Source organism: Amblyomma americanum, chromosome 9 (genome assembly GCF_052857255.1).
Source record: "Amblyomma americanum isolate KBUSLIRL-KWMA chromosome 9, ASM5285725v1, whole genome shotgun sequence".
NCBI lineage: Eukaryota > Metazoa > Arthropoda > Arachnida > Ixodida > Ixodidae > Amblyomma > Amblyomma americanum.
In genome coordinates this window covers 99818915-99879862 of record NC_135505.1, presented here as the reverse complement: position 1 = coordinate 99879862, position 60948 = coordinate 99818915, and the positions used below count along the sequence as shown (strand labels likewise).

Sequence of the window (60948 nt, the reverse complement as noted above, 5' to 3'; positions counted from 1 at the left end):
AAGATTTTCTGCATGACACAATGCAATGACTCATGGCACGGTACAAGAGCGCACAAAATAAACGCCAGTACCTCAGTTTCATTGCAACAGTCACGGGCCAGGAGATTTGAGTTCCACTAAAAGGCATGGCGCTAGCGCAAGCGGACAGTGAAGAATGCAAATGACACCACAGAACCCTGACTTTCAACTTAATTTGTAACTCAGCTAACCGCTGTAAACATGCCGGGAAGTGGCCCCTGGAAAACAAATTAAAGGCAAAGACCTTTCCGGGCCGTGTGATATGGGGATTTTGATATAATCAGCCTAGTACTGCACTTAAGTATAATATAAAAAAATGGACCGCCAAATGCCACCACAGGCTCCAAATTACAGCATGTATACGCCAGCGGTTTAACCGAGAGCAGCCTTTCACAAGGTACAATTAGGGATACAAAAGTCACGCCAGTTAAAGATTTCACCAGATGTACATACTTGCACGTGTAGTTAAGAACGTTGCATATTTCTAATGACCGCGGTAGCTTGTGCAGTGCATTTAAAAATGGCAACGTATGTTTCCATCAGTTTCGCTCTGTATATGGAAAGTTGCCACAGACTGGACTTGCAGCAAGAAGTGCCTGAATTGCTTTCTCCGATGCGAACATGTCTGAATTCATCGACGAACTTCGCTTACCTGACAGTGCAATATGTTCTGCGTAGCTGGAGTTGCACACGGTATCGAGAACCTGATAGACAACTGCTGGTCTATTTTACCGCCTGCAGTAGCAAAATGTTCTGCATGACACAATGTAATGACTCATGGCACGGTACAAGAGCGCACAAATGAAACGCCAGTACCTCAGTTTCATTTTAACAATCACGGGCCAGGAGATTTAAGTTCCACTAAAAGGCACGGTGCTAGCGCAAGCGGACAGTGAAGAATGCAAACGACACCACGGAACCCTGACTTTCAACTTTATTTGTAACTCAGGTAACTATCGTCAACATGGCAGGCAGTGGCCCCTGGAAAACAAATAAAAACAAAGACTCTTTCGGGGCTGTGTGACATGGGGATTGGCATCTCGTGCGAGATGACTCACGGTGACACATTATAAAATGCGATCAAAGCGAAACCGAGAGAGAGACAAAGTGAAATGATGTAATAGTCCAGTGAGGACAATACCAAAAATCTCCTCTCTTGCGGGCTCATGAAAGTTTCATACTGACGTTCTTTATTTCATCGAAGTGAATTGTCGAAAACTGATAGAAGAGGGCTTGCTGTGAAGAATTCTTGCTTACTCAGTGATGCTCGGGGTTCTAAAAAATTATCTATTGTATCTAAGACACGGTGGATAGGTATCTAACGCATGGCAGAACATTGTCATATCTGGCACAGTGTAGACATTTTGGAAAAACCTGATTAGACTCTGGAGCCAGAGCAAAATGTAGAACCGCGGATCCGAGTAGTCAATGTCCATGGCGGCTATGATGTACTTCAGGGACGTGTAGTTCGTCTTGACTTCACAGAGCTGTTAATATAGAAGAAAACGATATTAAAGATCGTCGTACTCGGCATGAAACGCTAACACATAGGTCACTCTTGCAAACATCGCCATGAGGCAGAGTCTTTGCAGTAACCAGCTTGAGCTTCGCGATCGTAAAAAGAGCGTAAAAAAAAAAGAGAGACGTGGTCCTGAGGCAGGAGTGTCGGAGAGCCCAAAGGCGGGGGGGTCTATGGGGTGCAAATATGCCTGGAAGAATATTTACGAAAAGAAATGTGTTGCAACTAAAGCAACTGTTTGCTCTCAGTGACGTATGGCTATAAGTATAGGGCATTTTGGATGGAAGCCTTACTTCTGGCATGAAATTACGGAACCTGGCCTTGCGCTTCCAAACTCAGACCCGTGGAAGTCAAGCAGCATTCGGGCGTCACATTGACACAACAGAGATTGACGCAATCCTCTGCTCCGGAGATATTACCACGTAGGTTTTAAGACAATAATCGAACCTGGTCCAATTGAGCCTGTTAAGACGATAGAAACATGCGAACAAGTGCATTGACAATTGAACCTGTTCCAGGCCCGCTTGGTTATGACTAGAGAGTCCCCCATCTTGTGTTGAATTATGCGGGTTCTTAAGAGCAATATAAAGAGGAAATATTCAGGACTTATGGAGAACTTAGCCTACCGTTCCTTGTTTGGCATCCTCCAGGCGTCGAATAATCAGAGAGGAGTCAAACCCAGGATAAGTTTCGGAAGTATCAATTACTTTCACATTTGGGCAAGGAAGGTACTTCGTGTTTTTCTGAAGGCATGTGCACTTTCGGAAGTGCCTTAGACACAGAGGAGCTGGTATTTTACAACTAGACGGATATGTATACGCACGTAGCAAGAATCCTAAGAGGACTAGGCGCAGCCAGTGTTTCGGTCGGGGAGATTTGAGTTGGCTTTTTCGTCTTTTCTCTGCATAAATTAGAACACTGTTGCCCACTTACTCGCGCCGCCATGCGGTTGCACTAGGCTCACTGGAGCCCGCCTGTATTACTCGTCTTCTCTCCCCCCCCCCTCCCCCACCCCGGCCCCGCTCGTGCGGCGGTTGAATCTGCTGTGCCTGCCCTCGTAATCCTTATGCGCTTACTACAGCTCTTGATTAAATGGTCTCTCGGTTGTCGATGATATTTTGTGGAGGTGCACGATGTTTCCCCAATTCCGACGAGCTCGCAAGAGCCCCGGATGTCCGACCATAGCCCGTGGACACAGCACCTCCTCATGGCCCGAGTTGCTTTGGGACATTAAACCCCCATAACGCATAAACCACCTAGAACAATGACGTCCACGTCGCCAAGCCAGACCATCCAGCACCTCATGGGCTCCCTACGGCTGCTTTTCAATGCAGGAAGGTGCGGGATGTTTATTTTATCCTGCAAAACAGCGCCAAGACGTGTTTTGAAACCAAAGAGCCCGCACTGAACATCTGGCAGGATTTGTAGCGGGAGTTGTTCGGAACCTTCGCCAGCAGCAAACTAAAGGAGACAGCTGAACTTGCCTTGAAGTTCCTTGCAGAGCGGAAAAATGTCAGCGTAGTCTTTTTTTGCGGAGAACAGAATGCGGCGCTTCAAACGCGCTGATCGTTCAATCCCTTAAGCGAAGAAGGTGCGTCATCAGATGCGAGGAGTCAAAGAGTAGCTTTTCGACCATCATTGATGTCTTTCGTGAAGAACTACGTCAAGTGGTGCCACCCGTGCCATCACTCTATCCGCGGCGTGCCCCGCATGTCATGTCATACAGTGACGCACTACGTCCTACGAAGCCCTGCACCAGAATCACAGCTAGAAGTAGCAGCGTTTTGTTGTCCTGCTCTTCCAGTACCGTCTCAGATCTTTCTGAATTGCACTGCTGTGCCGGACGTGCGACCACCTATCAGGAAAGACAACGTGTGGTGCATGCACATCGATCAACCGGCCCCTGTGCATCCACTGCAGCAAGGCCGGTCACACACTCCGCCACTGTGCATAGCGTCGGATGGGCCTGCGTGGGTTTCTACCAGATGCAACCCAGCCACGCTATGGCGAGCAACCCCGAGATATAGACCAGTACCTCAAGAAATACGTCTCAGATGCGCACTTGCCACGATGTCAGTTGAGGTCTCCCTCGCGATGACGGGCTTCTTCCCCACGTCGTCTTTAGTCCTTCGAACACGCCTATAGCTCGCACCGGGAAAAAAAAGAACGGCGCCCTCCGTGGGTAGGACCGTTGTCGCTCAGCACTTCGAACACCCTCCACTCGCCAACTTCTTGTTCCCACTGCCCGACGTCCGGCCTCCCACTCGGACAATTATCCGACGACCAGAGCAGCCTCGGATCGACGCCTCACATCCATGAAACCCCCGACCCCCCAGTACAACCATTTCCTCGACGTGCTTTTCTCAAAGTGAGCTGGTTTCTGTTGAAATCCAAGTCGTCGCTGACAACCACGGCGTGATTGCCCTCGTCCATACCAGCGCGAACGTGTCGTGGTCTTGCAATTACCCTGCAAAAAGTTTGCCAACTTTGTGCGAAACTCTAACACGTACAGCTGGAGGCAATAAGGTGACGCCACTCGGACAGCGATTCGGTGTGTAACCTTCACTGGTTGTCTCGCTGCATTGCCTCAGGGCTCGTAGGACGCGATTCCCGGTCTCGATTATTGGTCGTTCCACGTCAAACGCCCCAGACGTTGCGCTCGACCATCTCCAATTTGTTCAAAACAATTCATGAAAACTTATCCTAATGTGCGTAATCAAAGCCTGACATTTTTTGACCGAAGATTATTCCTGAGGTGACGACAGTTTCAATATTTAGAAAAGGCGAGAAGCCAGGCACTGCTCAATGGCTGATAAAAATTCAAATTTTTAGAAATCACTTCACAATTTTTTGCATTGTATGTGGCATAAGTGAAATGATATACCGCGGAGGCAAATGTCAAAGTTATGCTATAGGCCAGACGGCCCCGTCGGCTTTAGGAGAGCGGACGGTAATGGATCTCCGCCATCCTCACCGAGTGACAGCTAAAGGCACGTTTTGCTATCATCCTGATAGGTATTTCATCGCTTCCTCGTAAACGACTATGTGCGCCGTGCGATCGCTGCTCATATTTTTCATCGCCTTTACACATGCATCTTCTACATGCATGTTGCGCATGTCGAGCATGACTCATGAGGTTTCAACTGCGTCAAACGATATCACGTAACTCATGAAGACTATCTATTGTCGTCTCCTATGTTCTGCGCATTTTTCTGTTACATGATTGATGGTGCAAATGCGGACTATTGCTGAGTAGCCTTTAGGAAGGATAGCCTTATCTATGGATGTAATGAAGCTAAGATTGCTCAAATTCTGCCTCGTTTACCTTATTTAAAACTCCCTAAACAAAAAGACAGGCACGTGATCGAACTTGGCGTCCCCTTTCGTATGGATTAGGATGCTATCAGCGTTCTTCCGAGAACCGGTTACTCTTCGGGTTGTGAGGCATTGCGTTGAAGGTTGGCAAGTTATTCTAACCCTTTACCTAAGTGTGCGACAATTTGTAGTTACCTGATACTAACGTCGCACTTCACGCTTTTGCATTTCATGCAAAATTTCATTTAACTGCGTTGTACATATTGGCAGTGCCATATGATTTGCTAAAGCCAGCGCCCTCAACTGTCAGCATGAAAGCATGCAGCATGCTTTTCGCGCTGATTTAGATTGAGGACGTTGGCGGCCTCGGAGACTCACTGGAGTTGCAATTAGAAGACACTACTACTGCTGGTACCACGGGGCAGAATTCTAGCGTTTTATTCACCAAGCTCGATGAGCCACTGGTATCACTGACGGCAGTAGATTAAGAACTGTACGAGTTAGGACCGTGGTGGTTCCTTGACCATCTTGAGAATATCTCGCAGTCCGCAAACGGGGAGGTTAGATATGGGTAAAAAAACATTGTGCAAAAAACCCTGTAGTCCTCGGACTCGTTTAAAGCCTCTGGACTTTCTTCTGCCTTAATCCTTGATTACCGGAGCTGATTCTTTCTCTCTTGAGTCGCAGGTGCACTCCCAGTGGCATGTTATCTTTCTCCATGACCCGCAAAAAGGCATTCAAGAACTGTATAATTATAACAGTGACAAGCTCAGCCTGCGCACTTCAGACCATTCACAGCGTTTCTGACGCTCCGGCGTTAGTTGTCCTATCATATTATAAAATTTTTATGCGGCGTCAGTGAGTATGGCAGTACTATGCGACCGGAATGTGCTTCACAGTGCATTGATGTGCACATGCGGATTATAAGACCGTGCACGTGAAAGAAAAACGCGCTTAAGCTTTAATTTATTTCGGTGAAAACTGGATCTAGCGCGAGAAAGGAAGGCTAAAAAGTAATGTCGAAAACTTGCAAACAGAAAGAACCGCGTGGTAGGTTAACCAAGCCCGCAGCAGTAGTAGGGAAGACCGAGCTAATGGCGGCACTCATTGCAAGTGCAGAAAAGCACGTTAGGATTAAGCGAACCTCACCTTATATCTGAGCGAATACGTTCCGTCGTTTGTGTAGAGCCAGCACCCGCTCTTGTCTAGATAGTATTCGCTCCAGGTGGCAACGTCCCACGACAAATGCGGTTCCCAAGGCGTGCGCGACTGGCAAACCTGCGCAGAGATCAGCCGCATTTCATTGGCGCAGGAATCAAGTAGTGATAAGAAGAACCACGTAGAAAGCACTCCCAACGGCCGTTATGTGCCCTAGGATGCGTGGCCACCGGTTCAGCAAGCATAGCTTTACATCCAGCTGACGTCAACTTCGAGAGTGAATGACACAGAGAATAAGAGAGTGAATAACAACTGCTTTAACACAGTCCGAGGCCTACCTGCGCGCATATTGACCTCTAAAATCAAATCTAGACAGCTGGCCCGCCACGGTGACTCGGCGGTTACGGCGCTCGACTACTGATCCGGAGTTCCCGGGTTCGAACCCGACCGCGGAGGCCACTTTTCGATGAAGGTGAAATGCAAAAGCGCCCGTGTGCTATGCGATATCAGTGAACGTTACAGAACCCCAGTTGGTCGGATTTATTCCGGAGCCCTCCACTACGGTATCTCTTTCTTCCTTTTTTCTCTCAGTATTCCTTCATCCCTTCCCTTACGGCGCGGTTCAGGTGTCCGCCGAGATATGAGACAGATACTGCGCCATTTCCTTTCCACGAAAACAAATTTTCAACCTAGACAGCTCACTCCGCAGCGATGTGGAGAAAAACATCAAATAATCGCCGCACAGCGGCCAATTGAGCCGATTCGGAGCTCGAACCTCTCTAAAAAAAGTTATTGGCCCGATTGCGAGCAAAAGCAGAGCAGGCGCGCCTGCGGGCTTTGCAGCCTGCTAGCTTATTTCACTATTAGTACGCCGTGATTAGCCTGCGAGCTGGGTATGGTTAATTTTTTGTTACTGTTCTAATCACATCGAGGTGAGTACCACCAGAAATGTAGCCGCAGTGTGCGTAAGAGAACATGCAGCCGAAACATCGATATCAGATTTGGGAAGTGAAAATGTTTATAACACCAAAGCACGAAAACATGCGCGCGAACCGAACACCAATATTCCTGTGACTGCAACATTCTCAGCCTAGAGCGAGAGAGCCAGGTTTTTTTTTCTGATTAAGTTCATTTCTTAGACCACTCTATGCGCCGAAAAGAGACAAATCAGTGGCGTACTGGTACGGGGAAAGCCACCTTCGGAAAAAAAATGGCGTAAATGTTTTTTTTTATCTTTTATGACGTAGCTCCTCGCATGTAAGGAAAGGCAAAACAGGTACTCGTACTCGAAAATTTGTTTTTCATCTAATTTTTCTTTATCTTTCGTGCTCGTCTGAGCACTTTGTAGACTATTATTTCTGGTTAGGTGCGAGTATCTTTAGAGGAAGATAAACTCCGCCTCTTTTTAACAACGCATATTTAGGCTTCCTGTGGTTACAGACGAGATTCAATGCAAATACAGAAAACCTCAGCTCAGTTTTCTTTTTTGTATTAGTTGGCATACAGAAAAGCCATCAAGTCTTGTCGAAATGCGAATCTTGTCCGAACGTACGAGATTAAGATTGCTGGTAAAAAAAAAATTGTGTCAGCATTGAATTCGATGATATTTACGATAGCGATTCTGAATGCCTGAAAATATTGTGCTGATCAGATGAGAGGGCGCACATACGTTCTGTTGCTTCGAAGTTTTTGTTCGTGTCGCAGAGTTATGTCTCGTTATCAGATATACGTTTCTGTAGAAAAACGAGGGTTTTTCATGCAATGAAACAAGGTGTGAGTACGCGCTTCGCATGTCTAATTCTTCTTTTGTGTGTACTTTCGTCTCCTGGTAACCAGTACGGCCCAGCTACGGGCGCGACAATAAACCAACCAGCGCCTCTTCTTGTTCTTCCCTCTTTACTTGGGTCAGCACGGTTGCGTAGGATACCGAGTCTGAAATTTTTTCAGAGGGGATTATAAAACCATGAGTCCGCGAAATATTTGGTTTCCCATAGGTGCCTGCAGCTAAGTTTTAAAGGAACTTAAAGTGCTCGTTGTCGTGCACTTAATCCCAAACCTAAAGTGGGATAAGTCAACATTATGATTTTTTCGAATGACTTTGTTTGTCAATTTATTTTTAAGGGTATAATAAGATTCTTTTGACCTCCCTTGGGCTGCTGCCTATACGGTATTAAACACTGACGGAAATGACGATTGTCGGCCGCTGGAGGCGGCGATCGTCGGCGGTAAGGCTCCAAGACACTGCTCAGCTTCTTGAGAACTTCTAGGCTGCACGATAGGCTATAACTTTATTGAACGCTGTGATTCTTCATAGTGACTTGAATTTCCTGCTACTCTTTTTTCTCCTTCATCTTTTTATATCCCTCACCCCTTTACCCCCGCGTGCATAGTAGCAAACCGGTTATTCTTCCGGTTAGCCTCCCTGCCTTTCCTCTTCCTCGACCTCCTCTTGTATTAAACAGGTTTTCTGGGCACGTCATATGAATTTGCAAGAATGCTTCAACGCATAGAAAAATGTTATAAAATTACTCTTCACTAATGACAGAACGCAGTGGTTTTTTCTACATGTTACCTGAAAGGAGAACACGATACTGTTTCTCAAAATTTATTTGGTACTGAGCGAATGGAATTCAGTGTTTATATGAAAGGCCGCTGATAGACATACAATACTGCCCAGCGGAAGCCATCGAAAGGTGTTAAAAACAGTCGATGTCCAAGATTTCTGGACGTGGAGACAGTTATAAGCATCAGATGTAATTTGCTATTGTTGGAGTGGCTAGAATTACGACTTAAAAATGGTTGCAATGAGAAGCAAAGTGAGACTATCTTGTGCGGATATTTCAAGGTAATATCTGAGCGCAGTTGACAGAAAAATCATTAAAATCCGCGATAATATAGTAACATGTCCTATATCCTCAAAGAAAAATTTTGGAAACTTGAAAATTGCACGATACTTTTATGGCAACATTGAAGGTAATGGTCCATTCTTCTGGTATGTATCAAGACATTTCTTCTAGAGTGTTTCCATTGATCGCGTCGAAAAGTTAAGACTGCCCTAGAAAACAAATTAGGAATGCTTTTCACGACAGCAAAAGCGCTATTAGAAAAAAAGACTGCAAGACTGCCGACGGGTGATCTGTAGATATATTGATTGTTGTAGTGAAACCTTGCATTATATATAAAAAAACCGCGTTCATAAACAGTTCCCGCCAAACATTCCTTTTTGTCCAGAACTGTCGGGTAAGCAAAGGGGTCATAACTAAAAGGTCTCTGATACTGATACTTATTATCAGCAAGGATGGAAACGCGAACAAGACAGCTGTTACGCGAACACCAAAATGAGAAAATCTTACCAGCGGGAAGCGAATTTCTAGCACAGGAAATTCCTGTTCGAAGACTCGGACATTGTTGAATACTAGTGCTAAACAATGTCGCTCTGTCTCCAGAAACCAACATGTTCTTGTATTTGCGCTGGCCTTTGAATTTTCTTGTTCTCGTTTCACTTCTTCCTCATAGCACCTCACTAATGACTATTAACTGTAGTCGTAATGGCGGTAACAGGCGCTCATAAATATTTTAACAGAAGTTATAACGCTGGCAGCCAAAACATTTTTAAGCTTTAACTCAGCTTAAATTGTGTGCAATGTAGCAGTTTTCCTTTTCCTAGAAGACCACAGCTAAGACTTTTATCGTTGCCATTGCACCTCTATACTCTGTAAATGGTCGAAAGGCCTTCAGCCTATTTTTGTCAAGTGTCCCATATCCCAAAGGAACTAGGGATATAAGGGACACTGTGATGGAGAACTCCGTATAATATCCACCCTCTGAGGTTCTTTGACGTGCACTGGCATCGCGTAGCACACGGGCCTCTAGCATTTTCGCCTACATCGAAACGCGACCGCCGCGGCCGGCATCGTACCCGCGGCTTTCCGGTCAGCAGCCGAGCCCCATAACAACTGAGGCACCGCGGCGGCGCTTTTGTTAAGTGTTATTCTGTCACTGACTGCGTTAACATCTATGACCTCATGTTACTGCGCAGGTTCTACCTGCAGCACACAGAAATATGGAGTTGCATGACATCCACGCCAAGGAGTGTCTTTACGCTCCCTATCTTACGCTCATTTCCACGCGTGTGTGCATACGTATGTTTATGCCAACGTACTTGCGGAAATTTACATGTTTCCGGGTCTTACCTCCAGTGCATCAGCCAATTGAGGTCCCTGGAACGTCTTGCACGGGGCCATGATCAAGTTTTTACTCGGATCGCTGTCCCCCTGAGCACATTGATCCGGGTTGCGGGGTTTGTAGCGGCGCATTGGGATACCCACAGACATAGCCAGGGTCGTGGGCAGCTGAGCATCACCAATAGTCTGGAACACCTCGTGCCAGAGGCGCTGTGCCGTTATTCGCAACGTGCGAAAGAGAGAAAACAAGGGATAAGTACCGACGGTTGCTTGGGAAGGAGGTGTTGGCTCTGTTCCTTTAATTCCTTACTAACATACCACTCAAACCTGCGCACGATGCATAGGCCCTGTTAACGTTCAGCGCGCTAATCATACCACAGGCCTTGAGTAAAGCCTCATTCCTGACGAACATTGCTAGTAAGACTAAGGCAGACATTCGTACGCTGTCAGGGGTGAACATCAAAGAGCGCTTGCTTTCGCCGTACCTTACTGCTTAGATCCTGAGGTGGCCGCCATTGGCAGTTATCATAAGGCGTGATATTGGGGAAGGCGGACGTTTTAGTTCCTGCCAGTTATTTTATGTGCGAAGCATAGAATCTTCGACATTAAACCATGTTAATTCAACCTTCTTTTGCTTGCAAGACCATACTATAAAACAACTGGTCTTGATCTGCGGACTGGAAATTGTATTTTTTGGCGTGAATTTTGTTTTAATTACAACAAAATTTCACCGCGCTTCATTTATATAGGACGGGCAGTGGAGCTCGCGTGTGCACAAGCAGCCTTTGATGTGTGCAGTGGTGATGGTGACAGCGCAGCTGGTGCTGGCGTCATGTCGCAATGAAGTGGTTCTGTACTCATCCCCATCAATCTGAGTTGAGAAATTACGAAGAGAGGCCATTTTTTTGTGCCGCGCTCTGCTATTTCACTGTCATGTATTAAATACTGAACATCATTCACAAGAAAGAACACGAGGGCGATGAAATGGATGAACAAGAAAAAAATCTCCATCACTTTGTGCTGCATAATATTAATTCTGCCGACTGAGTGTCCACCCTTATCGCACAAAGAAAGAAAGAAAACTCGAATATAGAAGGGCAAACAAAGTAGGGGCTTAGTGAACCTTGATGACGTTGCTTAGTGCGTTGGATTGTGAAAGGCGATAACTATAGCTTTAAATTATTGGTGGGCAATAAAAAATTTCGCGCTGAAGATTTTTTATCTTGCCTGAAAGGGTTGGACGCCGTTTAAATTTATTAGCTCTGATGGGGAATGTTGTGGTGTAAACTAAGAACGAAAAAGCTTAGTTTATTTTGGATTGTTCATGCTAAGTGTTAAAAATTCTTTGCAGAGGCCCCACACAATGCATGCATACTCTAACTTAGGCCTGATTAGTGAATGACATTTGGGTAGTTTAATCTTAGAGAGGACTTTCCAAAGTGTACTTTTAAAAAGCAGACGTTTTGAATGGCGCATGCGCTGAGACACTGCCGCTAGGTGTAAAAGATAGATTTATTGCTAGTGTTCTCTTTGAATTGAAACATAGTCTTTCCGGTTAGTAATTAGTGGGATATCTTGAAAGCCAATACCTGACAAAAGCTTCCATATTAAAATTTTCCAAATAGTTCATCCTCGTCAGCTTTAAGAAAACTATGCATGAAATTCAAAAAATATAATTCAACCTTACCTTTGCTGTCGAGGTACAAAGCAAGTGGAATTATAGTTTTCACTAATAGCGTTAATAAGGTATAGCCGTAATGAAAGCAGCACTCAAATATGTGAATAATGGAAATGTTGTTGAAGGACTCATTAACGTGATTAGCACACGTGGGACGGCTTGAAATACGATGATGTTACAGAGATCGAGCAATAGCTTTCTAGCAGTAAGCTAGTGCCTTTCTTAGGTATTGGCACAACTCGGTTGCTCTTCCGGTCGTCTGTCAATTTTCCAGCTCGTAAATATGCTTTAAACATAACCCAGAACATTGGACGCCATTAGGTAGAATGCCGCAGAAAAAAAAAATGTTTGGAATATAATCCGGCTCACACTTCTTTCACAATTTCAAATTCAGTAGCACAGAGAGCGCTTCTGAAAAAAAAGTGACTTGTGAACCTTGAAATTCTGTGCCGTCAGGATTCTCATGTCATGGAATTGCATAATTGTTGAGAGATATCTGGGACATAGGTTTCGCTTTTCGGCTTATTTAACCCAGAATCTTTCCGGTGCGCACTTCATTAAGTTGCAACAACTCCGTGTGCAAGGCTGTAAAATGCCTTAAACGCGGTTGTCGGTTGTTCTACGGTGTCGGGAAAGGTCGCTCTAGAAGTTGAGATCCTAAGCAGTGAACTAAAAAGCATGAATAAGGGCGGTACTCAGGCAAACATGTTGGCTAAAATTATGCTGATCTTCTGTTGGAACCTTCAGAGCACAAGCAACATTGAATGCAACCGAAATTCAGGGGCCATACGACATACTGGCTTCTACTCCGTCAAAGCACTATCAGGATCACGCCTTTGAAAGTATGTTTTGTTGCAGGTGTGCAGTTGATTTTGTAAGCCTTCACACATGCACGTCTTTATAGAAGCCCAGGCAGTGTCTCGACGAGGAATCGAAGAGTACTGTGTGGGGTGCTGGGAACTTCATATGTGAGCTCTTCCCTGCCGGCCAAAACCCGCAGCGACTTCGTAACCTTGCAGTGGAGCTTGAGAGCCAAATTTGGAGCGTAAACAAGTTGCAACTTTTGTTCGTACAGCATTGGGAAGATGCGACTAGGTAGGTACTCTAGCTTGAATACATGCCTAATTGTTTTTGATCGAAATGTACAAACTTGCTGAAGTCGCACTGAGGGACCTTGTAATTTGTACCTTTGATAATCTGCATTGACTTTTTCTCAAGAGAGCATTCGTATTCTTGTGGCGTTAGAAAAAAAAAAAACTAATGCGCCTGACATTTCTTGCTACGCTAGCCTTCACTGGGCCATAATATGCCGCTGAAAGTCTTTCAAACCAGCTCTGCTTCGAGATGAAACTAGTGAAATGTAATTAAAACAGAAATTTCTAGGCCCAAGAATTGAGCGGTGGATTTAAACTGTAGCTTTTAGTGGATTGTTTTCGCGCCATAAAGCTGGAAACAAACTTTCAATCCCACATTTCGGAAAGAAGCATAAATTTTCGCCTCTTTTTGAAGGCGCTCTTTCACTATGAGCTGATCACTCAAATGATACAGTCGGGGAGAGGATCAGTTGGGAATACCGTCTGTCCACGTAGCCGCTCCCGCAACAGGCCGCATTCACGCGGCTTCTGCGGTCGGCAGAGACCTAACATCTGGCAGCGATAATTTCATCTTTGGTGTACGCCGAAAGATGGACAATATTATCTTCAGTCTACAGGTGGTAATGTCAACGCGAGACTCTTTTATATCCACGTGTTATTGTATGCAAGCCTTTTCTTTGTGTTAACTTCCGAAATATACAATATGAGAACGTACAGCTTCACATTTTGAAGGGTAAAAGGGTACAGTAGCTGAACAGTGCGAGCGTTAAATTTTGTTCCTTTGACGCCTTATTTCCTTTCTATCCACAGCCACTACTACTTTGATATCAGGCTTGCACGGATCTTCCGTGCCTAATCATACGGAACTCAACCTACGCATTTAAACGCCTGGACTGTCTTCATATAGCTGACAGCTCGATCACACAGCAAATGGGAGGCACTGCCTTTAATAAAAAAAAACTCAGAATGAAAGAGTAATTTACATCGTAATAAGCGCGGGAGTGAAACCATGTGACGAAATTGGGTACGTTGTGCAGAAAGAGAGTTTGTTTCGTGCCGCTAATTTATTTTTGTTAGAGAAAACGTCCGAGGAAATGCTCTAGCGCTTGTCTTAACACGGACATGCAATACCTACGACACTGGTCTCAGTTCCTAAGGAAGTGATGCAGTTATCTACAATTATTTAGCAATAGTGAATATACGCAGTACGTATTATTCTATTGAAATTTGATTTAAATTTCATCAAATTGCAGTCGAATCTAGCTAATTGCACTCAACAACTTCAGCCATTAGAAAATGAAACCTTAAGCTCTAAAAAAATTTACTAAGTTAAAATCTTTTACAAAGGGCGCGATATAAAGCTGCGTTCAATTTCCTAATACGCCTGAGCAGATAGCGCGCTGCCTTATAAATCTCAATGAAAAAAGAATTGACAGGACGGTTACCAGTGCGGTACTCAAAAATCAGCGACAGTCGTTGAGGTATTTCATTGTTTCGATTTGTTGAAGTATGTAATACGAGAGCGACTTTATATTGGTATGGTCGTAATTGCAGCGCTGTTCGCAGCAGCAGTCCCAAATGGAACCTACTACTGGCCTCCACTGTCACTATGCTATCCGTCCTCCTTCCACTATAACCAACTTACGAGTGGTTCCCGCGGTAACAACCTTACGTGTATACGCATTCCTATGCTATCGTCCTTCCGCGGTAATCGTCCTCCTTCCAGAGTTACAACGCTTCGGATGGTTTCCGTGGGAACCACACTCCGCTTGCGCCTTAAGTTCTGCCGATACATTCCTTCCACGATAACTTCCCTCTCCTAAGTACCCTCTTCCGTCGAAGTCAGTTCTGTTTTTCGTTCCAAGCTAACTATCCTCAGGGTGGTTCTCTAGGCAACCACCCCCTGTTTAAGTCTTCCTACGCTCTCACCATACCCTCCTGTTTCCACGGTTACTCTCCTCCGGTTGGGGATTCCTCGGCTCTCGCGAAACCCACCATCTTACAATGTAACCACACTCTGGATGGCGCTGACGGTAACCGCCCACCAGTTGTGCACTCGTAAACTCTCGCCATGCCCATTTTTTTTCCACGGTAACAACCCTTCGAGTGGTTTCCATGGCAACGCACCCACCGTTTACGCCGAAGAATACGACATACTAATAATGCTACTATTATTACTACTGCTGATACTAATACTGCTGCTGCTGCTACTACTACTACTACTACTACTACTACTACTACTACTACTACTACTACTACTGCTACTACTACTACTACTACTACTACTACTACTACTACTACTACTACTGCTACTGCTGCTGCTGCTGCTACTACTACTACTGCTACTACTACTACTACTACTACTACTACTACTACTACTATTACAACTACTACTACTACTACTACTACTACTGCTACTACTACTACTACTACTACTAGTAATAATATTAATACGAACTACTACTACTGCTGCTGCTGCTGCTACTACTACTGCTACTACTGCTACTGCTGCTGCTGCTGCTGCTACTACTACTACTACTACTACTGCTACTGCTGCTGCTGCTACTACTGCTACTACTACTACTACTACTACTGCTGCTGTGGCTGCTGCTACTACTACGACTACTACTACATTTAGTACCACTACTAAAACTACTAATAATACTACTACAGAAAACGCAGTTACGGGCGCTTCACAGGTGTCGCGATAAATGAAATTATAAATATTACGTGTAAATAAAGAATAACGCTGCTGAAGCGCTGAACGTTATCCAGCAAATACATTATTATGTGTTAATTTAGAATATACAATACAGACAGCCAAGTTCGTACGCACGAGACATGCTTCAAGCGGGAACACCAAAACGTATTACAAGTTACCGCGCAACGCTGAATCCTTTTTCTGGGTCAGGCGGAACTGACGCGATCCCAAGAGCTCCGCACGCCATTAAAATTGGTAACGAAGCTTTTATCAGCGCTGAGGGGAATGCATATCCCTGAAATTCAAGCGCATACCAAAGAGAATGGATAATCCGGGCTGGGGCTGTCCATATATGATGGAGTCATCATCAGGCAGTTGGGTTTATTCTTGTCCTCGCCCACATGGTGTGCCAAGCCAATCACGATATCCACCAGCGCAGTCCTGTACAGACGTAACATTTCAGAATTTACTTTATTATCATATCACCACTGTATGTTCGATCTCTACTATAATTCTTCCTCTTCTTTCTGTCCCCCTTTCCCAGTGCTGAATAGCAGGCCAGGTAGATGTTGCCGACTTCAACTTTCCTGTCATTAGTCTTTCTTTCTCACACACATGGCACAGATCACGGTAAAACTGCTTAACAATAGCTGATTTTAAAACTTCACATATTGGCTTAAACTTTAACAGTGACCGCGTACACTATAAAGTAGTGAGTGAGAAAATCTAGAATGCCTGAATTTACTTCGCCCATTTTGACGGAAAATGCATGCTGCACAGCCAGTTGATTCTGTACGCAGCACAAATCTAAACAGAGCTAGCGCACTGTCGCTTAAATGAAGAAGAGTGTTCGAAACTGCCAGCGACGCTCGAAAGATTTATTTTCCTTCCGAAGCGACAAGTTTTCGTAATTTGTGCTCGAGATCATCCCTATTTGCGCTCACCTCAACTGCTCGACGATGAACTCTGCAACCTTTACATTGATGACTGGCACTGCGACTGCTGTGTAGACGGGTCTCTCGTTGATGTCCTTGTCCAGCATCAAGTTGGCAATAGTCTGCGGAATAAATATGCGGAAACATGCGACCTCCTTGCTCTAATCGCTTCATTTATTCTGCTGTCTGAACAGTGCCTTGGAATAGGCAGCATTGTAGAAGATTAAACGTCATACATTTTCGTAGAGGTGCGACTAGCCTGTTAGCCTGTCGACGATGGATGGAGGCCAGTATTGTTGATTATTATGTGCGCAATTATGTACAAAAGCAGCGATGCGGCCGACGAGGTCTAAGGTACTACAGTTCTCCGAACATATATGCCCCAACGAGTTTATTAAAGCGGCCCGGAACCTCAGAAAATTGTCTTTATTGCAGTGTCTCTTAGATGCGGAGTCTACCGCGGCCCGGATCGAACGCACCGACCAGGGCTCAGTAGCCGACAGCCTTATCCACTGATTAAAAAAACACTAATGAGAAATATGAGCTGGCCAATGTCGATCTGGAACCCGTTATAATTCTCAAAGACCACTATCACACAGATCGGAGGTTGCATAAGGAGAAAAAAAAAAATAAAAACTGAACACAGATGTGCTCACCGGCGGATTTCGCAAGTGTAATGAGCGCGTCGGCGCAGAGTTTTTGGGCGCCGATCTCAGAACGCAACAGCGCCATTCATTTGGAAACAATGAGGATGTCACGAGTCTTGACTTGATTGGCGAGAAGCGCTTTTGAAAATCAATTTTCTCGGTGATAAATGTTTTCTCTCTCGGACACACGTCGACGCAGTTAGAAGAGCCAAGAAATAAATCTTCGCTGAGAATTATTGATTCAAGAGTTCCTTGGAGTCTCTTTAACATGTATACTTGAAGGAGGCCAAAGATTGCTTAACGAGATAGAAAGGAAGAAAGATCATGCGAGACGCGAAACGTACCCATGCGCTCTTTATCACGTCGGCAATATCTCTTACGCCGACATTAAAGGCTGGTGTATTGACGTGACCGATGTGGTAAATCCGCCGCTGCCAAAGGCTTTCCAACTGTGTCTTCGTTGCGGGATCAGACGCGAGAACCATCGTATTTCTCCGCAGCCTAGGCGAAGAAATATTTAAGAAACAACGATGTAATAACAAGTTAGACAAACTGTAAAGAGAACGAAGACGACGCATGAAAGGTCAGTGGGAACAAGACTAGGGAACACATGAAATTTATGCGTCGCATTTTTGCGCTGTCAGCTGCAATCACCAACATGTTTCCCAGCTTTTTGCTTTTATAAGCAGGACATAGATGTCGCTGGACAAGCACATTTAGTACCGATCACAAGTCGACCCCGCGTCTCTCTGAAGTGTACTCACGACGAAAACAGTATTCGCTTAGTCTTCGAAATCTTGACAATTGACTACTACGTCGAATGCTGTGTTTTGTTGATATACACTACATTCTTGTTTCGTTTCAAGCAGCTGTCGATCCACTAGTAGAAAAGTGAACCTTACCTGCTAAATCTTTTCTTGTGTCAGAGTAACTCCACTTTGAGACGGCCTGTTTTCGGCTTTGCTTGTCACAAGCTCTGAGGCGTGCTTCTGTCTCTTTTAGTATCTGACATGTATTTAGGACAGCCGTGTACACTGGGCCGACACATCTAATAAATTTTATCTTCCGCATTACACCTTGTATGGCGTTTGTATATATGGTATATATGGTGTGTGCTTGTGACATGTATACAGTGCGTGTATACAGTGCGCATGTATACAGTGCGCATGGGAGCTCGGTGAGACCGACGTTATGTCGTTTTCCATTGTGTGGCTCTCCTTGGAGTGTATTTAAATTCCGGCTAATTAATTAGCTAAAATTTCAATCCAAAATTTTCAATATTCGCTTTGCGGTCCCTTAAGTCTCGTTAGGTTTTTGATGGGTTGCGAAACAACCGATCCAGTTTTTTGTATCGACGCACCTCTTATGAGGTCCTTTTTTTAAGCATTTGAAGCAAGCCAGTGAAATATGAAAATAAAAAAAGTTGGGCTGAGGCTTAGCTAAAGTGTTAAGCCTGGATATCTCGAAGCGAAAAGCTTCGTGGCGATGCTCGTGGTTTAGCTTAAGGTTTCATACATAGGGTTACAGTTTGGGTATAACTTTCTAGCTTTCTAGCTTTCTAGCTTTCTAGCTAACGTGTTGTCTTAGGTATGGAAAGCTTGTACAATCGTTATAAAAGGCTATTAAAATCTCCAACTCCCACGCTACCACTTCTGGGTCTTCTCCTCTTTCCATGGCGAAAGTTAAGACGACGGAGGCAGCGCGCGAAGGCGACGACGGTTGCGGCACCAGCGACCACCTGCGCTGCGCGTGACGTCACTCGGTTTCGCGCATGCGCAGCTGTGGCAAATCTGTGGTGTGGCTTACGCGAAGCCCGGTGTTGACGAGCCTAGTGAAGCTTTTCACTTCAAAACTACGTGACTGCGCCCTTGCACTGCAGTATTTTAGCGATGCGTGCGCCATCGCCTTCTCGAAGTGAACGGTCGACGCCGCTCTGAGCACAGTCTCGAAAGTGCTCATCATGACCTTAACATGACTCGTCATCACAACCTGCCCACACGATTGCGAGAAAATGACCACCGCGACAGGTGGCAGGGAAATTGATGCTTTGTTGCAAGATGTTCCGGAGGAGAGGCCTGGGTCGGAAGAGACCACCGGTGGCAGCATCTTCCGTCGCAGGGCAGTGGCACACGGATTAACCAATGCACCACTATGCCAGGAGGAGTATGAGAACTCCCAGAGCTCTATGAACGTAAAGTCGAGAATGACCAATTCCGCATATTATGGGCGCACACCTATTAACGCTATTGTGTCATATTCTTAAGGCGGAGCTTGAGTATCCACTTCAATGTTATATTAAGAATTGTAGCAAGGGCTGCAGCCTCGTCACCTACTGCGCGAAAGCCTTTCAAACGCTATCTCATGAGAGAAACAGTGTAGCGAATTTCCTTAAGCTTCTTGATGGTTTGTGGCATGCTGGACTTTTCGGTAAATCGTGGTAAGTAATCCGCTAGACAGCTAAAAAACTCAAATGGAGCTAAGAGTCTATCCATGCGATGTTAGTACCATGCGCGACAGTCACAATTCGGGTGGACACAAATTGAGTGCTTTCCTAAAAATCATCGTCAAAGGTCTATAATATCTTTCACCTAATTTCTACGCAGTAATATATTTGCGGAATGTCATGCAGGCATGTAATTTCTAAGAATTTCTTTCCCGATCTGTGCATAGCCCTATTGAATTGCTGGAAATCGAATATACCAGCAGGCTCGGAAATATCGGTTAAAGAGCAGTTTAAAAAATAAAAAAAAGTGAAATGATTTTCATGATGGCGGCACGCACCACCAAATAATTCTCTTTCATATGCTATAAGGGTCCATTCATCGTTGGGTGTGCTTATTTTTCGCGGCGGTCTTTCATAATTTTGAGCAGACAATGGCCTACGCAGAACTCTCCCGAAGAATTTTGTACAATGGACATTGACTCTGAGAGCCCTGCTAGCTCATGTCTTATTAACATACTACCCAGAACCACGGAACAATTTTTTTCTATTGTCGTTGGAGATCGTTTATGACAAAGCAGTTTTGTTGGCCCACTTGAACCTTCCGAATTTGTACTTTCTGCGTTGTTAGAAAAGTTTTCTTAATTTATAACTTATTGATTTTAGACACATTATTATAGCGTCTTCATCTCCAATGGCTTATAGTTCTGCTTGAATTTTCTTTTCAAAGAAAGAGCAACATGTACAGCCTGCAGGGAACGCAAAGGCCGTGACGTGGCCTTAAATAGTGTTTTTTTTTGGGTTGGCGACTCATTTCAAAACATCTGCAGTTATTTCAAGTGGAAAGTGGGGGGGGGGGGGGGGGGTCTAGAGAGTTCATCTCGGTATTCTGCACAACACACAAAATCCCCAACTCTGCGACCACTAAACCAATCAAGACAAACAGTACGAACTGTTAAACAATGAAAAGGCTAATTGGCTCACATTCTCAATCTCGAAAAAATGGTCTAATCGTGACAAGCAAGCTCTGGTCTGGTCCTGAATAATGCAGCAGTTTGTGCTAATGTCATATTTGCACGCCATTTGATCGCCTTCATTACTGACGGTAACTGTCAGGTACGATGTTGTTGTTGTACGAGCTGTTCGCATTTCATATTTCAGAGAAACTGTTTAGTATTTTTCAATATGTCGTTCGAACCATTTATCCTTCATCTGCTTTATCGACCAAAACTTACATTCCTCTCCAAAATGTTTCAGCATGCTGCATTCTTTACACATTTTGCTGTCGCCGGGCAGTTTGCATTTCCCTGTGCCTCGTAGACATATCTTCAGCAGTCGTTTTATGCGGTCACTACGAGAAAAACGTTTGTCCCACTGCACGTTTCTGTTGTAGCATGTAGTTTCACGAAACGGCTCGCTGTCGTGCTAATTGTGCGGGGATGATTTGGACTGTGTCTTATAGAAACAATAAATTACTTGTAAATGTTCTTTGTAATTTCCTGGGTAAATTTCGTTGTAAACGGTTTTCTGATTTCTTTTCTATTATCTTTTAAATCGCCACGTTTCTTTATGCAAGTTTGAAACGGGGAACTAGTAAGAACGTTTTGAACAAAGTTTGAAAATTCCGAACATAGAGATCATTTACGCCATATGGCGTGACGTCTCTAGAACACCGTGTTAATTTAAAAGGCATCAAATTTCTCACTGAAGCCTCTTAAATAATAAAATACCTTACACCCGCGAGTTCTTTTCTGAAATCCTCTTCAACAGATTACCTTTGAAAACGAGATCTGTACGATATCTTCGTACAGCACTTATCCTAGCCATTGTGAGCGCAGTGGCCAAGGTGGAAAGAGGTGTGTACCCGCCGCGGTGGCTCAGTGCTTAGGGCGCTCGACTACTGATCCGGAGTTCCCGGGTTCGAACCAGACTGTGGCGGCTGCGTTTTTATGGAGGAAAAACGCTAAGGGGCCCGTGTGCTGTGCGATGTCAGTGCAGGTTAAAGATCCCCAATTATTCCGGAGCCCTCCACTACGGCACCTCTTTCTTCCTTTCCTCTTTCACTCCCTCCTTTATCCCTTCCCTTACGGCGCGGTTCAGATGTCGAACGATATATGAGACAGATACAGCGCCATTTCCTCCCCCCCCGAAAAAAAACAATGATTAATTATTAATTAAATTGGTGTGCACACAGCAGGGGCCTAGCGGCTGGCCTCATTTGCAGTTTACTTAGGCACATCGGCCTCGGCAATTACTTATTTTTCTGCGCAGAGCCCAGTCACCTTCACATATCACTGCACTTTACTTCTTTACTAATACTTAAGGTTTAAGTAGCGCGGTCATCTGCTGTCCCCGTCTTAACTGTGTTCTTTTCAAGTGGCGCTTTATACACGTTATCAAGAATGGAATGCACTATATGTTTCAACGCTGGGGAGTACTTCATTGAGCGTTGGTAAAATGGCAGCCGTACGCGCCAGTCACAGAACTCACCCGTAGTCGAAGCCGATCCCGAACTGAGTGATATTGTGGGCATCAGTGGCGTTAAGAAAGCGTTGGAAGTTTTTTTCGAAGGGCGCACTAAGTGTGCTTCCGCCTCGCTTGTATAGTGAGTCGTAGAAAATAATGGTGCAGACTCCGTCTGGCGGAAGCTCAATCGATTTTGTGCTCAGGTGATCGCCCATTGTGCAGATGAGGGAAGTTTTCGGGAGACGAGTCTCTGCACAATAAAAAACGTTTGCAAATAGAGCCCTTTGCCGCCGATATGACAACATTTCTTGAGCTGCACAGCCTGATAAAAGCAGAGGCTTTGAATGAACACATCAGGCGTCATTGAAGACGGAGAAATGCGTAGACACAATGCAACGGTCACAGCAGTAATCATCAAGAGTGTGCGCGAAATCCTGACTACGGTTATTATGGACAGTAGAAACTCTTACAATTTGTGCGAAAAGTTTGCATAAATCTTCAACACAAGTCATTTTGGCCGAGCTTATCGGTATTACTTTGTTCAAGCTCTCACCAGACCAATTTATTGGCCAATTTTAGTACACCCATAAAGTTGTCTGGTAAGCAATATTTTAAAGACCTCCTTTGGAAGACCCCGTATTTAGCGCTACATACTCAGAGATAAAGACTGGAAATGAAGAGAAATGGTTCAAAAGTCGTAAGCCATCCTGTTGGCGTGATTGTCTTTCCTTCGCACTGAGAAAAACGCTAGAATGAAAATAAAACTAAACCCAACAAAAAATATGTGAGGAGCATGAAACCAAAAGAAAAAAATCAAAATTTGTTAGGAAATCACACCATGAAAATAATGATTAAAACGAAGAATTACGTACGTGATGTCCTCAGCACCACCTTATTTTTACACGCAGCCGCAATTAACACTCCTGTTGATGAGAGGTTTCGAAACTTCTATATCAGCGACGGTAGTACAAGGCGTATTGAAAACACACAAAGATATATCTGCGAAAGATATATCTTTTTCTTGCTTAAGTAAGCTACTATCGTAACCGACCTGAATTATTTTTGCCCTAAATTTACGGATTGACCAGAAACATTTCATTTCTTACAAAATAAATCTTCACTATGCTTTGATCACATGTTCTTCATTCCGCGGAGAACAAGAAGCTTAGCAGAGGCTGCAGCCCCACAAGGACAGCGGCAGCATAGACTTTCAGCAGAGGGAGTCCGAGAGGTGACAAAACCGTCCACTGGTGAGGTATCACGACTTAGGGTTAAGCTGCAGAGGTTCAGGAATTACGTCAGTTATCGCGAGTATTTGGAGTGGCTATGCAAACCTCGTATAGGGAAAGCGGAGCACTTTGACGTCCCGAAAATACTCCCAAGCTATAGGTCGCAAGAGCTCTTTAAGAGGACGATATGCCTCTTCTTTGTCAACATTTCCGAACTATAGGACTTTCGCTAGTAATTTAATGTTCAGTACTTGGAGCATTTGAATAATGTACAACCAACTGAAACTTCTCGTTTAATTTTGCGTTGTGTAATCGTAAGGTAGTAAAAATTGCAATAGTGACGTAGTTCTCTCGAGACATGACAGTGCCATGTTCTTTTAGTGGAGTTGTAATATTTTGCAAGACTTGCTCGTAGATTAAGATAAGTGCAACTGCAATTGCCTTTTTAGGCGCCGCACAACATTCAAACGCAAGCTGAATAATGCTGCCGAGATATGGACAGAATGCCGAGGTGCTGCTTCCACTCCGTGCTTCGGAAGAAACATAATGAGTAGGACATCTGGCGCAAAGGTTCCTACTCAATTGAGCACTCTGTTTGGGCGCACCTAATCATAATTTTTACGAATTTGCTACGCAAGCAGTACTGAGGCAAACGTTAATATTACGACTGTCAACGAGTACTCATGAAACTGAATGAGCATAGTTCGGGCGTTTCACGGAAACTGGTCATGGTTCCGTATAACACCTAAGCTATGATGCCGTGCGGCCTCTTTGGCTTGGTAAAAAAACTGTGCTTAGCTAAGCTCTGCTCACAATTCGAGAGTTCTTAAACGTAAGAAAAATTTTTTTATGTTGGCTGATGCAGATCTTTATTTCCCGGATCGGGCAATAAGCAGAAGTATATTAGGTATATTTTTACGAACTCAATTGGGAGCATAATTTTGCATAAAAACAACACACCTTTCTTAGAAGCGCTCGTCTGCTCGTAACATTAGTTATATGTTGCCGCCGATCGCATTACTGCATGTGTGTTCAAGTCTACCTAAATGAAAATTCTAATTCTAGACGATGGGTACTGATAAGGAAATAAAATAATGATTCGCGGCCTGCAGCAGCAATATCACTGTAGAATGCTGAACTCCAGGACGAATAGGGATCCTGTTTATGAGGCCCTAAGACCCTTATTCCTCCCTGACCTCAACCCCCCCCCCCCCCCCCCCCCGCCGAAAGAAAACAGGAGAAAAATATCCGGTTCCAAAGGGGAGCCGTTCGTCGCCATAGGGGAATAACCAGGTGTCAGAAATTGTCCCTTAGATCAGCGAGCAGCCGTCCTGCAACACTCGGCTGCGCACATGAGGATCTATTAGCTGTGTACTGCGGCAGTCCGAGGCGCGTAGCTCTCAAGGAGGAAAATCGAGTCTTTTTTGTTCACAGTTCCACGCCCGCGTTTTAATATTCCAGGTCTGCCCGCTCTTCTCTTAATGCGACTACTAATCCTTTCGGAATAAAAGTGCAAATAAAAGCCTCCTTTCACTCGCAAAGGATGGCGCAATCCGCTTTTCGAAAGTCTGCTTTTCCTCTCAAGAGCTTGAGAGAAAAACTAATGTTTACGTTCCGCTCTGTGGAATATCCACAGCACACTGTCCACTTTGCCGCCGCGTTGGACATTGAGGCTAATGATAGAACTGCCGCGATACACTCGGCGAGATCGTTTTTAATGCGTTAGCATTACCACCTTTGCACGAGAAAAATTGGCCGTTCACCCGTCTGAAGCTTCGGTTCGCAGGAGGCAAAGAAGGGAGAGGCAAAGCGCCGATCTTTCATTTGAGGAAAGAGGATCGAGAGGGAAAGTGTGAGAGGTAGCATTGAGAGAAGGTTTGGAGGCTACGGTGACGGGTGGGCGGAGAGGGTACGAAGCCTCCCACTCATTGCTGAATAAGATCGGGGGATGGAGTGCGGGCGTGCCACAAGGTACTTGAATGACTAAATTACGCCGCCTGCTGGCACTGTTTGAACCCGTCAGCGGCAGCGGCTGCTATGTCAAGCGGGAACACTGTTGGTAATGCATTCGCAGCGGCATGAATCACTCTGATTTTCTGTCCTGTTTTTTATAACTTCCTCTTGCTATACATCCTTCAGTGGCTAGACGATATTTGGTCACTCATAAAAAGAGGCGTGACTTTACGTGAAAACATCTGCGTGACTAGGAACAGCTAGCAGCGTACGATGATCGCCATGTGAAAAGTTCACAGTCATTGCCAAAAGAGGTCAAGCAATAGAGATGGCTGCTCTGACAAAAATTAACATTTTCACCCTCCGCTTTCATCTCCGGCCCGTTTCAGTGATTAGGCGCAGTTTTGTATTCGCCCAAAAAGTTTTATTGCTTAAAACAAATGTCGTATGCCAGTTTCCCTGTGTGCTACGCACTTCCGTACCGCAGGGTACCGAAATCTTACTATAGGCAGCAGCCGGCTATGGAAAAGGCAAGTTTGCTACCAAGGGGAAATATGCTGGAGATATTCCACCTCTAACGAAATCGGATTAGATGCGTGGCGCCAAAGTGTCAAGATGCTGTGATTAATCGACGTCTTTTACTGCTGCTTATGAAGTGTCACGTGCCTATGTGAGCCTTAATAAAGAAACCTTCGCACCAGGGAGCAGTGCTGGGTCATTCCATGGAAACGTACCAGAGTCAGCACTCGACTCCCCTTCGATCTTCTGGACAAAACTTGTGTCTCTTTATTGAACCGGATAAAGTAATTACTCTTCACATCGGCAAAAACAAAATTGTGGTCATGTGAAAGCCGTTCAAATTTCTCAGAGCAGTGAAAAAGTTGGTGTCAGAAAAATGGACAAAAAATCAGATATTTTACCTTTCCACTTGAAATGGTATAGAAATAACGATTATGCATTGTGGTTTTTATTCGCACAGCACATTGTTGCGTAAAGTTTTTGTTCCTTTATTTCATTATTTTCAAACAAAATACACCGTTTTTACAATTATTTTTATACTTTTTTGAGACATTGTCGAGCAACAAAACACTCTTCGCCGCTTCTATATAATATGTGCTACCTCATTAAGTGGTTTAAAGTGCGGTAGGACACAGCACATTTCCGAAAAAAATGGCTAACTTAAAACAAAGTATGTGCCACCGCGGTGGCTCAGTGGTTATGGCACTCGGCTGCTGACCCGGAAGACGCGGGTTCGGTCCATGCCGCGGCGGTCGAATTTCGATGGAGGCGAAATTCTAGAGGCCTGGGTCCTGTGCGATGTCAGCGCGCGTTAGGGAACCCCAATTGGTCGAAATTTCCGGAGGCCTTGACGGCATCACTCATAGCCCGAGTCCTAATGGTACGTTAAGCCCGAATGAACCAAAACAAAAAAAGTGCTCTGCAGCGTTTTCAGTCATAATTTTGTACAGAGGCTCTTCCAGTAAAAATATAATTTGTAGCTCAAATGATAGCTAGGTGCATTGAAATTTTGCTCATATATTTTATCGAAGCGTTCTTTGTTTTAAACGAGAAAAAAAAAATTGGAGTTCAGCGCTTCTTCCCCAAGCCATGATTACTCCTTATCGCCACTGCACTGCTCAGCATGTTTTTGCCGGTTCCCAGGAGACATACGGTGCCCGTGAAGCGCGCTGCAGCAAACATGAAAAAAAAATAAGAATGCTCCAGGGGGCTCTGTCTCGTCAATGAAGCCTGTGTTGGCCTTCTGGAAGATCAAAATTGGTCCACGGCGCCATGATTACTCTCGCGATGGCTTAATGGCAGTGGATGAGTACGCATGATGGAGATAAACGAAATTCTGCCATCGCCACTGCTACATGGGCCGATCGCTAGGCAGCGCAAAAGCGGTGGTGTGGTAATGGAAGCAAGGTGGCTTTAGTAGGCTGTTCGCTCTACGTAAGCTATCAGCTTTTTAGTGACTTCGACAGTGGTTATGGAGACAAAGCAAGAACCTATGCGAGCAAGTAAATCTGCGGCATTTGAAAATCGTAATAGAGGGGAGCCACCATATTTCAGTTATCCTCAGGCTATAAGCGTAATTTAGACCATAGAATAAACGAGAATTGCATGAGGCTAGTCTCCTCGTGAAGCGATGAAAACCGAAGACTTCAGTGTTTCATTTTAGCAAGGACGACCGTTGCTGCCCGGGGGCTTCTGGATGTTTCGATGCCATCGTCACGTAGAGTTTCGTCGAGTTGGTTTTGAAAGGCTTGGCGTTCATGCATAGAAACACGATACGGGCTGTGGCAGAGATGGCAGGTGTCTTACCAGTGGTAATTCGATGCTTGGCAACTGAAGTTCGTTAGACCTTTGCAGAGGCAGAAAAAAAGTCGACGCAAGTTCGAAGGTGGCTCTTGAGGCATTAACATCTCTTCCGTGGCAGGGCAGCGTTGATGTCGAACGTACGCTCCGGGGAGTGGGTCATTGGGTCGCTGACGTCAACTCGGACAGGGCGAATGTATTGCTCACCTCGGCAATTCCTTCCTAGAAGATGATGGTCGAGCTGTGGAGCTTTCGGTACTTGCGGCAAAAGTTTGCAACCGTTACGGAGTCCTGTCCGTTACAACCTTAGTGATGCCTTCCCTAATTGCGATGCTTCTGTGCAGCAGTAGCTGCATGTTTCCTTCCACGACGCCATCGACGTTTTTGGCACCAGCCAAAGCTACGGTGTGCAGAATGCTTGAAATTGAGGCAATGCTCACTTTTTTATCGGACACACTGAGCGGTGTTTGATTCTTCAGTGCGGAGTCCGGAGGTGTGGGCCCCTCCACCTATGGTGTGATGGACTTGAGAATAAGATCGATGATTTCTCGGTGTTTTGCTAAGTAGTCCATGCGTAGTCACATTTAAGGAGCACTGATGAAGCACTAAGAAAGGCGCAGGGTACGTGTGACCGTTGACTGTATCTGATGCAGTGCATTATTTCGATGGGGTGATAAGGTGGCCTCCAGGTGCGCGTATCTGCTGGCGGTCCCAAACTTTGTTCCCCTTCTTGAGCTCAGCGGCGATCACCTCACTGATGACTGAGTAGTCTGCTCCCGTGTCCAGCAAGGCAGTGACGTTGCGGTCCTGGATAGTCACTGGTTCGTACTCTTGGTGCTCGTCGATCTTTTGTAGCGATAGCTACATTACGGTAGAATTACGAGCCGTCAGCGTGGCGGCGCCGCCACCCTGTGGCTGCGCCGCCACGCTGTCACGTGGTTGGTCACGTGGTGCGGAGCAGCTGCCGGCGGCGCGGGGCCGTGGATGATCACGTGGCTGACCACCGCCAATTTTTGTTCGGTCAATGCGTGGTCTGCGGTTCGAGTCGTAGATGGGGCTCGTCGTCTCGGCAGTATTCAGCGGCGTTGGTGCGGCTTTGTGGGCTCTTTCGTCGGTATTCTCCACCTCAGTGTGTGGCGTCGTGGTCGTTGGAGGTTTTCCGTAGTTTCGCCGCGATGCAAACTCACATACAATGGCTGCTCTCTTCTCTTCATTTTCCTCAACAAGGGTGGGGGACCTACCTCTGGCAGCAGCGCCGCAGCTGCGGGGCGTGCGGAGGGGGGGGGGGGAGGTTGAGGTATGGGTGACCGCAAAATCGATTAGTGGCTCGGTGTGTGATCAACGTGACGCTATTACTCTTACAAAGCGCACGATATCTGGCCGGGTTGTGGTCGTAGAGCATCGTAGGAGGAGCCCCTGAGACCAATTATTTGATACGAGAGTGCAGGAGGACGTGGCCTGGTTCTCGGCAATGAATGGAGAGCGGACGGCGCTTATCGGTAGTTCTCCAGACGTGTGCTTTCCTTGGCTTGGCTCTTTGGTCCAAGGTTCGTTGGGCGGGCGGTTGCCCGTGTTCAGATGTTGCAAAGCATTGCTGAGGCGGGCTGACGGGACCAGTTGGCTGCGTACCGCAGGGCGTACATCATGGAGTGTCATCGTTTGCACGACGCATAGCGATTGTTGCATCTCCTCGTGGACGACGTCCGTTAATTTAGGAGCGTAAGGCTGGGTTCGCAACGAAAACATTAGGCGGAGTTCTCGTGAATGATTTCGCGAATTATGTCACTTATGTTCATGATGTTTCAGGTTGTCATACTCGCCGGGAAACCTGAAAACACAAGTGCCTGCCGATTCTGCATGAGCTCTCGGGCGTGCATTGAGTTCTCGATTATCGGCGGTTTGGTGGCGAACTCAGAAACTTTCTGAGAGAGTTTTGTACCAGCCCGGCAAAAACATGCTCTCTAATGCTCTGTAATGTAATGTAATGTAATGTAATGTAATGTAATGTAATGTAAAAACATGCTCTGTAATGAACACGTTGGCTTTCTCTGTCAGGCGCACCGTCGCTTCAAAGTACCTTTCAGCAGTCTCGTGTCAACGCGTAGAACTGATCTACAGCACGAGCTCTGCACGGCGCTTCATATCGTTACAAGTAGTTGGCTCTCAAAGCTATCCCATGTAGTCTGAAATTTTGTGCTGTTTTCGCACCACGGTCTTGCTTGGCCATGAAATGCGAAGAAGACATTCCGAAACATGGTGTTGTAGTCTTAGGCGTCCAGCGCGGCCACACGGCCGAAGATTTCAAGCCATTCTTCTACGCCCTCATGGGGTTGGCCATGAATTATCGGCTGCTCACGAGGATGGCGAAAACCAAGGGTCGTTGCTTGTGCACAGGGCGCCATTCTGGGCGTTGAGGGACATTGTAGAACTGCAGGCCAAGACCTCCATCATATGTCGCGTAGTAGAAACGGAAGTGCGGGAGCCAGGAAGGCACCGAAAGGTTTCAAAAAGACACTCTTTACTGGGCCCTCATGGGCCTTCGAAGAACAGAACAAATCATCAGCGGTGATAGCAACAGGTCTGCTCGTGTGTACTGGATGAACAGAACTGCTGCCACTCTCGGCCACGCCCAATTTAAACCAGGCAGATATTCTTCTGGATACGGTACAAACAGCATTCACGTTAATCTTGCAAATCTTAGAAGCAGTTCAGCGGGTTTGCGATCGTTCGAGGTATATCTGGTTACATCTCGCATCAAAAAGGTATGTCGGGGGTTTGAGCACAAGCAAATCATTAATACAAAAATTCACTCAAGCAATGTCAACGCTACGGAGGGACACTAATATATAGGGTGTTTCACCTAAGGCTATACATGATTTTTAAAAACAGTCTTTTTGTGTTAAAAGACCGTTTTTTTTCGGCATAGCATAATCAGAGGTACAGTGAATCAAAATACAGCTAAGGCGCACTAACCTGCCGGCTTGTTAACTAATATGATTAGATAACTTAAAACTTAGTGTTATGACGCTTGATTCTTCAGAGGCGTGTAGCCCATAGTAAGTAGAATTTATACCTGTTTTATTATTTTGAAAACTCGGTTACTCACAGCGCTGTGGCCAAAACATTTTGGCTAAATCGCGCCAAAATACATGCGCTTTCGAGAGACTTGGAGGCAAAGCAACCTCTCCAGTGCATGTAACTCGTCGAAATGGCCAAAATTTGTTAGGCCACGGCAGCGTGATCACAGCGTTTTCAAAATTCTAAAAACTGATGTAGATATTATTTACGATTGGCTACACGCCTCTCGATAATAAAGGAGACAAACAATAACAATTATAAAGTTGACTATTCAGTATTAGTTTATCGGCGTGCTAGTTAGAATGCCTTAGCTGTGTTCTGATGCGCTACACTGCTGATAATGCTGCGCCGAAAAAATAACACTTGAATAACAAAGCCCGTTTTCAAAATTGTAGAAAATCTTAGATGAAGCACCCTGTTGATATTCAGCCATCACTAATTTCCTGAAAAAAAATGGAGCCGTTAGCAGCTCTTGCCCTCGTAAATGTTCGCTCACAAAATAATGAAAAAAAACCTTACGGGTAATAGGCGGTCTAGTCAGAGCAGGTGTAGTCGTGCTGGTCTGTTTCGGGGATGCTGGAAAGAAAAAGAAAAACAAAGACCATTAGTATAAAATCTATTCTCGGTTTCTAAAATTACGTTAATTTTATCACACGCAGTCTGTTTCACGGCCGCAATAATAGCTCCTCATTAGTAGGCAGGGTAAAGTTTTCCAAGGAATGAAAGCTACAGGCTTATCGACACGCTGGTGGGTGATGACGGTTATCGAGACTGAAACTCAAGCTGACATGTACCACCATATCAGTTTTCTAAGGGAGAAATGAAGGCAGATGTATACCAGGGAATACAAAAGGTATTTCGGAATTGCTGCCACAGCAATGAATATTGCAGAATAAAGGGCTACAAGGTTAGATTATGCACTAACATCAAAAAACCGCAAAAAAGATAAATGCAAAGCAATGCAATGGTATGCGCGAGATTGTTGGAACCACTGAGCCTCTGCGAATATAAAGCGTGAATAACTTAATGAATAAAAACTTCGCCCTCCTTATGGCATCACCGGTTTATTGACTTAAACCAACTTCTAAAGACCTGATAATGAAGAACGAAACCTTGGAGCTTTAGACGTATGTTAACCACCCTGAAATCATCTTTGAATGGAGGTTCCAGAGCGACCAAGTATGATAAATGTAATCTTTAAGTAAGACCCACTCGAGTAAGACCAATCGAGTAAGATACACCAACTGCAGAGCAAAAGTCTTTATCGTATGTCTCAAATTACCCTGTCCTGTGCCAGCTGCGGCTGCCTTATATCCGCATATTACTTATAACCTTGCTTTCTGCTGCCCCCGGCTGCGCTTGCCTTCGCTTTGAACCCAGCCAGTTAGCCTTAACGACCGTCAGTTAACTTGCCTTCCCATTACATGCCCTGCACTAGCCCATTTATTCTTCTTGATTTGGACTAGGATGTCATTAACAAGCGCTTTATCCTTGGCCCACCCTGCCATTTTATAGTCTCTTTACACTGCACCTATGTTTTTCTTTCCCGTAGCCCTCTGCATTGCCACCAGTTTAAGTTGAACAGTTTTTGTGAGTCACGTTTGTGCCCAATAAATCGGTACTGGCTAGATAAAGCTATTACCTAGTTTGCTCTAGAGGGATATTGTGTACTGCCATTTATGATCTGGCTGAACCCATCATATGCGCCCCGCTCTACTTTTATTTTCCTTGTTATTTCACTTTCGTTATGCGTATCGGCGGTCACTGCCTGCTCCAAGTAGACGTATTCTCTTACCACTTCGAGCACATGGAAACCAATCATAAACGTCTGTTTCTTTCCGAGAATACAGCATTAGTTTAGTTTTATGCTTATTACTTTTAGTACCCACTGTTGTTCTTTGCTAAGTATGTCAATGATCCTACATAGTAATGCATCCCATCAATGACTTAGGAAGACAGAGTCATCAGTGAATCGCGCATTACTTGGATTTTCTCCATTAACCCTATACCCAGTTGTCCCGAACGCATGCCTCTGAATTCATACTATAAGCAGGCGGTGAATACCACTAGACATATCGTGTCTCCATGCCTGACACCCTTCTCTATTGGAATTTCATTTCATTGTTCACTTTTTGTAGGGCATTTCTGGAGGGCTATGGTAGCTGTGGAGCGGTTACGGTTATTATCTAGTATTTTTAAATCAGGTCAATCCCCACACGGATCCCGCAATGCCTGCATGGCTTGTGATATTTAGACTGAGCCAAATGCTTTCCGGTAATATAATAAGGTTATACAAAGGGGATGGTTGTATTCTTCGCAATTGTTGATCACCTAATTGATACTGACGTTGTATTAGTGAATAGCCTTCACGCAGACCTACCTTGTTATTTGATGAAAGCCCAAGGTTATACTGATTCTATTAGCGAATACAGATTACGAAGTACAAAGTAAACTACTCAGTATAATTTTTTTAATTCTTTCACCTCGTCTTTCTTATGAATTATGATAATCTTAGTGTCCTTTCAAGCTTCCGTTATGCTCAAGGTCGTAAGGCATTGCACATAATACGCGGTGGCTAGTTTGGCTAGCTAGATGCCTCCAACCGTTCTTAAACAGATATAATTTTCCCGTAACATAACCAGCTGCTTGCCCTCTTTGCATTGCTCGTAAGGCTTTTCCCTTTTTTGTTACTTGCGGGATGTTCGACTGATAATACTACCACCTCTCTGGTTAATGTTCTGATTACATTGGCTAATGCATAGATTTGTATACAACTCTTCGGATGCTTAACTTCTCCAATTGATAATGACACAACCCTTTTCTCTTAGCCCATACATCTAATTTTTGCATATGCGTAGTTTCCTCGTGACCACTTTAGGCTACCCCTGTTACTTCTATAGAGCACAATCGATTCTCTCCACATTCATCTTTGAAAGCTTTTTATGTCAATTACCTTGCGCTTCAGGATTAGAATGTTCGGTGGTTGTTTTTCAGAGTTTATTTCTTCTCGGAAAACTGGCCTTTTGGACCAGTTTTACGTTAGAACCGCTATAAGCAATGGCCATCAGTGTAATTACTTCTCAAAGTTTGCGCACGATGCGCTGGAAGCCAAGGGTGGCTTTTTTTCCCTCATTGTTGCATACGCTGTGCACAGTTGGTTCTACTAGCGACTTCTTAATATTGCTTTTTCGTGCGGTGACAGCATCGAACTTCAGAAATGTGCGCGATAAGTAGTACTAGAGGTTTTAAAACATGCTCAGGAGAAAAAAGGGTTTTTCCAAATTTCCAGAAGGATTGACTGACGACACCAGCACTGACTCTGTATGGTGCAAGTTGGAAGCTCTGGCTGAAGCTTCTACGGGCTCAATTGGTGTCAAACTTCGAGCGTGTACGTCTCTTCGCAGTGCACTGAGTACATCGCGCCTCTAGGTTTTACTAAGGTCTACAGCTTGGATGTTGATCTGTAACCGTTGTTGACCGATGTTGACCGCTGTAAACTGCGAGTCACAGTGAGTGTCCCGGTCATGCACGAATGCAAGTTGTCTCGCTAAATTTTAGAATCCTGTAAAGATCCTCGCGTACCATATTTATTGGCTGTCCACGCTTAAGGGGCCTTCAATTGGTGGATGATTAAACTTTTAAAGAAAAGCACCAAGTTACGCGCACACAAAGAATATAGTGCATTTACCATACGTTTTCTTCTCCCAGTGCAGATTCTTCAAAATCTTTGGCAACCCACAATTGTCTTTTCAAGAAAATCCATTTGCAGATGTTCTTGAGAATATTTCACTTTAGGCATGTGCTCTGAATCTGTCTCCTCTCTCAAGGACATCAGTGATTTTGAAAAAAGAGTATATCGGCCACAAAGTGCTTGACAACGCCGGTGGTAGCGTTTAAGAAAAAAGGTTTGAGGGGATCTCTGCGGTGAGGTTGTTACATTCAAGCCCTAGTTAACGATCGAGCTGGTTGAATTTTATCGCCAGCCTTCTTGGCAACCTTACCAGAAAGGCCTGGTAAAGTATCTTGCACGTAATAAAGTATCATTGTTTCAATATGCCGGGCCAAATTCGAGGTTTCTTCGCAATTGGTAAAAACAAAGATGCTCCATGCATGCATACATTAGCACAATTCATATTAGGAACAAAAAATGTTTTGCAACGAAGTCACCTGTGCACTACTTAGGCGCTCAGTGATATATCGTTCTGCAAGGCGGAAATTTGTGCGAGTTGGTAAGTGTTCATCTTCGCTCTCAGCGCAACACGAACGGAACACAAGACGAAGGACTAGCACAAACAGGCGCTGTTTGTTCTAGTCCTTCGTCTTGTGTCCCGTTCGTGTTGCGCTGAGAGCGAAGATGATCTGTGATATATTTTGCGCTCTTTGAAGCGGGAAACAATTCAATGCATTGATAATTTTGACGGCAAGAGTTACGAATGTTGATGCTACTGTTGTGAGTGCCTGCTTGGAATTTTGCAGCCTTACAAACGAAAAAAAGCAGTCAAGTTTTGGCGAAAAAGATTTTCGGCTTGCTAAAACACGCCTAGAAATGAATGATTTCCGTTTTTATCCCACTCCATGTTTTTCTTTCTAGCGGATCCTTACCGCTGTTTTTCGCTGAACCCATGAAAGTGCACGGCCCTTGCCATTGCGTGCCTTTAGAAAAAAACATCACTCTGGTTTATTTACAGTAGACGTATACGTAAAAGTAACGTTTTAAATTCTATGCATGTATTCTGCGTCTAAGTGCATATTGAGGATATCTCTAATACTTTGAAAAATTTCGCTGAGTTAATGGGGCCTCGGCGAGGAAACAGAAAAATCACCGTCATGTAGAACATTAAACATAGGTTGATAAAAATCACACGCATATTGGGCCCAAGAAAACAAAGCATACCTACTTTGCCCTCGAGTGTTCTGGATAGGTTTACGTCGATTGCAACGCCCACCTTGGTCATAAAGCGTTCCGGAAATGATCACAAATCCTCACCGGGTGTATTCGTTGGATTCGTCCACAGGATTACTGAAAAGACAGGAAAAAGAAATGTCTTCAGTACGTCATCCGGTCCTGAGTTTTAATAGGATGGTTTTCTAAATAATCCGGCATGACAGGAGTTATGAAAAAAAAGGTTTCTGCTGAGCCTCTTAAGAGGCGACTTACTTTTCTTATTGATATTAACGACTTTTACAGCGGGGAGGAGTCTGTGGGACTTAAACCCACATTCCTAATCACACAGCTGGCCAAGTTTCTGCACTGAAATCAATTCAGAAAGCACTCTGTGTTCCTCTTCGTGTAATACTATGAAATATGATAAGCTAAGGTGATGTCATTTCTTTGCGGTGGCCCCTTTATCCAATGAACAACTTCCTAAATAACAGTAGCAATGCATTGATAAGTATGTGTAAGTACATCGATATGTTGTTCAAGCAGAACGGGGATGACACCATCACCGACCGCCCTCAGTCATTCGCTCGCGCAGTTTAATAAACGGAATCGAAAAGAAGTTATAAATAACGCAAAACTACCAGTGTACAGTCAAGAGTAAAAAATGGTCAGCGCAATGACGTCACCGGAGCGGTGAAAATCGCACCGTGCAGCTGGCGCGGCGTGGCGTCGTGCTTTGCGAACACACCAAGCAGTTTTGTTATCGGCGTGTTCGTAACAGCAGCGCTGAGAGTATCTATCTGCGCGGCGGTTGCGTTTTTATGGAGGAAAAATGCTAAGGCGCCCGTGTGCTGTGCGATGTCAGTGCACGTTAAAGATCCCCAGGTGGTCGAAATTATTCCGGAGCCCTCCACTACGGCACCTCTTCTTCCTTTCTTCTTTCACTCCTTCCTTTATCCCTTCCCTTACGGCGCGGTTCAGGTGTCCAACGATATATGAGACAGATACTGCGCCATTTCCTTTCGCCGAAGACCAATTATTATTATTATTATCCTGTGGAATGTCATTAGTCCTAATATTTTTTACTCGCGACAATTGGTTATACCGATTCGCTCAAAAGTAGAATTCGCGTGAGTCAATTGGCATTCTGAAGAAGCCAACTAACTGAGCAATATCGACGCCTGTCATTGCCTTGTCTTCCTGTTAGTTTCTTTTTTTAGTGTATTTATGTTTCATGTTTCATTCATGTTTTAGTGTGTTCAAGCTCGCTCAGCTTTTTTCGTAAAGGCTATCCCACTAACATTTCTTCATCGACATTTCTCGCACTGCCTTCCTGTCTTTCCCAGTAGCGAACATACGTAATAGTTAAGAACTTCATCTGGGGCCATCGCAATTTTGTAACATTGTTCGCACCGCCCATAATCACAAAGTAGAACGTCTTATCACACATTTAAACACTAATTCTAGGTCCTCCGGTACTCAGACAATACTATTTAATTACGCTTGTTATTACTTTCTGAATTACAGCAATTTAGACGCCGTGGTGGCTATGTGCTAATGGCACTCGGATTTTGACCCGAAAGACGCGGGTTCGATCCCGGCTGGAGCGGTTGAATTTAGGTGGAGGCGAAATTCCAGAGGCCAGTGTACTGTGCAATGGCAGTGAACGTTAAAGAACCCCAGGTAGTCGAAATTTCCGGAGCCCGTCACTACGGCGTTCCTAATAGCCTGAGTCGCTTTGGAACGTTAAAGCCCCGTAGACCAACCGCATTACAGTAAGTTCTAGGGTGCAGTTCACACCTCGTACGAAATCTGTAGGGCTGAATTTTGGGAAAAAGTTTTTTTCTTTTTTATGTAATCCACAACCCTGTATGCGTATAGCCCGTCGGAAGATCTTCCATGAGGAAATAAAAAAATGTATGTGCATGAGCAGCGGAAACATGGCTTCACCTCGTATTGAGATTAGCGTTGGATTTTGGTGCCATATCGGACAAAACTAGAAAACTATAGTACATAGTTCGAATCGATAGATAGTGCGGATAGCAATAATTTAATCAATTTCAGTTTTTTGTACACTCTGGTGCCTGTAATTGAGAAACTTTGCTATAGTATCCTTTTAAACTGGTTGAATGTTTACCGCTTGCTTCTTTCATTTTATTTACCTTGTCTTTTTGAGGCATTCCCTATATCTACCCCTTCCCGTCTATTTTCATTCTATCCTGACTTGTACCTAACTTGTTTACACCTGATCACTCTGTTGGGTAACGCTGATTTCTGTTTCATTTTTCCGCATGCTTTGCACAGTGCTCCTTTATTCAACCATCAACATTTCTATAGCTTTTCCTTTGAATGCTATCGTTTAAACACTTCTAAAAGGATACCCAACAATTCTGGACAAAATTTTTGAACAGGAACCAGTTTATGAACATGGATTTTTTATATATTGTAAGATTTCATTATAACAATCAATATATCAGCCGATTTCTCGTCGGCAGGCTTCAATTTTTTTTCCTAATAAAGCTTTTGCTGTCGTCAAAAGTGTTCCGCATTGGTTTTCTATGGCCGTCTTAACTGCTCAGTGGTAGTGATGGAAACACTATGAAAGAAAGATTTTGCAATATATCGGCAGGACGGACCGTTGTCATCAATATTTTTTAAACAATACGTTTCAGTATATATATATATATATATATATATATATATATATATATATATATATATATATATATATATATATATATATATATATATATATATATATATATATATATATATATATCATAATCATCATCATTATCAGCCTGACTACGCCCACTGCAAAGCAAAGCAACGCATGTGGATCAGCCTTTCGTTTACATTGCTGACGCTGTTCATGTCTTTGAATATAATATTTATATTCTACAATAACTTCGGTCATGCACAGTTCTTTGCGAAGAAACATGAACATCTTGGTACATCTCTGCGTAACAATATAGAAGATTATTAAAAGAGTAGGCAATGCGGAAGTTTCAATTAAAAAAAACTGGATTGTGTCGTGCTGCCTTAGTACCGTCGGATGAAATTTTGCGAACTAAAAAAGAATTGTTTTCTTCTGCATGAAAGAGTCATCTCCAAGAAGGAATAAAATACACCGGACGTAAATGTTCTCAGAGCACAGAAACCTCCTAAGCGCAATGGAATGTATTGCGACATTTTGCAGCAATCACAGTGCTCACCTATAGCTTTAGGTAAATATGTAATAAATATTACCGGATGTGGTCGTGGTCTTCCGCCTTAGAGGTTCTGCAAAGAGGGATAGAAAAAGGCTTTCATTACAAGATGCAGTTGCGGTTTCTGAAAACACGTTACTTATTCCGTGTGTAAAGAGGGTTCCTACTTTACCCGACTGCCTGCTGGAGATCTCTCAGAGAACATAGGGCAGGCATTTTGTTGCAGTGCAACTTACGGACTTCTGGAGGTGAAAATTGCAAAAGCAAACAATACAGGCTAAAAACCATGATCACACGTAGGCGCATAACATTTTTCTAATGGAACAGCGAAGGCTTTAGCCGTTAAGATAATAGAAAAATAGCTTTCTCTAGTACCAAGCTGAAGGCCCTGCGGCTCCAGGGCTCAAGAACTACAAAATTAACGGCCTCAATTTCCGATCCTAAAGAAAGCAGTAAACTACGAACGGGTCATGCTGCAAATAATATCTTTCTGGTATTTACAATCACTAAAATAATTATTTAAAAAAGGTACTTCCTTCACTGCCGGGTTAAATTCTTGCTGGCCGGATAAAAAATACATTTTAATCCAGAGGATGAAGTGCTGATAAAAAAGTGGACTGAGGTGAGGGTTAGTGGCAAGAGTACCGGTATATGCACATTAGCGGCGTGATGTGAAAAGCTTAAACTCTCGGGCAGCTGTTTTTTCGTCCCAAAAAGACCGAACCGACCGCACCTTATGCAGATGCCGCGCCGTTCTGAGTGCTTTGTAGGAGAGGCTTGAGGGGAGAGTCTTAATTTATAAAAAAGAAATTTTGAATAATGTCACGCTTCAACATTTTATTTCTAGACGACTTTATTGTAATGCTAGACCTGGCGAAAGAAGTTGTATGATGCAATAAACTCTTGCAGTTTGCGATATAAATGTCGAAGAACTATCATACTAATGTCAGATGCCATGCATAAAAAATTTACACGTATGGCGTTCATATTTACAAAATCATACATTTGTCATTCAGACGTCATACAGTATCATACAAATTGTATGACATTTTTATGACGAAGCCTGTATGAGGTTATTTCGTCATACTTTTTTTCTGCAGGGAGATCGTAAAAAAAGACAAAAGAAGAGAAATTCGCTGAAATAATCATGGATGATATGGCAGTGTCTTTTCAGGCGATGTCGTTGAATGCACATTCCTATTTCTTTAGCAGTAACACTACGAGCAGCACTTAAGGGTTAGTAACATCGAGGCCGCTCTGTCCACTATGGGTTAAAAGCGCAGTGGTATGAATTAATTGCCGGAAAAATTTTTAGAAACGGTCTGAAATATAGATAGTTGTTTAAAATTGAATTGTAGCGAATATTTAAATGTAGTCAATGGCTTAGCATTGAGTAAAATTTAGGGGTGAAAAAGAATGCGTTGTGTGCAAATTTTGATATATGCTCGCGTCGTTCTAAGTTATGATTCGAGTAAGAACACAGTACGTGTAAAACTATACCCAGAAAAGTACGTCTTGGTCTTGGACATGTGCAGGACCAGTTTTTATCCGGGCAAGAATAAAATCTTTTTGGCTGAAAATTTTACGTTTTTTCGTGAGATTTTTCAAGTTACAAAATAATTGCTGTTAATATGAACCATGCTGATTGCCAAAATTTCTAACGACGTTTCTAATAGCTGATTGCCATGATTTCTGACTGTTAACTTTTAAATGCGTTCTGATTCAGACTATGCTTTATAATTTTGCAAAGTTTTATCAGCGAGGATCCAGTCAGGCGTATTTACTCTCATTCATTTCTGAAGGCAGCAATGGACGTTTTGTACACTGGAAAAAGCTCATATTGTAATTTATGTACGGTGCGCAGTTACAGGACATGAAGGGCCAGGTATTGTATATTCACATTTCTTACGACGCATGACGCGTTAACACGTGTAGGAAACCTCGTATTTCTGCATATTTGAGCGCCATTCCTGTAGGTTCCCCCGCTATCGCAGTGAAACGTTTTATGGTTTATGGGAGTTTAACGTCCCAAAGCGACTCAGGCTATAAGGGACGCCGTAGTGAAGGGCTCCGGAAATATCGACCACCTGGGGTTCTTCAACGTGCACTGACATCGCACAGTACACGGGCCTCTAGAATTTCGCCTTCATCGAAATTTGACCGCCGCGGCCGGGATCGAACCCGCGTCTTTTGGGTCAGCAGCCGAGCGCCATAAGCACTCAGCCATCGCGGCGGCTGGCAGTGAAACGCATGTTATATATATACTGCTGCTGTTTAGTTTACAGTTTTCCACCCTTCGCTGTAAAATGCTACACTCTTGTATCCACTTTTAGGTAAATCACCTGTACAAACGCATCACGCGTGAAGTGTTCTGCCCCTGGAAATTCGGGTCCTGGAAGTCACCTACAGCGTATAGTTTCCGAATGTCACGGAGCGCCTGACTCTTGAAACCTGTACCTTAGCGAGCGGCTCAAAGTTTAGCATAAAACACTCATAACATAACCCCGCTGAAGCCATGAAAAAAGAATCAGGTTGAAGGTTGGTTTATTAAGCCGACGGAAGTGCTGGAGGAAATACCTGGGCACAAATCGAGTGCTTTGAGGAAGTTACAACCGAGACAAAATCATGATCTTTTATGTATTTTTCCCTGGTTGTGCAAATATTTACAGATCTTGAGATCCGCGATCTAGCCTTCGAAGTGCTACCCGAAGCTAACCAAATGTGGTCTTGGAGGGCTGCCGTAGAAAATAGCAAGGACAATTTTTTTCTGGTAAGACGCATTATAACCTTTTTGAATATATGGAATATTACCAAGCTATGCGTAGGAATGCTGTTAGCCGTTGGCGCACTGTGTACTAATAATAGTTGAACAGGATTGCAGCGGTATGCTGAGTAAAGTATTATGTTCAATGCTATTTCATGATGTTTGATCTTAATCTTATAGAAACGCTACGTAGGCTAGAGCTGCTGTTTTTATCCGAACTGCAGATGTTGAAACCTCTGACGTTGTGGCACTTCTCTAGAAGATGTGAGCTTAGAAAAATTTCTTGATGTAGAAATCTTTTCAAGGATAGCGCAAAAACTCCTTAGGCAACGTTGATTACCAGATCAATGGCCATCTCACATATGTAAGGTACAATCGGTTATTTTTGTTCCTGCCGATGATGTCTATCTTCATCGGTGTTGATGGGAATTTCAGTTCACTTACTTTGCTTTATTATGCAGCTACGGGAGTTTCTCGACTAATACATTAAACATGAAGCATCTTGAATTTCCTTACTGTGTCATAAAGTTTCATGTATCTACCACCTAACGCTTGCTTTAAACCAATGTGTTTTTCTTCATTGCACAGTGTTTCGCCGGAGTGTACATACTAAGTCTGTTTCTGGGGGCTGAAAAGTTAAAAATAAATGAAATCCTGGATTTATTGCCTAAGGCGTTTATCTAAAAACTCGTAATAGGGCTCCTAAATTGATGTTTACCGTTACAAAGCGCGCAACGGGTTCGTTTTTATGGAGGAAAAACGCTAAGGCGCCCGTGTGCTGTGCGATGTCAGTGCACGTTAAAGATCCCCAGGTGGTCGAAATTATTCCGGAGCCCTCCACTACGGCACCTCTTTCTTCCTTTCTTCTTTCACTTCCTCCTTTATCCCTTCCCTTACGCCGCGGTTCAGGTGTCCAACGATATATGAGACAGATACTGCGCCATTTCTTTTCCCCCCAAAACCAATTAATATTATTAATTACAAAGCGCAGACAATGCTAGAGTTGAGCTTCTTTGCATGAATCCACTAATCAAGACGAAAAATAAAGTTCACTGCGAAATCAATATTTAAAGATTTCATTAAGATAAAAAGCTCATTAAATATATCTGAGGCCCACCCATAGAGTGGAGTTAGCTCTCGAAAATCCATGGAATCACTTTGAACCAATGGGGAAGGTCAACCACATATTACCGACCACTGAAAAAAGGTTAATAACGCTCACCAGGAGTATTCAAAGTATTCAGCCGCAGGAACGCTTGAAAAGAGAGAGATAAACACATTTTTTAAGTAACACACAGCCTTGAAGAAAAAAAGCAGGATAGATTTTGAAGCTCGTAACCAGTTTCTAGTGGGAGCGAAGGTCTGAAAGACTTTACCCTTTATAATTTTGAACGGAGTCTCTTTCTAGACGCTTAAGGTTTGGGATACTACAGGCGAGAATTGTAGATGAATGTAGTTGGCAGAAAGCTCTCGCGTGCATTCGTAGTCGCTTGACATTTCTCAGAGACAGCAGTCAAGTCTAGCGTACTCAAGAAAAGAAATGAGGAACATCTTCGTTGCGGCCAGGTCGAACAGCTAAAAAAACCAAGGGTTACAGCTTCCGATGCGCACAAATATTTCGCAGCTTCTAAAAGGCGACGATACAGATACCATATCTGAGGCTTTTGCAAACAGCGCGCTCTGTTTTTGCGAACCGCGAAACCGCACTTTTTCGGCACCTACATGACAATTCCTGTAATGAAACTTTGCGTAGTAGAAAAAAATTGGCCGAGGTTTATGCTTCTCGGTTGTGCGAATTTTTAGTGCAGCTGCTGCGGTACTTTAACCATAGGCGCAGGCAGACGAAACCATGAGTGCCGAACAGAGGCGGTTGTGGGTTTAGGCTTGGGCAGCGCACAGAGCAGTCCGTTGCCACTGAGTTAATAGCTGAGCTTCTCCTCGGCCAAAATGCTCAGTGGAAACATTTGCAAATGAAATTTCAGCCTTAGTAAAGTGAGAACGACGTTAGACAGGTTTTAAACTTAGAGTAATAATTTTTTTGGGAAATAACCATAAATTTACTGCATGAGAGGGAGCTATGCCCGTTCCTTGTAACGCAGTGAGTTCTGCAGCGCCATTCAATGCCTTATTAACCGTATTAAACGCAGTCCAGCGAACACTGTCAGCCATTTAATACGAAACAGATGGTTCATAAGCGCAGCAATCCGCCGAAAAAGGAAAATTTCAGCAACGACCTTAAGTCAGTTGCACAGATCTCAGCCATCTTCTACCAACCTACGGGGCGCTTATCTCTCGCAGGCGGGCAGGGAATGATTTTTTTCTTGCGGTTACAATGTCGCCCATTAATTTTGGAGCTTGAGTAAGGGCTGTGATAGAAAAATAGTAGATTAGAAGCCTGCAAATATCCACACTATCGCGAGCGACGAAACTCAAGATATTAGTTTAATGGTAGAAATTGCAATAAATATCTATTCGGACCTAAATAACTGTTTTCCGAACATGGAAAAGCGCCCTGTAGCATATAATGTGTTGACCCTTCATGAGAAGAAGGGGAGACTTCTTTTACCTTGAAGTGCGAGCGTAAGTTAGCTAGTTTAGTGCAACAAAATAATACGTTGGGGCCCTGTCAGCTGCATCCCAGCAAGTTATCAGCGACACATAACAAGGCGACACGTAAAACTGACAATGAGCGAACTCTTTTCACCTACACTGCATCCACGTTACCTCTCGACAGCCTCAGACAAAACGGGCGTGTGGAAACGGCTCCCTCATATCAGCTTAGGGAGGCTTCCTCTACGCGCTATCAACAGTGTAGCACACTTAGCCTATCGAATCACCCCCCCCCCCCCCCCCCCTCCGCCGTTCCTTCCGTGGCCTAGCAGCATCTAATACTATGGCATATGTTTTCTTCGGCGACCGTAGAACACTTTGTCTGTCGTTACCAGCTGCCACGCTACGAACGCGCATGGTGGCATTGATACGTTTGGGCCTAGACAATGATCCTTACGTTACTATCTCTGCCGAATCACCCCGTGCCTTCCTATGGGCACGGCAACGCTGTTAACTGCGGTTACTGATCACGGCTATGCAAGAGCAAGCGTTCAAGCATGGCCCAGAAGTCTCCATTTAACGTGATTAAATGTAGGTTTCGCTGTTCTCTTGCAATATTTCTACAATTTTTTGGCGTTTATTGGAGAGATGGCTGGCTTTTCTAGTTCGTAGTGATGGGGACCATGCGAAGATCAATGGCAGCGGAGTGTTCAAGGTTTGCTCAGTGAGGTTGGAAATAATGGATTGATTAAAGTTATTTCATTTTTATAACGTAGCGGATGTTTTTGCAATAAATACTAGGTGTAAACTTTGTGTGTGCAAGAAGTTCTATGAAATTCCCTCTCTTCTAAATGTTTCCCGCCTCAAAAGTGAAACGCCAAGCCAACGAGGTACTTGTACCTATTGAAAATTAGTGACTCTCAGAAGTGAGTCACTAACTCAAAAGCTCCCTCATGCCCACGGGAAGCTGATGTCAATTGGACATGGCGACATGGCTGTGGTACAATGATCTTTGTTTATAAATATTTTCTACTTATCGCTTTTTAACCTTTTGAAATGCCGATTTCAAAAAGGTAAAAAGCGCAGATTTAAAAATGCAGATTTCACTATTTTAAATGCAGATTTGTGCAAAAAATACCTAAAATTTCACGTTCAATTAAGGCTACCACAGAGTTCTCATTTTAGAACTGCGTTGGCTCGCAGGGAAGCATACGTTCGCAAATGAAAGCAGGCATGTCTATGGGCGCGAATGTTTATTTCGCTGCTCTTTCTACTGAACACTTTCTCTCCGCTACCACGCTATCTTCACACATTTTTTGCAAAGCAAAGGAAGCTACTGCTTTCAAGCTTAATAGACGCAAGCAGACCTTTTTAGAACTTTAATACGCACAATATGTGTAGAGCTCGCTGTCATGCTTAAACGCAGTAGTGCTGACAGCAATGTACCTTGATATGCACCAATACAATTTTGACGCGAACAGTTTGGCCCCGCACTTAGTCCCTATATCACGGGTCCACACATTCCCAGGAAATCTGGAGAAGAGCATTTCTTCGCGGGGAGTTGCTTGTAAACGCAATTTCTAGTACATGAAGAGGTTGAAGCATCACAATCATATCTGCAGATTCCTCCTCGCGACACCTCTACTTTTGTAAAATTTATTGTCAAAAAAGCACCCTGTTGGTTTTTATGACAGTCTTGACTACTCACTGGGAACGCAGGAGAAAATTTAAAAGCCATATTTTACTACGCTTTGGAAGGTTCGACCATTCCCGTCATATATGCTCATTACTCTGTCTTTCACTACTTCACCAGCGTGTCGCAATGAAAAGCGGTTCACAAAACAGCTGGTATTGTTCGCACGACAAACAAAAGATCTCAGTTCGAGCTACTCGACAGTCGCTCATCGCGTGCCTTCGTCGCCCTGGCGGTCATCTTTTCCTGACCACGGCCTTATATCTCGGTAAGTCCTCGAAAGAGAAGCTTTTTAGCATCTAAAACAATGCTCGTGTATAATCTCCAGAGGATGGTTACCTGAAGCAGCACTACTGAAATCTTTTGGGCACTAGGTGCTGCAGTAAATGGTTTAGTCATCTGGCAAGCTTCAGTGACAAAGGGTACTATTGCTTTGCAGCGCGTCCAATGGAGAATGCTGAGCGAACGCTGGGTCGAAAGACGACACAGATTTCACGGTAGTCGCAAAGCAGCATCCATATGTGCATGCGCTATCGTCAGTAAATAATGCTATTGTATTTTCCCTCGTCAGGTAGCGCAAATGAAGCAATTTGTGTAAGCAGCAGAGAGAAAGGAAAAAGAAGGTTATTAGGAAAACTATTCATTGTTTGTGAATATTGGCGGTATGGAGAACTTTCACACTGATGCGCTGTAAGTAAAAATTTAGAGAAAACATGTTTGTCTAGTATCAAATGAATAAAATGATCGCGTGCCTTGGTTTTCTCGGTTCTATAGTTTTCCTTACACAGCTTATTACTGTCACACGAAGGTCAGAGAATAAAAGGGCTTACTCACCTCGAACAGTGGCGAACATCGTGACAATAAAGAAGACAATGACAAGGGTGCTCATGCATCCTACGAAAGCCCACGCTTGCCGCGGAGCACCGACACTATTGAAAAAACAGGTGAACGTGTTCATCACTAAGCAGCGCATACGTTATGTTTGTCATTGCGAATACAAAACTCGCTTCTACGAAATTATGCGTAATTTTGCAGAAACAAGTCAAAAAATGAGTCTTTGAGTTCGAATCTTGGAGCTGCATACAGTAAGAACAGTTTTGATGTCTCATAATTTCGCTGCTACGTGGAAAGAACATTATCGTTGCTGCTTTTAAGCTTTGCTTGATAGCTATTCTGACGGCGTCACAAGATGTATGTTTGAGCAGATTCATGCCAAGATTGAATGATAGAAAGATGGTGTCAAAGTATCACGTGAAGTCTTCAAGTAGGATTTGGTTGGCGTAAGCTGAACAGCAGGAACGAAGAATGGTTGCTGAAAGAGTCTCTAAATTTGTAAAATATTTTATATTTTGCAAACTACGATATTCATCAACCCAATGGAGTGTGTTTGAGAATGGTCAAAATGCCTATACTGAAACAGTTTTGAGGGCTCTATTTCCAGCGGCCCTTAGCAGCACAGGCCTTCTGAGCGTAGCCTACTAAATAAGCAGGCACGTATAGGGACGTGTTTGATAGAAGGACAGTCGCGAACCCAAAAAATAAACACATTAGAAAGTGTATATTTGTAGAGCTTCTCAGTGTTAAATTGCAACCATTATCAGTTTTTGACTTGATAAGAAAAAAAAAACACCGGGATGTTTAATTCCATGATGCATTGGCGATGCGGCAATATTCGAAACTCTTGATAGTTTTTCCAGAAGTGACTAGAAAAGCTGGTGTGATCAAGGTTGGGCTTTGCGACTTCGTGCAGTACACTACCCTGGCGCGTTTGAAAAAGGGAGGCTTCGCTCCGACGAACCTTGTCTGGTGAGGCTCCCGATCTGGACATGTAACTTGCAGCCAACAAGTGCGCATTGTCAGGTCTTGCCACATGGATGATGACACCATTGCCTCCTACCCAATGAGGATTTTGCTGGATAACACCGTATGGCGTCGTGTTTAAGCTCCGGCGAGGGTTTATGCTATCGCATAAGAAGCACATGCCGCTAGGGGAATTACAATCGAAGTCTCCGTAAGCCGCACCCGGTACTTCACCAGTTGAACCTTGACAGCGGATGTCGAACCTTCTAATGAGTTCAAAAATTCTCAAGGTTAGGTTACATGCAGCACAAATTCACTCAAAAGCGAAAGACTGGGCAGGCGCTGCCTTGGCTCAGTTGATGAAGCACAGTACGCTAAGTACAGAGGTCGTCTGTTCGGTTCCCACTGGAAGCATGTGGTTTTTGTTTGTTTTCTAGCGAATTATATATCAAGTAAAAATGGTAAAGTACAAATGTCTTATTCTTCTATACCACACATAAAAAAACATTGCTCTATCCTTTTCTTCGTTTTGGTGTCTGGTGGCTTCCGTCACAAGTAGTTGACTCAAATTAAAGTCTACAAGCGCCCCTGCATTTTGGGAAACTTTCTTCGCCATTTTCGCCCCAGAAATGAAGCCAGCTTTTGTGCCTGTACACTAGTTCGCAGTAAGCGCTTAAGGTGTATGAAAAAAAAAATTGTGAGGCAGTCACCGTCGCAAATCATCCGTATGCGCGGATTTACCAGATGATATGTAAGCTGCGTTTACAGGCAGCATTTGCAGGCGTCTGGGGCATAACGAAGCGCTGCAGCAAATTTGTACCCTAGGTATATCGGCCTAGAAAAAATCTGCTCAGACTAGACCGCTGTTGTAAAGAACATGATTGTTTAACATAGAGACCGCAGAGCATTTAAAAACAATCGACGTGACTTTAGGGAGAAAAGTTTCTTGCCAGACTAACGGAAGAATGCCGCTCCAGCAATATTGCTTTCTAAAGAAGAAATATTCTGTCGCACTTCTTATTTTAAGCCATAGGCGGCAATGCTCTGCGGGCGTTTTGCTTTATAGCTGCACCAAGAATAGAAATACAAAATATTAGGTCTTTTGAGGATAAATAGAAAGGGCAATACTTACTTGCGTACTTCCTCGTCTGCAAAAAAAAAAAAATAATTTTGGCAGATAGTTCTTGTTGATGATATCTCCATAATTACAATTCCCATTTTCTAAGATACGGTCACGAAAAAATGTGTAATTTTGTACAAATATGCTGCTGTTCTAATAAACATTTTGTAATGTGATTTCTTCGTACCGCATGATCATGGTATTGAACCAACGATCAAAGACAACACAAGAGAAGAGTACCTGGGAAAACATTTCGTAGCTGACTGTGTTGATGACGTTAATATAAGAGCTCCGTTTACCCAGACTTTGTCTTCGGTAATTAAATACGAAATTTCAGATCATTACTTTGTAGGTACGCATATCCTTTTTCCTTCTTTAAATAAATAATACCATAATGAGGAGCGACTTTCATATGCAAACACTGCCACATTAGATAACCTTATAGCAGACTTTAACTAGGTCTCTTTCCTCGAGGAAGTTAATTCTTTTAACGTGTATGACAGATTTGTACAGGTTATCAGTTTCATAAATGCCTCATCACAAAAGGTCAAAGTGATCAAAAGACGCAACCCAAATATTCCGCGGATAACAGGTGATATTCTAAACGCCATTGCAGAAAAAGACGCCCTTTCGACACGTTACAAGCGTAGCCGCAACGTACTCCTGAAGGATATTTTCAGGCTGCTTAGAAATAAAGTTACTGCATTGATTCGCACCTCGAAACCCAAGTATTTAAATAGGCCTTTCATAACAACCAACACTCTTCACATGAAATTTGGTCAACTATTAATTGCCTTTTTGAACGAAACCCAAAACAATCAATCAGCGATTCATTTGCTAAATCCATCAAAGACTTGCTCTTTATGGCCTGTGAGTTTAATGCGTTTTTTTTTCTCAGGTTTCCAAGAAGTTTCCTTTATCCGACTATGATGTTCCACGGTCTTTATATTGCACAGCTTCTTCAGCTTTTCTCCCCTCTATTGCACCCGAAGATCTTTACAGCATAATCTTTAACTTCAATTCGAAGAAAACTGCAGCTATTGACAACATCAAAATGAGTGACCTCTAACGTAATTTTACGATTTTGCAATCGGTACTTTTTATGTTGAACAGTTTTATTACTGAATGCTTCATTTCACAGAATTTAAAAGTTGCCATAGTTAAATCATTACTTAAATGTGGATCGTTGCAGGCTATTGAAAACTATGGGCCATTTCAATTCTACCTGCGACTGCGTAGATCCTCGAAAAGCACCTATTGCCAGATATGTACAGTTTTGTTCTCACGATTGATATCCTATCAGTGGCATAGTTTGGTTTCATTGTTTAGTAAAGGAAAGTTTTTGTTACTAGAAAGTTTCAGTCAAATAATTTACTCATATTTTGATAATAACAAATTCGCATGTGGTCTGTATTTGGACGCAAGCCAGGCTTTCGATTGTCATGGGATTTAGGGGTGCTTTTAATGATTTGCTGATGATTTTCTAATCGGGCTCAAGTTGTTGAAATAGGTGGGCATCAAATTGCCGAATCAGTTCTGTTAGGAGATGTTCCATACGGCTCTGTCTTATCGTTTTTGATTTTCAGTTTATTTGTAAATGATATATCATATGCTGCAGCAAAGCGTTCCATTCTTCAATACGCTAATGACACGTACGCTATTGGTGCCAATAAATGCTTCACTCTCTCGCGATGTATGCTACTAAAACGGATGTGGTGCTATTTTTTCAATAATTCTACTTCAATTAATCAACAAAACAATAAACTCACTTTTTCATAATCCCCGTATAAAGCTTCCCTTTGTTGAAACATTATTTTACATAGCCTTAATTGTTGTTGCATTGTTGATGTATTTGGACAGTCAGCTTATCGTAGTATGAAACATGCTTCGTGGTTTATGTGTACTATACAATGTTCTATATTTATTACGTTTTCACACTCGCAAGCTCGTTGCACATCTCTTATTTATGTTATCCTCAGATATGGAGCCACTGTGTTTTATCACTGCCCATAAACTTGGCGAATGAAATTTAATGCTATACTAAGGAACATCCTTCGATCCCTGGCATACAACATGGAAGTTTCGCCTGACAGCAATTTATTTTCGTTTTTACAGCTGCCCTCTTTTCGTGCCTTCTTCCATCATGTAGTTATTCGTAATCACTTTTGGGAGAGTGGAGTTTTGGTTCCTTTCATTCCTGTTCGTCCGTTTTGACAGCACCCCCGTTTTACGGCACATCAGTGCTACACTCATGATTATTATCGATGCTTCACTCGTAATTGTTATATGCCCAAAATTTTTAATTCTCTGCATGATTCAATATTTTCAGTTTCTTCGCTGTCACAAATAAGGCATTTCTTAAAAATCCTTATGTCGGTAACTTAAACTGTTTCTTTGTTGTTTACTTTTGTTATTAAGGTTATTCTTGTTTGCTTGTTTTGTCATGCCTTTTTTGCAATATCTTTGTATTCATCGACTGCCGGGTGCAGCCCTAGAAGTCTTTATGGCTTAGGCAGACCTGTATTAAAATTGTACGCATGTTTTCTGAAAAATAAAGACATTTTTTAATATTATTGCTATTATAAAAGCATAAAACTATGCAGGGAAACAATACACAACACAGAATTAGACAGAACTGTGTACTTGTCTTCTGTGTTCAGTCTCCTGAGTAGTTTTGTTTTTATAATCATTTCATGCTATCTAGCCCCTCATCGCTCACTCCTGGTATTCTTAGTACCACCCTGCACTGCTAATTAGAAAATTAGCGCTAAATATAACCAGAAACGTTTATTCGCGCCAGCTTAATTAGGAAAGCTTCAGGTTTAACAAAACTCGAGAAAAGAACATAGCAGTGTTCAGTATTTGCGCATGTAAAAGCTGCGCAATAATATAGGTGGGTCGTAGAGTACACATCATTTCATCTCACGTCGCTATATAGCCACATCTGGTCGGTTATTTGACGGTGAATCCTCGGAATGCTAGTCATGTCGAATGCCGATTTTACAAATCCGTTGCGTCAACAAGATTTTTAATACCTTCCATTAGGAACCTATATTTTCTTCTTTGTAGTTTCATGTAATTATTTATGAGGTACCTGTTTTAGACTGCCTCTCTTTACCCACGCCTATCATAACCCATTTCCTCCAGAGCCTTTCCAAACTTATATCTTTCGCATTTCCTTGTTACTTGTTCTTGGGTCGTCGCGTAAGGATTGTCCCCAGCGTTCAACATTTATCTGCTTTTCAATGTGTTCTTCATTCCACCTCGTTAAACGACACTACCATGGAAACCGGTTCGCTTCAATATTTCGTTGATTTTGTGTGAGTTTTCCCGTCACGATTATCAGATATTTCCAGAGTGGGTCCTTCCTTATATTTCCACTAATTAATCTTGCGCATAGATTCATGGAATGATCTCATCGCGGACCAATTCCCTAGCCACTGAACGAGTGCTACGTATATTCCTGAGCGCTTTATGGCAGCTGAATAGCGGCAGAGAATAAGTTCATGAAGTTCGAATTCTGACGAGCAAGAAGCTACGACTATCTTGAATGTCGATTCTGATGCACTGAAGCAGCCGGAGCTGTTTTCTGGGAAGCATTACAAATTCAGCGAGACTTTGCAATGTCAGACAGAAAGTACATTACTCGAGAAAAACCTGCATATTTAATTTTTTGCCACTTTGGGAGAATCAAAATTGAAAAACATAACGCATCACCACTTCTGTAACCATTGAGCAAAAACGAATTGCCATGCCCCATTGCACAGAATAATGCATATAGTGTCTCAATATTGTCTTGGAAGCCGCCGCGGTGGCTGAGTGGTTATGGCGCTCGGCTGCTGGCCCGAAAGACGCGTGTTCGATCCCGGTTGCGGCAGTTGAATTTCGATGAAGGCGAAATTCTAGAGGCCCGTGTACTGTGCGAATTTAGTGCACGTTAAAGAACCCCAGGTGGTAGAAATTATGCGGAGACTTTCACTATGGCGTCCCTTATAGCCTGAGTCGCTTTGAGACGTTAAACCCCCATAAACCATAGACCATAAACTATTGTCTTGGAAAATTAGGGTTTTATCCTGTAAAAATGATTTGCCTGCACTGAGACAGACATAGAAACCTCCATCGAGAAAGTCGCATAGGCCCAGGCGATTATTAATATTCGTTGCCTTCTTTCCACTTCTGACGCTGTAGGATGACCTCACTGAGGACATTTGTGGTTCCAGATTATGCGCTGAAGCATGCTAGGCCGGAAGGTAGACAAGCTTCGTCTTCTGTGGCACACAAATTCAGACATGCAAGCGACTCGAATGACGCACCTCAAGTCAGCACGCGTTAAGGCACGGATGAACATGCTTGCATATTTCAGGTTTAACCTGGGCATGGTGGCTGTGCCTGCCCGATTAAGGCCTTGTGCTGTAATGCACCGCCATCTGTTATATTATGACTAGGGTGGTAATATCTTTGCTTTTCTTTTACCTCGTATATCATACTGTTAAAGAGGGGCACGACCTATTTTAAAATTACTGGTGAGGAAATTCTATAATTGGTTGTACCCGGCTTTCAATATGACACCAATATGATTATGGTTAAAAATGCCAGCCTTCTTGGGTCAGCATTGCGTGGAATCATATCAGTTGGTAGAAAGCGTTTTCTTGAAATACAGCGATATGTTCATCTATAAGAAAACGGTATGCGGAAAATAAAATGAATCAGAGGCTAGCTGCATTCAGCGAACCCATGCCTTTTTTCAGCAAAAATTTCTCCTTATTCAAGTCTCCGACGCGTAATGGCGTGCGTAGCATGTGTGCGTGTGCACACAACCAGACTGTTCCTTAAATGAAAATTCATCAATGTTAGTGAATATGTGCTGACAAGCGAAACATCCGTTGACAATACTCAGATGTCATCTTATGCTTATTACTTTTTGAGTCTCTGCCCACAGATGCACCATAACAACGCGGAGATAAAACATTCCTGAAAAGCATGACAAGAACACCTTTCGCTTAGGAGCACAGCATCCGGGTGCCTTATATCCCCCCAAGTAAAGGTAAGTCTCAGCAAAACTAAGGGCATGGCTGTAAGCCGAACACAGCTTTGAGAAACGGGCACACATGCATAAATAAGCTTACTCCTGTTTTCATTTGCAGCGCCGGATTCGGCCGAAGAGGAAAGCTGTTGCTCTGAAAAAAAAAAGTGCGAGAGTGTTGGCATATGTACGGATACTTACGTGTCCGCAAAGCAGTCTTTTCGTAGGAGAAATTTGTTGAGAAATTGTGTGATCAAGAATGTCAACTACAAACTGAGGCTTGTGGAGATGCACGAATCCTCACAAAGTTGGCTTCCATAAGTGTTTACTAGTACAAAAGTAGATACATTTTAACCTGAGCCCGCACTCACTGTTTAAGACGAAAAACGTTTTGTAGTCATTTGCTCGAAATTGTAGAAAAACGTTAGCGGTATCGCAGGTCTGAAAAAACAGGTCAAGACAGCAGGTAAAAACTAGAACCAAATGTTGCTGCCTACGTCAACCATGAAGATTACACCTTTATCATGTCCTAATAATTTATAAATCCATGCCCCTGTAACCAATCAAAAACCAGGCATTAGTCTAAAAAAAATAATTCGATAATACAGCGCTGAACCTGCTCTTAAGTTTCTTACATTTAAGGCAAATAACCAGAAACTCATGTCCAGGCCATCATCTTACGAACAAATGACTTAATAGAAATTGCCAGCGCAAAAACTATAGTGTTCTTTTCACTGAAAAAGAAAGTGTAATGAACTTCTTACTTGCTATGTCGGCAAAGTAGTGGACGATGAAAGCAGGAATAAGTTATAGTCGCCGCTGGCAAGAAAAATGGCTTGTGTGCTGGACTGTTCGATAATTTCTTTCTAATACACCAAATGAGTGAACTAGAATTTTATCAGCGAAGAAGTTAGATTTATCTGTCCCACGCATGCAATAAAGGTGTGTTGCAAGTTCTTATCTAAGAAAAGACTGAAAAAAGAAATGAAATCAGGCTGCGGGTAAAAGTTTGAAACACACAAGCATGAATTTTTCTACATGTGACATCTCCCCACCAGTAAACGATACTGCTTAAAAATGCAAATTTATGTCTTTTGCGCACATCCCGCGGAGGCTTGGTTTCATTGAGAAATGAGAGAAAATTTCTTTAAAGTAAATAAGGCTTTAGGTAACTAGCTTCCTAACCAATATTTATGTGCCCTAAAGGGAACAAAATGATCGATATTATTTTTCGCACAGCAAGATCACCGCTCGAAATTGCGTTGCGCTATGTAACCACTGAGGGTTCACCTCTTGCACAATGTCCAGTGATCACGACATCGATGGCAGGCTAAGTCAGTGGTATGCTTTGAAAAAAAAGAAAAGCCGTTGAACTTGAGATCTTCAATTGAATGTGTGCGCCTATAACTGCGTTCGACAACGCAAAGAAAGGGAGATTAAGGTTTTATATCTTTTAAAGACTACAAGTAATCTTGAGAACACCGTATACCGTAACCTTTCTAATACACAATGAATGCTTTACCGCACCCTTCGGCTACAGAACTGCTCTCAGCGTCATCTCCCGGGACGGCCCCTTCAACTAGATGCTCCTTTGGGCTGGTTAGGCAAGTAGTGATTAAGCATGGTTTATAAGCCTATAAAATATAGCTTGGGCTAGAACATGGTACCAAAGTCAGTTAATGAATCGTGTTATTAGCATGGCTTAAGACATCACATTCCAAACCATTTCGAACCCATCACGAGTGCACGGATTTCTAGGTTCACGTGGAGCTGCTAAAATTCACGGGCAAATTCCCTAGTGGATTCTTAGAATCCTTATTGTGGGCTATATTTTTTTAGCTACCAGGCGAAAGTGGTATTGCTCACTTGGTGCCTAACACGACATCGGCGCTATGTCAAGACCGCGGCAAGACGAACGCCGCACCTGGCGGTCGTCTAAACCTGTACTCGACATGACGGACGCCTCCACGTAGTATCCTTGCCACTAGGAGAAACTCGTCATGGAATACAGACATTGCCAACTCACCCATATCAGGAGGGCCGTGCTCCAGAAATGTAAACCGACAAGCTCAGCGTTGCTGTTGTTAGCCTATCAAAAGTCAGCTCAGCGTCTTCCGCAGCTCCTAGGCACTTCTTCGTCTGTTCTTGCAAAACGAATGCGCGTGATTTTATGTTCCTACGTGGCTGCTTGTCATTTCATTAGCGAGCAAGTAGGTATGCAAAATACACCACTTACTTTTAAAACACTTGGAAAGGTAAGTATTGCGGATTTGAAAACTCACATGGAAAATGAATTTGCCACTCTATGGGCTGGACGCCCCACTCCAGCTGCAGTGTGTATAGTGCTGTGCGCGTATGCTTTCTCTTTTTTTATGGACTCAACACGCGTTCAACCTGTGTAGAAGTATTATTATGTAGATAGTGTATTTGTGCATGTTACCTCTCCCCTTATCCTTTCTTACTGTCCTCTCACCTCTTTTATTGCATTTCTTCATTCTGCCTGCCATCTTTTATTTCCGCTGCACCAGCTCCGCTGCCTCTGTAGTGATGGCAGATGCCGGGGCTAGCCAAAGTCTTTTCCTTTCTTTTGATTTTTATATTGCTTTTTATTTTTGCATCAGCACTACTAGATCTATATGTGCACGTCCCTGTTGAAAAACAATGTATACTAGTTGTCATTTTTTTCGCTATTACTGCCGTACCTTCCATGGCAACCGTCGGCTCATTTTTATCCCCAGAGCAACACATCTGAGTAGGAAAATTATGTTAACCTCTAGGAAGTATTTTGCAATCACTCGTTTCTTTTCTCTTCTTTCTCTAGTCGCTTTCTCACTGCCACCGGACGCTGGTGACTTGAAGAACGATGCAAACAATGCTTCTCGACGGCTAATGGTCGACGATTTCTCCACGCAAAATTACGGGGCCCACCTGGGGATCTTTAACGTGCACTGAAGTCGCGCAGTACACGGGCGCCTTTTGCGTTTCGCCTCTACCGAAACGCGGCCGCCGTGCTCGGGTTCGAACCCGGGTACTCCGGCTCAGTAGCAGAGCGTCCTAACCAATGAGCCACCGCGGCGGGTATGAAATGGCCAACAAATGATGTTCGTAGTGGTCTGAAAAATACACAAGCAGCCGTTAGTTTAGTCACCAGCTTTATAACACATCCAAACCGTGCTCTTGCAGAGCATGGCCGGTATTTTTTTCCGCTGAGACCTGCACGTAGAGTGGGAAATTCAGTTTCCACCGAAATTTTGTATGCGCAAATATAACATTTTCGTGCAGTATAAAACTAAAAGCGAGTATTTTTTTATACCTGTTTGCGGGCTGATTAAGTGGCAAACACTCGTGTGCCAAGAGAGGCGCGCGCATTCGGCTTGCTGGGACAAAAAGTATCAAGAAGCTGCGAAGAGGCTGCTGAGCTCTCTGGTCTGCATTTGAGATGTCTGAGCCTGTTGCTGTAGGTTAGCTGGAAATGTGTTCACTAGACAAGAGTATTTAAAGAGCACAGGCCTTTGGTCGAGTTGGTGCAGTGCAATCTTGTACAAGCGCAAAAAACAGGGACAAAGAAGGACTGGGCAACACGAGCGCTTACTTCCAACTGAAGATTTATTGACAAACAAGCACATTAAATACACCTTGCTGCATGACGTCAAGCTGAAAGCACTGCCGACATCAAGTGGCCGCACACAAAAACATTGTTTCCTTTTTAGTCAGTGCGGCAGATGGTGCCTCTATTGTCTCTCTGACATCCTGACATCTATGGTTGGCCACTTTCTTGCATGCGCTGAAGAAAGGTTTGCATGGTTTTTTATTCTTTTCAGCGGAGTCATGAAAATGTTGAGAAAGATTACCATCTCTATAATTGGCTACCTTCCTCCTGTGCTCCAGTGGTCTTTCATTCAGACATCGGCCAGATTGACCGATGTACCTAGAGCCACACGATAGAGGAATTTCGTACACTACTTCAGAAGCACATTCTACAAAAGGATCTCGGTGCTTGATACCGCAAGGCTGTTTTTTAAGGTTTTAAAGTTTTTAAAGAGCAGTGAAAGTGAAAGTGTAAATATTTTTGTAATGCTAATAAAAGGTGAAAATTACAACATTTCGTCATTTTTACCTGCAATGCAGGATTTTTTTAGTGCAGATAAATGTCAATTTTTCGAACTGGGTAGACTCATCGTTATCGACACTCATGGTTCGGATAAATGAGTGGATGAAATCAATACATCTGATCAAACTTTAGAAAGCTCACAGTTGGGCGGGTTCGTATTTTGACATCTCCTTCATCTTATACAGAAGACAGGAGCTATTCACAAGGAATAATACAACCTACACAAAAGGTATAACGGATCATACACGCATATCTTAGCTATGCGCAGCAAGACACGTAGTCATACATTGTTAGTCTTGGGTGTGTGTGCTTGACTTCACTTTGGTCGGGCTTTAAAGTCAAATGCGCAAAGCCAGGCGAAACTGAGTTGTACCTCGAGGTACTCGAGTAGTTTAGCTTTCTCTCTAAAGCGCCTCCAATATTTCGCGTGCAGATTTTTCTTTAAATTTGTCCAGGATTCTAACGCAGCGAACACGCGGTTTACAATCGGTTCAGGCACGGCAACATCCAACAAGGAGTATATCATTCATATTATCTAGATTGTTTGCGAACTCCCGGACTCGGTCACTCACACAACGATCCTGCAGACAGTTGCACGATTTGCCACACAACCGGGTGATCTCGTACAAGACGTTCGCGGCACACTCAGCGGAATCTTTGTCAGGCTTCTTTTGACAGCCCTGCTTTTTATATGCGCATATAGCGCTAGGACTCACTCTTCGATGACCATCCTGCGGGTGGTTCTCGTGGTAACAACCGAATGGTTATTCATTACTTCGTTCTGGCCATATCGTCTTACTTGTAAGATAACAAAGTCTCCGGGCGTATCCCGTGGTAATTCTTCCGTTTAGGATTTATACGACACCTCTATAGTCTCCTCTTTTCAGGCTAACCATCTTCCGATTGGGGATTCCTTCATTCATGCTATAATTTCCTTCTTCTGTGGTAACCGCCCTAAAGATGGTTTCCGAGTTTACAGTTCATACGTTACATATTCCTAACCTCACTCGAAACCCTCTTCCATCCAAGGTAAGTAGCTTCCGTAAGATACATGTACTAAGCAACCTCCTCTGCTCTCGCCATACCCTTCCCCTTCCACAGTAACCAACCTCAAATGGTGCATGTGATAACCGATTGGTTGCGCGCTCCAACTTTCTCTTCACACCTTCTTGCTGGCACTGTAATCGCCCTTTTGTTGAATTCCCTAGCAATTCATCTCTGGTTGCGTGTTCATACACCCTCGCCATACAATGCTGCTTCCAGGATTACCGCCCTCCAAGTGGGTCCCAATGCAAACACCCACCTTGATTTATTTTCAATTTGATTTTCTTTCAAAATAAGATTTTTTTTAAATACATTTTTAATATAATGATGTGTGTTTATAACATGCATCTGAATTAACGCTCATAATTGAAATTCAAAATTTATGGGTTTAAAATTTTGAAGTTACAAAAGTTCGAAATATAAAACTTTGTACACGAGCTTTATTCTTTTGGACAGGACAGTCGCTCTCTCAGAAAAACAAATGTCTGGTAATCTAGCAATGCCAAACATGAAATATTGTGAGAATGTAGAGTTTTAGAGCGATTGCTCTACTAAAAGCAAAAGTCGACCTCTGTGTCAATGCGATCTTTGTCCTTGATTGACTTTGATAATTGACCATAGCAACGGCATCATTTTATCTCAAACTATGCATAACAGGGAGGTATATCACGGCCACTATGATTTACCGTGCTGGCCCTGGCCGCCATGGTGGCATGACGTTTGATACTAATCTTGGGCCAGGTTTTCCCTTAAACTTTTATCTTGAGAGTTTGGGACCAAAATCAATGTCCAGTCATAATTAAGCATGCCTGACACGTTGGCGACCCACAAGTTTGGCCCGGCTCATTCGCAAAATTTGGCCCGGGCTCCCCTGAAATTTGACTTTGCCCGACTTCGACCAAAAGCGATATCGAACCATAATTGAGCGTGCCCAACACGATGGCGAGAGTCACTATTGGCCCGGTACATTGCGAAAATTTGACCTCGGCTATTTGGGAATGCTTTTGAACTATAATAGTTTTAACAGAGTTAAAACGCTATAGTGTACCATGTACACAAAGGCTACACCATGATGCCTGATGTCCACCATGATCTCTTTCTCTTTGACCCTTCACAAGTGACCTTTGTCATTTCACTTCAAATGAGTTTTTGTGAGATGGCGCTATTAGGCCACATCGCGTGACGTCAACGTATGACGCGTATATAAACGGCACGTAGCCGCGTTTGCCTCATTAGCCATGCAAGAAGAGTCGAGGCTATCTTTCTAGACATGCCAAAGCTATCACTCGACCTTTGTGTATAACCATGCCCAAACTTACCCTGCCTAACTTTTCGTGGAGGTAGACAGCACCCGCCACTTACATGAAAGCACGATTGAGGTTTCCACTCACTCAGGAAGACAATTATGCATGTCTTCAACTTTTTCATCTTTATTGCAATTTTACTCAATGTACACCGGCGGCCTATGCTCTAGTGCCGCGTGTTTCTGCAGGAGTGTTGTCAACGCCACCACTTATTTCTTAGGTGCTTTGTTTCTGCCACAACGCTGTCCACGCCAGTGCCTGCACCACACACCTCTCTGTCAGTACCGCTACACAGCTCAAAGCGCGAATATTTGTTTTATACCTTTATTTATTGATGCAGAAAACAATGTGCAAGCTTCATACAAACAGTGAGTCGGTTTGACGTCGTCAACTAGTGCTTTCGCATTGAAAAATACCCCAGAAAGGAATGCGCCATCTCATCTCGAGCTAACGCCTTACGTGGACATAGCAGGCCGTAGAAATAAGTCTGAGAGAGTTCTTTTGTCGGGAAGAATAATTTAGGTTTATTTGCGCTAGAAAATTTAGCAATATGTCCTTTGCAAATAATGACGGAATTCGCGAACCTTTAACTTGGTCGCAGACCAGTTTAGTAAGTTTTTTCATTCCGCTTATGCGTGGACTTCCCCTGCCTAGTAATTTCAGGAAGGCAGTGATCAGTAGAGGCCTTCTGTAGGCTAGACGGTGGCAAAGAGT

At 43.6% G+C, this 60948-nt stretch overlaps 1 protein-coding gene across 1 annotated transcript; it reads right to left on the bottom strand.

Moving 5' to 3' along the window:
* Nucleotides 1-1260: 1260 nt before the first annotated feature.
* On the bottom strand, nt 1261-48774 carry LOC144105223 (uncharacterized). The gene is made up of 13 exons (XM_077638370.1): nt 48765-48774; nt 46667-46761; nt 42812-42844; nt 38866-38898; nt 35722-35754; nt 31254-31310; nt 22180-22405; nt 17594-17750; nt 16612-16724; nt 15982-16108; nt 10204-10404; nt 6002-6130; nt 1261-1505 (listed from the first exon to the last, which is right to left on the bottom strand). The coding sequence occupies exons 2-13, from the start codon at nt 46719-46721 to the stop codon at nt 1302-1304; spliced, it is 1368 nt and encodes a 455-aa protein (XP_077494496.1). The 5' UTR covers nt 46722-46761; nt 48765-48774; the 3' UTR covers nt 1261-1301.
* Between the last annotated feature and the right edge of the window lie 12174 nt (nt 48775-60948).

Bases quoted from the DNA above. Each gene is read 5' to 3' on its own strand.
- LOC144105223 (XM_077638370.1), bottom strand. From the start codon at position 46,721: ATGAGCACCCTTGTCATTGTCTTCTTTATTGTCACGATGTTCGCCACT. The intron at 42,845-46,666 runs GTGAGTAAGCCC...TCTCTTTTCAAG, and splicing joins GATGTTCGCCACTGTTCGAG to CGTTCCTGCGGCTGAATACT. The intron at 35,755-38,865 runs GTAATATTTATT...CTGTCTTTTCAG, and splicing joins GAAGACCACGACCACATCCG to TAATCCTGTGGACGAATCCA.